Below are 72,089 nucleotides of genomic sequence, written 5' to 3'. Positions count from 1 at the left end.
AAGGATGGAAGGGATTGGGACATGTTACTGCCCTATCTCATGTTCGCCATCCGCGAGGTACCGCAGGCGTCCATGGGTTCTCCCCATTTGAGCTACTGTATGGCAGGCACCTGAGAGGACTGCTGGATGTAGCCAAAGAGACGTGGGAACAAGAGCCCACGCCCCATGAGAGTGTCATCGAGTATGTGGAAAAAATACAGGATCGGATTGTGGTCGTGCGGCCCATAGTAAAGGAGCATCTGTTGGATGCGCAGGCCGCTCAGAGCCGTACGTATAATAAAAGGGCCACGGTCAGGACCTTTAAAGAAGGGGACCGGGTGTTGGTACTAGTACCCACCCCAGAGAGTAAACTCATGGCCAAGTGGCAAGGGCCTTATGAGATACGGGGGAAAGTGTGGGGAAGTGAACTATAAAGTTTACCAACTCGGAAAAAGGAAACCCGAGCAGCTGTACCATGTAAACCTGCTAAATGCCTGAAAGGACCGGGAATGTTTGGTCACGGAGGTGACTCCGGTGGTACCAACAGAGGGCCTTCTGGCACTGGCCAAGGACACAGCCAGGGGACAGGTTAAAATAAATGACTCTCTCACCAAACAGCAGCGGCGGGAGGCTCGGGTCCTCGTGCAGACGAATACAGACGTATTCTCAGAGCTGCAAGGCCGGACCTCGGTGATATAACATGACATTATCACTGAGCCCCAGGTAAGGGTGCGGATGAAACTGTACCGAGTACCAGACGCCCAAAGGCAAGCCATCGCCGCCGAGGTGAAGCAAATGCTCCAGTTGGGAGTCATTGAGGAGTCCCGAAGTGAGTGGGCCAGCCCCATTGTCCTGACACCGAAACCCGATGGATCTTTACGCTTCTGTAATGACTTCAGGAGGTTAAATGAAGTGTCAAAATTTGACCTCTATCCCATGCCTCGGGTGGACGAGCTAATTGAGAGATTAGGGAAGGCCCAGTACTTCACCATGCTGGACTTCACAAAAGGCTACTGACAGGTCCCCTTAACTGAGTCTGCGAAAGAAAAGACTGCTTTTATAACACCAGAGGGCCTCTATCAATATGTCGTCTTGCCTTTTGGATTACATGGGGCTCCGGCCACGTTCCAGAGGCTGATGGACATTGTGTTGGCGCCTCACCGGGGTTACGCGTCTGCCTATTTGGATGACATAGTCATTTTTAGTACCGACTGGGATACTCATCTGTCCCAGGTACAAGCACTGCTGGAGTCTCTTAGAATCGCGGGGTTAACAGCCAATTCAAAAAAGTGCGCGATAGGTCTCACCGAGGCCCGGTACTTAGGATACGTGATTGGCCGAGGGGTTTTCAAACCCCAAGTTAACAAAATCGAGGCCATACAAAACTGGCCCAAGCCCTTAAGTACCAAACAAGTGAGGGCATTCCTTGGCATCATTGGGTACTACCGCCGGTTTATACCCAATTTTGCTGGGAAATCAGCACCCCTAACGGATCTGCTAAAGGGGAAGAAGATGGTGATGGTCCGGTGGAATCCTCAAGCAGAGGAAGCGTTCAACTCTCTGAAGTCGGCGTTGTGTGGACAGCCAGTCCTCGTCAGCCCCAACTTCAAGAAATCCTTTATTGTCCAAACTGATGCCTCAGAGGTAGGCTTAGGAGCGGTGCTGTCGCAAGAGGTGAATGGGGATGAGCATCCAGTCACCTATTTGAGTCGGAAGCTGACCCCGGCAGAGAAAAATTATAGCGTAGTGGAGAAGGATTGCTTGGCGATTAAATGGCCCTTGGACTCCCTATGCTACTATTTGCTTGGGCGTCAGTTTCGGTTGGTAATGGACCATTCACCTCTCGTCTGGATGAGAAATGCAAAAGAGAGGAATGCCCGAGTCACCAGATGGTTCCTGTCCTTACAAAACTTCAGCATCTCAGTGGAACATCGGGCGGGAAAAGCACAGGGAATTGCGGATGCACTGGCACGGGCCCCCTGTATGGTGACAAATGTTCAACCCCACAGGTTTGAACAGAGGGGGGGTATGTGAGGCAGTGACCGGTGTCATAAGTGAGGGTCGCTATGTGTCCCCCAGGATGTGCTCTGAAATGTATTAGATCCACTGGAGTGCCTGGTGATCACAGCAATGGGCCTGTGATTCGCAGGGCAGAATAAACGTAAGTTTGAACCTGGTCAAGCTATTTGGACCAAGGAGTTTGTTTAGGAAAATGCAGTATGGGCTTTTATTTTTTAAACGGACTGCAGGAAAGTAGTGGGGTACGGTCCGTTTCCTCCAGCCCAGGTCTTATGAGTGGCCTATGGCCACAAGTGGGAAAAGGAAAAAAAAAAACCCTGCTGGGAGTGTTGATTTGGTCATTGTTGCTCTGGTGAGGAAACAGAGCAGGTGATCTGCAGAGCACGCCCTGTGTGAGTTAACACAGAGCCAGCGGAGGCAAAGGGACTGACAACCCTCCCTGCATACCCGGCAGTACGTCGCTCACGGCAACTGCCCTGGACTGGCGTTTTGTTTACCCGTCTGGGATCTGGAAGATACAGCGTGCAGTGCACTGAGTGAGTTTTTGTTGGACATTAAAAACCTTTTTGTTTTAAACTTGCTTGGGACACTGCCTCATACCTGCACAGCGTGGACACCGCTGCTTTACACAAAACAGGGGCTGTTTAGGGAAATTTGACAAGATTTGGAACAGGTGGAACTCTTCTCATCTTACTGTACCGGGACATGGTGGTCTGGCACCATCATGAATGTCATGGCTAAAATACATCAAGTCATATTCTATGGCATCATATAGCTGTTAATATTACGTAAATGTACTTGGCAGCGGGATAGGATAGTTGTAGTTTAATTAGGTGTATAGTATCATTTTTGAGATATACCAAATAGATATAAAGTTAAGTAATGTCTTCTGTTCACTTGGTCAGTGGTCTATAATGCATACAGCAATATATGTACTGATAAACCTGAAATTGTACGAACAATTTATTGTACAAATTTATTGTTCTTCTGTAATTACCTTGACAAGTGTATATATACTGGCTTGGTTGTATACATGTGTATATGTTGCTTTGTGGTTAATAAACGAATTAAAAAAAATAAATAAAAAACCTTGAATTAAAAAATAATACACAAAGTATGATGCCAATAAAAATGCCCCCGAACACAGTATGATACCCCCACAATGAACTCCTCCACATGCACAGTATGATAACTCTACTGTACACCCCAGAGCATAGTATAATGACTCCAACGCAGTATGATGCCCCAATTGTGATCTCCATACAGTACTCCACACATTACAATGATCCCCACATAATCCTTCAAATAGTATAATGGCCCCATATAGTGCTCTATACAGTATAATGACCCCACTTAGTCAATTATACAATATAATGGCCTCACATAGTCCTCCATATAGGAAAATAGCCTCACATATTCCTTCTTGCAGAATAATGCTAGCTTTCCCTGTTCCCCAGAGAAATTCTGAGTTGAAGACGGCAGGGCCATATACCTTGCCTTAACTCCTGAATACACCCTCAGTCTGTACCCTTCCCTTACCCAGGGAAGAGGGGAATAGTAGTGTACTGTAATACAACAACCAGACTAAAAATGTAATACAAACATGGATAAAGGAAAATACCAATCATACACATATGTAAGGCAGCAGTAGCACCGTATGCAGGGAAGAGGCAGTGAACCCACAAAATTCAAACACAAAAAGTCTCTTAAATGTGTTTCCTCACAGCATTAAAGGTCCAATCCACACAAGTGCATATAACTTAAGTGCATATAACTTCATTGCATATAATTAGTATCCAATTCACCATTTGCAGAATATACATTATACGGCATCCTTCATTTTACAGACACTAAACACGCCAGTCTTCCTCTGACTAGTTCCCGTGGGTGTCTATGCACCATATCCAAGACTCTATTCACACAGCATTGCATGTAGCAGGCACTACATATACTAGTACTCCTCTGACTAGTATACGTGGGTGTTTTGCACTGCTGCATCATAATCTCTTTAATCATACAGCCGTACACAGTCCAGGATATCCTCCGGATCACAGCCAGGCACCATATCCAACTGTGTTGCAGTTGTTACACACGCCAGTCTTCCTTTGGGCACACGACATCCACCTCCGGTTCACCTCCAGGCACAGGACTGTCCGCATCCGAGACCAGTCACCGTGGATGACTTGCATCTCTGTGTACACTGCAGATTGCCAGGCCTCACTCTGGCCCTGAGACTCACTAAGCCCTCACTCAGACCTACTCAGAACACACTAACCCTTTCCTGCAGGGCCTTTATCACAGAAACCCGTGGCTTTCAGCCACATGGAAAACCTGGGTCCGAAATGGAACAGACTGCACAAACTACTATCCTGCAGTCTGCTTCAAACACAACATCCAGCAGGTTTTCCGTACCTCTGTCTTGGACACTAACATGTCCAAGACTAACACTTACTTTTATTATCAGTCTGCATTGCAGTCATAGCTAGGCCCGTGACTTCCATGCCCACCTATGGCCTTCATACACCTCCGTGCATATCCTGGGGAGATTACACAGCGAACCCTACCTGTGACATCGGTCACTGCTTCCCCATTGCAATCCTAGCTACGCCTATGACCGCAATGCATCCTCATAGCCTCAATACGCCTCCGTGCGTATCCTAGGGAGAACACACAGCACCCCCTAGCCTCAATACGCCTCCGTGCGTATCCTGGGGAGAACACACAGCGCCCCCTAGCTGGTTGGAGATGGTGGTTGGTGGTTGTTGCTTGAGAAAGCATTTGGTGGATTTTTCTGAGACTGTTGCTAGGTTTTGGGTGTATGTTAATTCCCAACCGGCAGTATGGCTGGATATCCAAATGAAACTATCACCAGCAGGAAATACCAGCAGGGGGAAAGTATATAAAGCCACACCCGAAAGGTAATAGGGAAGAAAAATTAGTAAATGAAAACACTGTATGTGTTTTGGCTCGGTGGACAGGGAACCTCACCACAGTAATGGGGAAGAAAAATTAGTAAATGAAAACACTGTATGTGTTGTGGCTCGGTGGACAGAGAACCTCACCACAAAGCACAGGCTCAAGGGATTGAACCAGATGCATGATACTCACATAATCTTCCATACAATATAATTGTCTCACATTGCCTTCCATACACTATAATGGCCTCACATACTCCTCCATACTGTATAATGGTCCCACACAGTCCTCCATACAGAATTATGGGCCCCACATAGTCCTCCATACAGTATAACTGTCACGATCCATTTTTGGATCTCTGTCAGATCTAGGATTCTCATGTATAAACTTTTTCCTTTCAGGCCATCGGGGGTTAACATCTGTTTTTCCCTCCGGTGGCCACTGGTGTCATTACATGGCTGGTCAGTTTTGCTGATGCAGGCGGTGACCACTCCCACCTTCCTTTAAAAGGTCACCTGACGCTTCAGCTAACTGTTGGTGATACACTTCCTCTTTGGAGACCAACCAAGTTGGAGTCAGGAGCTGGCTGAGGGCAGTGGTGCTTCACCTGAATGCTGTGATCTGGTGCCTAACTGCTGTGCGGTACATTGCAGCAGACAAAGCTAAGTGTTGTTTGTCTTACCTCATTTGTATATCTTCCCTTGGTGTTATATTAGTGCAGCTGTAGAACCAGTGTCCGCACTTACCAATTTCCTATTGAGGGATGGATGCAGGGCAAGTGACGGCTAAGGTATCCTGCACTGCGACGGTTTGAAAAAAGCCGTATAGGGACATCAGGATAGACCAGGGCACTGCCTCAGGAGAGTGCAGGAGGTGTCCATTTCCCCGTTCCCTATCGCAGGGTCCACCGTTGTAATTGTGTCCCCGGTGTTCCCTTGTTTGTTTGTCATTTAGTGACCGACCACTTGCTGGGTCGTGTCACAAAGGGCCAGTCACTTTGTGACAATAACAGCCCCATATAGACCTTTATACAGTATAATAGGCCCCACATGATCTTCCATACAGTATAATAGCCCCACATAGTCCTCCATAAAAAATAATGGGCCCACATAGTCCTCCATACAGTATAATTGGCCCCACATTGCCTTTCATAGAGTATAATAGGCCCAACATTGCCTTTCATATAGTGCAATGGCAACAAATATCACTCCATACAGTTTAATTGCCCCACGTAGTCCTCCATACAGTTTGCTTGCCCCACGTATTTCTCCATACAGTTTAATTGCCCCTCGTAGTCCTCTATACAGAATATGTATGACGGAATCACTGATTGGGTGGATCAAGGAAATGCTGCAGATATAGTATATCTTGACTTCAGCAAAGCATTTGACAAAGTATCTCATACAATCCTTATTGAAAAAATGACTAAGTATGGAATGGACAAGGCAACTGTTAGGTGGATTCATAACTGGCTTAGTGATCGGACCCAAAGAGTGGTCGTAAATGGCTGCACATCCAGTTGGAAGAATGTCTCAAGTGGGGTACCACAGGGCTCTGTCCTGGGCCCTGTATTGTTCAACATCTTTATCAATGATTTAGATGAAGGAATTGAGGGTAAACTGATTAAATTTGCTGATGACACAAAGCTAGGAGGGATAGCTAATACTAGAGAAGAGAGAGAGAGGATTCAAAAAGATATAAATAAACTGGAGAAGTGGGCAGCAACTAACAGAATGGTTTTTAACAGGGAAAAATGCAAAGTACTACATCTGGGCAATAAAAATGAAAAAAGCATATACAGAATGGGAGGAATAGGGCTAAACAACAGCACATGTGAAAAAGACTTGGGTATACTAATAGATCACAGACTGAATATGAGTCAACAGTGTGATGCAGCAGCAAAAAAGGCAAATGCAATTCTAGGATGTATTAACAGAAGCATACAGTCTAGATCACGTGAAGTCATTATTTCCCTCTACTCCTCTTTCGTCAGACCTCATCTGGAATATTGTGTCCAGTTTTGGGCACCACATTTTAAAAAAGACATCAACAAACTGGAGCAAGTTCAGAAAAGAGCGACCAGAATGGTGACCGGTCTGCAAACCCTGTCTTATGAGGAAAGGTTGCAGGATTTGGGAATGTTTAGTTTGCAAAAGAGAAGACTGAGAGGAGACTTAATAGCTGTCTACAAATATCTAAAGGGCTGTCACATTGTAGAAGGATCAACTTTATTCTCATTTGCACAAGGAAAGACTAGAAGCAATGGGATGAAACTGAATGGGAGGAGACACAGATTAGATATTAGAAAAAACTTTTTGACAGTTAGAGTGATCAATGAGTGGAACAAGCTGCCACGAGAAGTGGTGAGTTCTCCTTCAATGGAAGTCTTCAAACAGAGGCTGGACAGACATCTGACTGGGATGATTTAGCGAATCCTGCTTTGAGCAGGGGGTTGGACCAGATGGCCCAGGAGGTCCTTTCCAACTCTATGATTCTATGATTCTATGATTCTATGTGCCCCAAATAATCCTCCATACAGTATAATTGCCCCATGTAATCCACCATATGGTTTAATGGACCCCACATAGTCCTCCATACAGCATAATGGCCCCACATAGTTGTCCATATAGCATAATGGCCCTACATACTACTTCATATAATATAATGGTCTTATTGTTCTCAATACAGTATAATGGCCCCACATAGTCCTAAGTGGGCCAGAGGTTGACTTGTGTGACTTACTGAAACACCTATTTCCTGGATAGTGTTTTTCATTTAGGTGGATGTTGTGAAGAGGTTTTTCTTCACCATGGAAAAGATTCTGCGATCATCCACCACTCTTGTCTTACTGTCACGCACAGTGTAGGAAACACTAAGTGCAACACGAAGGGATGAGGGCAAGGGAGACCAACACTAGGGAAGAGGGGAGTGGCGACCCCTAGGCAGAGCTAAAGTCACCCTGTCTGCCCTAAATGTCCCTATATAGGTTTTGAACCTATCGCCGAGCAGGAACCTAATCCTTGCCTTACCCTGGCAATAAGCCCTGCTTAGGGAAGGATGGGGTTATACTAGTCAGTCCCCATTACCACTAAAGACAGCTGGGATAGACAAACAAGGGGAAAGCTTATCTTAAGTAGACTCAGAGATGTAACAGACATCCTCCAGCAACACAAGAGGAAGATAGCCGACTGCTGTAGCTCCTAGCCTCAACATGGGGAAATGGAAATATCACTGGCGATTCCCAGCAGCAGGCTGGGAGTCTATAAACACCCAGTTCTAGGTGTGTCAATTAGAGATGGAGAAAGGTTGCCACTGGGTCAAAGAGTCAGAAGGGTTAAGGTGTCTGCAATGCCAAATGCAGAGACCTTCTGCAGCTAGATGCAGTGCGACTGTCTGCAGCTTCTGACATACCCGTGACACTTACATGGAAGTCCAGGCCTTTTTGCGCTCCCAAGCTCACCAGTGCACTCTTTTTTTGCAGAATGTACCAAACTGTTGATTTGGCCACTGGTAATATTTCTGGTATCTCTCTGATGGATTTCTTGTTTTTTTTCAGCCTAATGATGATCTGTTTCTCTTCCATTGAGAGCTCATTTGGTCGCATGCTGTAAGTTTACATCAACAACTTAAAAATGCAAATGCCACACCTGGAATCAGCTCTAGACCATTTACCTGCTTAATTGATGATGGATTAAAAAATAGCCTATGCAGCCCATTAAAGAGCTTTTAAGATAATTGTCCAAATAATTTTTTCTCTCTTTAACCCCTTCGCTCCATGGCGATTTTCACTTCACTTTTTCGTTTACATTTTTTCCTTCCCTTCTTCCAAGACCCATAACTTTTTTATTTTATAGTCAATGTGGCAGTATTATGGCTTGTTTTTGCAGGACGAGTTGTACTTTTGAATTACACCATTGATTTTACCATATAGTGTACTGGACAACCGAAGAAAAATTTCCAAGTGTGGTGAAATTGCAAAAAACTGCAATTTCACAAATGTTTTTTGGGTTTTTCATTTACCATGTTCACTGTATGGTAAAACTGACCTGGTAATATGATTCTCCAGGTCAGTCTGTGTCAACAAAAAAAAAGGATTTCTGGCGTTTTGACTTTTTTTTTTGCACATCGTTTACTTATTTTATTCATTTATATTTTTTTAAATCAGACATTTCTGAAAGCAGCTATACCATATATGTATATTTTAAATTATTTTTCAGTTTTACTTTTAATGAGGCAAAAAGGAGTTACTTGAACTTGTGTTTATATTTTTTTCACATTTTTATTCTTTTTCTCTTTTAACCCCTTTACCTCCAAGGGTGGTTTGCACGTTGATTCTGACATTGTTTTCTCGTGACTAGAGTTGAGCGCAAACAGGCTGGCCAGATTCATAAGTCGCCGACTTATGGCAAAGTGGGGTTTTCCCGACCGAAACCCGACCACAGCGTGAAGTCGTCCATGCGGTCGGCAAAATGAGTGCCAAAATCGGATTTCCCAGAATGCTTGCACGTGACTTTTTTCAGCCACTGAGCAAGGACGTACACTGTGGGCAACGAGACGACATGTGCAGCGTCTGGGGAGAGAGAGAGAGGGGGAGAGAGAGAGAGTTCATTGATATAACTTGTGTTTCTTTGGGGGGAAAAATGGAAATTTGGTGAAAATTTTGCAAATTTCGCAATTTTCCTACTTTGAATTTTTATCCCCTTAAATCACAGAGATATGGCACACAAAAAACTTGATAAATAACATTTCCCACATGGGAACCTACATTTTTTTTTGTTAGGAAGTTATAAGGGTTAAGGCTATGTGCCCACGTTAGCATTTAAAAACTGATACAAAACCAGACTTCTTCCCAGAAAACACGCGTTTTTTTCCGCATTTTTTTGCACAAAAACCTCTCGTTTTTTATGCGTTTTTTTCCGCGTGTCTTCTGGACTCATAGGAAACAGCTAAAAATGCGGACTGAAGCTGAAAATAATGAGCATGCTGCATTTTTATCCGCTAAGCGTTTCCTATGCGGAAGAAAACGCATCAATTGGCACAAAAAGGCCAAAATGCATTAAAATGAATGGGATGCTTATTTTAAGCATTTCTGAAGCGTGTTATCCGGCACAAACGCTTCAAAAACGCTTACAAAAACGCAACATGGGCACACAGCCTAAAAGTTGACCAGCAATTTCTAGATTATACAACACCATTTTATTTTTAGGGACCACATCACATTTGAAGTCACTTCGAGGGGTCTATATGATAGAAAATACCCAAAAGTGACACCATTCTAAAAACTGCACCCCTCAAGGTTCCCCAAAAACAAAATTAACCCCTTCCTGACATGAGACGTACTATCCCGTCCACGGTACCCGGGCCCGTATGACCGGGGACGGGATAGTACGTCTACCGCGATCAGCGGCGCCCACGTGGTGAGCGCCGCTGATCGCGGCCGGGTGTCAGCTGATTATCACAGCTGACACCCGGCACAATGTGTCAGGGGCGGTCACGGACCGCCCCCGACACGTTAACCCCTTGCACACCGCGATCAAACGCGATCGCGGTGTACCGGGAGTTAAAGGGAAGCATCGGCAGGGAGGGGGCTCCCTCCGTGCTTCCCTGAGCCCCCCACGGCAGCGCAATGTGCAGCGCTGCTGCGGGGGGCTCCTTTCCTCCAGGCCCCCGAATCCAAGATGGCGACGGGGGCCTTCGGGGGCCTGGGGAAGCTGGCTTCCTCAGTGCCTGCAAAGCGCAGGCATGAGGAAGCCTTGTGCACTGCCTGTGACAGATTGCTGATCTGTCACAGTGATCTGTGATGTGACAGATCAGCGATCTGTCACAGGACAGTGATGTCCCACCTGGGACTATGTAATAAAGTAAAAAAAAATTTAAAAAAAAGTGTAAAAATAAATTAAAAAAAATCGCCAAATAAATTAGTAAAAAAAAAAAAAATATTCCCCAATAAATTCATTTTTTTAAAATAATAAAAAAAAAAAACAATAAATGTACACATATTAGGTATCGCCGCGTCCGTAACGACCTGCCCTATAAAACTGTCCCATTAGTTAACCCCTTTAGTGAACCCCTTAAAAAATAAAAATAAAAAACGAAGCAAAAAATAATGATTTATTATCATACCGCCAAACAAAAAGTGCAATAACGCGCGATCAAAAAGACGCATATAAATATCCATGGTACCGCTGAAAACGTCATCTTGTCCCGCAAAAAACAAGCCACCACACAGCATCATCAGCGAAAAAATAAAAAAGTTATAACTCGCAGAATAAAGCGATGCAAAAATAATTATTTTTTATATAAAATAGTTTTCATTGCATAAAACCGACAAAAACATAAAAAAAGACCTAAATGAGGTATCGCTGTAACCGTACTGACCCGAAGAATAAAACTGCTTTATCAATTTTACCGCACGCGGAACGGTGTAAACGCACCCCCCCAAAAGAAATTCATGAAACGCTGGTTTTTGTTCATTCTGCGTCCCAAAAATCGGAATAAAAAGCGATCAAAAAATTTCACGTGCCCGAAAATGGTACCAATAAAAACGTCAACTCGTCCCGCAAAAAATAAGACCTCACATGACTCGGTGGGTCAAAATACGGAAAAATTATAGCTCTCAATATGTGGTGATGCAAAAACTATTTTTACAATAAAAAGCGTCTTTTAGCGTGTGACAGCCGCCAAACATAAAAACCGCCATAAATAGTAAATCAAACCCCCCGTTATCACCCCCTTAGTTAGGGAAAAATAATAAAATAAAAAAAATGTATTTATTTCCATTTTTCCATTAGGGTTAGGGCTAGGGTTAGGGCTAGGGGTGTGTTGGGGTAGGGTTAGGTTAGGGTTAGGGTTAGGGTTAGGGCTAGGGTTAGGGTTAGGGCTAGGGTTAGGGTTAGGGCTAGGGCTAGGGTTAGGGCTAGGGTTAGGGCTAGGGTTAGGGGCGTGTTGGGGTTCGGGTTGGAGTTAGAATTGGGGGTTTCCACTGTTTGGGCACATCAGGGGCTCTCCAAATGCAACATGGCGTCTGATCTCAATTCCAGCCAATTCTGAGTTGAAAAAGTCAAATGGTGCTCCTTCCCTTCCAAGCTCTGCTATGCGCCCAAACAGTGTTTTACCCCCTCATGTAGGGTATCAGCCTACTCAGGACAAATTGCAAAACAATTTTTGGGGTCCAATTTCTCCTGTTACCCTTAGGAAAATAAAAAATTGGGGGCAAAAATATCATTTTTGTGGAAAAAAATGATTTTTTTATATTCACGTCCGAGTGTTATAAACTTCTGTGAAGCACTTGGGGGTTCAAAGTTCTCACCACACATCTAGATAAGTTCCGTGGGGGGGTCTAGTGTCCAAAATGGGGTCACTTGTGGGGAGTATCAATAGTTTAGGTACATCAGGGGCTCTCCAAACGCACATGACACCCGCAGACCATTCCATCAAAGTCTGCATTCCAAAACGTCACTGCTTCCCTTCCGAGCCCCGACGTGTGTCCATACAGTAGTTTTCTCCCACATATGGGGTGTCAGCGTACTCAGGACAAATTGGACAACAACTTTTGGGGTCCAATTTCTCCTGGTACCCTTGGGAAAATAAAAAAAATGGTGACTAAAAGATCATGTTTGTGGAAAAAATACGAATTTTTTATTTTCACGCCCGGGCGTTGTAAACTTCTGTGAAGCACTGGGGGGGTCAAAGTGCTCACCACACATCTAGATAAGTTCCTTGGGGGGTCTAGTTTACAAAATGGTGTCATTTGTGGGGGGTTTCCACTGTTTAGGTACATTAGGGGCTCTCCAAAGGCAACATGACACCCGCAGACCATTCCATCAAAGTCTGCATTCCAAAACGTCACTACTTCCCTTCCGAGCCCTGACGTGTGCCCATACAGTAGTTTTCTCCCACATATGGGGTAGCAGCATACTCAGGACAAATTGGAAAACAACTTTTGGGGTCCAATTTATCCTGGTACCCTTGGGAAAATAAAAAAATGGTGACTAAAAGATCATGTTTGTGGAAAAAATACGAATTTTTTATTTTCACGCCCGGGCGTTGTAAACTTCTGTGAAGCACTGGGGGGGTCAAAGTGCTCACCACACATCTAGATAAGTTCCTTGGGGGGTCTAGTTTACAAAATGGTGTCATTTGTGGGGGGTTTCCACTGTTTAGGTACATTAGGGGCTCTCCAAAGGCAATATGACACCCGCAGACCATTCCATCAAAGTCTGCATTCCAAAACGTCACTACTTCCCTTCCGAGCCCCGACGTGTGCCCATACAGTAGTTTTCTCCCACATATGGGGTATCAGCATACTCAGGACAAATTGGACAACAACTTTTGGGGTCCAATTTCTCCTGGTACCCTTGGGAAAATAAAAAAATGGTGACTAAAAGATCATGTTTATGGAAAAAATACGAATTTTTTATTTTCACACCCGGGCGTTGTAAACTTCTGTGAAGCACTGGGGGGGTCAAAGTGCTCACCACACATCTAGATAAGTTCCTTGGGGGGTCTAGTTTACAAAATGGTGTCATTTGTGGGGGTTTCCACTGTTTAGGTACATTAGGGGCTCTCCAAAGGCAACATGACACCCGCAGACCATTCCATCAAAGTCTGCATTCCAAAACGTCACTACTTCCCTTCCGAGCCCCGACGTGTGCCCATACAGTAGTTTTCTCCCACATATGGGGTATCAGCATACTCAGGACAAATTGGACAACAACTTTTGGGGTCCAATTTCTCCTGGTACCCTTGGGAAAATAAAAAAATGGTGACTAAAAGATCATGTTTGTGGAAAAAATACGAATTTTTTATTTTCACGCCCGGGCGTTGTAAACTTCTGTGAAGCACTGGGGAGGTCAAAGTGCTCACCACACATCTAGATAAGTTCCTTAGGGGGTCTAGTTTCCAAAATGGTGTCATTTGTGAGGGGTTCCACTGTTTTGGTACATCAGGAGTTTTCCAAACGCGACATGGTGTCCGATCTCAATTCCAGCCAAAAACGTCAAATGGCGCTGCTTCCCTTCCGAGCTCTGCCATGCCCCCAAATAGTGGTTTACCCCCACATGTGGGGTATCAGCGTACTCAGGACAAATTGCACAATAACTTTTAGGGTCCTGTTACACTTGGAAAAATAAGAATTGAGGGTGAAAAGATCATTTTTGTGGAAAAAATATGATTTTTTAATTGTATGGCTTTATGTTATAAACTTCTGTGAAGCCCATGGGGGTTCAAAGTTCTCACCACACATCTAGATAAGTTCCTTAGGGTGTCTAGTTTCCAAAATGGTGTCATTTGTGGGGGGTTTCCACTGTTTTGGTACATCAGGGGTTTTCCAAACGCGACATGGTGTCCGATCTCAATTCCAGCCAAAAACGTCAAATGGCGCTGCTTCCCTTCCGAGCTCTGCCATGCGCCCAAATAGTGGTTTACCCCCACATGTGGGGTATCAGCGTACTCAGGACAAATTGCACAATAACTTTTAGGGTCCTGTTACCCTTGGAAAAATAAGAATTGAGGGTGAAAAGATCATTTTTGTTGAAAAAATATGATTTTTTAATTGTATGGCTTTATGTTATAAACTTCTGTGAAGCCCATGGGGGTTCAAAGTTCTCACCACACATCTAGATAAGTTCCTTAGGGGGTCTAGTTTCCAAAATGGTGTCATTTGTGGGGGGTTTCCACTGTTTTGGTACATCAGGGGTTTTCCAAACGCGACATGGTGTCCGATCTCAATTCCAGCCAAAAACGTCAAATGGCGCTGCTTCCCTTCCGAGCTCTGCCATGCGCCCAAATAGTGGTTTACCCCCACATGTGGGGTATCAGCGTACTCAGGACAAATTGCACAATAACTTTTAGGGTCCTGTTACCCTTGGGAAAATAAAAATTGGGGTGAAAAGATCATTTTTTGTGGAAAAAATATGATTTTTTAATTGTACCGCTGTACGTTATAAACTTCTGTAAAGCCCTTGTGGGTTCAAAGTTCTCACCACATATCTAGATAAGTTCCTTGGGGGGTCTAGTTTCCAAAATGGGGTCACTTGTAGGGGGTTTCCACTGTTTAGGTACATCAGGGACTCTCCAAACGTGACATGGCGTCCAATCTGAATTCCAGCCAATTTTGCATTGAAAAAGTCAAACGGCGCTCCTTCCATTCTGAGCTCTGCCATGAGCCGAAACAGTCGTTCCCCCCCACATATCAGGTATCTGCGTACTCAGGACAAATTGCACAATAACTTTTGCAGTTCAATTTCTCCTGTTACCCTTGGTAAAATAAAAAAAATTGAACCTGAAGTATTTTTTTTATGAAAAAAAGTTAGATGTTCATTTTTTTTTAAATATTCAAAAAAATTCCTGTGACGCACCTAAAGGGTTAATAAACTTCTTGAATGTGGTTTTGAGCACCTTAAGGGGTGCAGTTTTTAGAATGGTGTCACTTTTGTGTATTTTCTATCATATACACCCCTCAAAGTGGCTTCAAATGTGATGTGGTCCTAAAAATAAAATGGTGTTGTAAAAATGAGAAATCGCTGGTCAACTTTTAACCCTTATAACTTCCTAACAAAAAAAAATTTTGGTTCCAAAATTGTGCTGATGTAAAGTAAACATGTGGGAAATGTTAGTTATCAAGTTTTTTGTGTGCCGTATCTCTGTGATTTAAGGGCATAAAAATTCAAAGTTGGAAAATTGCGAAATTTTAAAAATTTTCGCCAAATTTCCGTTTTTCTCACAAATAAACGCAAGTTATTTGAATGAAATTTTACCACTAACATGAAGTACAATATGTCACGAGAAAACAATGTCAGAATCACCGGGATCCATGGAAGCGTTCGAGAGTTATGACCTCATAAAGGTACAGTGGTCAGAATTGTAAAAATTGGCCCGGTCATGAACGTGCAAACCACCCTTGGGGGTGAAGGGGTTAAAGAAGTTTATTAACCCTTCAGGTGCTTCACAGGAACTTTTTGAATGTTTAAAAAAAAATGAACATTTAACTTTTTTTCACAAAACAATTGCTTCAGTTACAATTTTTTTTATTTTACCAAGGGTAACAGAAATTGGACTTCAAAAGTTATTGTGCAATTTGTCCTGAGTACGCTGATACCGCATATGTGGGAGAGTACCACTGTTTCGACGCATGGCAGAGCTCAGAAGGGAAGGAGCGCCGTTTGACTTTTTAAACGCAAAATTGGCTGGAATTCAGATCGGACGCCATGTCGCATTTGGAAAGCCCCTGATGTGCCAAAACAGTGGAAACCCCCCACAAATGGCACCATTTTGGAAACTAGACTCCCCAAGGAACTTATCTAGATGTGTGGTGAGAATTTTGAACCCCCAAGGCTTCACAGAAGTTTATAACGCCCGGGCGTGAAAATAAAAAAAAACATATTTTTTCCACAAGCATGATCTTTTAGTCCCCAATTTTTTAATTTTCCCAAGGGTAAGAGGAGAAATTGGACCCCAAAAGTTGTTGTCCCATTTTTCCTGAGTATGCTGATATCCCATATGTGGGAGAAAACTACTGTATGGGCACACGTCGGGGCTCGGAAGGGAAGTAGACGTTTTGGAATGCAGACTTTGATGGAATGGTCTGCGGGTGTCGTGTTGCCTTTGGAGAGCCCCTGATGTGTCTAAACTGTGGAAACCCCCCACAAGTGACCCCATTTTGGAAACTAGTCCCCCCAAGGAACTTATCTAGGTGTGTGGTGAGCACTTTGAACCCCCAAGTGCTTCACAGAAGTTTATAACGTAGAGCCATAAAAATAAAAAAATCAAATTTTTTTTCACAAAAATGATATTTTTTTCCCCAATTTTTTATTTTCCCAAGGGTAACAGGAGAAATTGGACCCCAAAAGTTGTTGTGCAATTTGTCCTGAGTAGGCTAATACCCCATATGTGGGGGTAAACCACTGTTTGGGCACATGGCCGAGCTTGGAAGGGAAGAAGCACCGTTTGACTTTTTCAACGCAGAATTGTCTGGAATTGAGATCAGATGCCATGTTGCGTTTGGAGAGCACCTGATGTGCCTAAACAGTGAAAAACCCCCAATTCTAACTCCAAGCCTAACCCCAACACTCCCCTAACCCTAATCTCAGCCCTAACACCTAGCCCTAACCCTAATGGGAAAAAGGAAATAAATACATTTTTTTTTATTTTATTATTTTTCCCTAATTAAGGGGGTGATAACGGGGGGTTTGATTTACTATTTATAGCGGGTTTTTATGTTTGGCAGCTGTCAGACGCTAAAAGACGTTTTTTATTGTAAAGATAGTTTTTGCATCACCACATTTTGAGAGCTATAATTTTTCCATATTTTGACCCACTGAGTTATGTGGGGTCTTATTTTTTGCGGGACGAGTTGACGTTTTCATTGGTACCATTTTCGGGCACATGACATTTTTTGATCGCTTTTTATTCCGATTTTTGGGACGCAGAATGAACAAAAAACAGCATTTCATGAATTTCTTTTAGGGGGTGCGTTTACACCATTCCGCGTGTGGTAAAATTGATAAAGCAGTTTTATTCTTTGGATCAGTACGGTTACAGCGATACCTCATTTATGTAGTTTTTTTATGTTTTGGCGCTTTTATGCAATGAAAACAATTTTATATAAAAAATAATTATTTTTGCATAGCTTTATTCTGCGAGCTATAACTTTTTAATTTTTTCTCTGACGCTGTATGGCGGCTCATTTTTTGCAGGACAAGATGATGTTTTTTCAGTGGTACCATGTTTATTTATATCTGTCTTTTTGATCACGCGTTATTGCACTTTTTGTTCGGCGGTGTGATGATAAAGCTTTGTTTTTTGCATTTTTTTTATTTTTGAAGGGGTTCACTAAAGGGGTTAACTAGTGGGACAGTTTTATAGGGCGGGTCGTTACGGATGCGGCAATACTAAATATGTGCACTAATGAATTTATTAGGGAATGTTTTTTTTTTATTTATTTAGGGATTTTTTTATAAATTATTAAATTATTTTTACACTTTTTTTTTTTTTTTTTACTTTTATTTTCCCAGGGGGGGACATTACTGTAATATGTCAGATCGCTGATCTGACAGTTTGGACAGCACTCTGTCAGATCAGCGATCTGACAGACGCTGCACGGGCTTCCTCCGTGCCTGCTCTCTGCAGGCACTGAGGAAGCCGCCTCCCTGCAGGCCCCTGAAGGCCTCCGCGGCCATCTTGGATCCGGGGGCCTGCAGGGAAAGAGACCCTCGGACAGCGCAGCACATTGCGCTGCTCCAGGGGTCTCAGAGAAGCATGGAGGGAGCCCCCTCCCTGCCGATGCTTCCCTCATCCCCCGGTACACTGCGATCATGTTTGATAGCAGTGTGCCAGGGGTTAACGTGCAGGGGGCGGTCCGTGACCACCCCTGACACATAGTGCCGGGTGTCAGCTGTGATAATCAGCTGACACCCCGGCACGCCGCTGATCGCTTAGACGTACTATCCCGTCCCCGGTCATAGGGGCCCAGGTACTGTGGACGGGATAGTACGTCTCATGTCAGAAAAGGGTTAATTTTATTCAATAGTGCTCTTAGGAGACTTGAAGCAACGATTGTCCGATCCCTTGCGCTATGCATACCAGTGCTTCATCCATCTCCTATGAACCCCAGCCATGAGACCCCGGCTTTCATGATAATCCATCGACGCCCCGCGATGACGTGACATGTGCGTCTATGGGCGGGATTTGTGATGCACTTATGAGTGTTAAATGCAGTGGTCAGTGGCCCATTTTTCTTCTAGCGCCTCCTTATTGTGCATCTTGAAACAGCCAAACAGCTAGTTTTCAGAGAGTACAGTACTGTATTTCAGTGATGTTATTTGTGGGTTTTTCTTTGCATCCCAAACAATTTTCTTTGCATTTGTCACAGGTGAAGATGTTACCTTTAGTAGCCATTCAAACCCATTTGTGTTAACTTCAGTGCATGTTATCAGGCCAAAATCACTAGGGTGTGTGAACTTTTGATGAGGGTCATTTGGATGTTTTGGGTTGTCATTATGATTTAAAAAGAGAAAACACAGTAGTTTGACAATAAATGGCTTCACCCAACCACTAACCATGAGTGGAGAAAAGTTTTGGTATTATCATTCATATTCTCTGAAAAAAAGGCCAAGAAAGCTAAAATTTGGCAGGGGTATGTAAACTTTTGAACACAACTGTATGAAAGCCTGCATAGAGTTTGCTAAAAAACACATGAAGGACTCCCAGACTATGAGAAATAAGATTCTCTTGTCTGATGAGATGAAAATAGACCTTTTTGGTGATAATTCTAAGCAGTATGTGTGGAGAAAACCAGGCACTACTCATCACCTGCCCGATACAATCCCAACAGTGAAACATGGTGGTGGCAGCATCATGCTATGGGGGTGTTTTTCAGCTGCAGCGACAGGACGACTGTTTGCCATTGAAGGAAACATAAATACGGCTAAGTACTGTAAGCTCGCTGGATAAGGTGAAATCCCGGAGTGGACCCTCTGGACAGTGGCACCGAGGGACCCCGGACGAGCAACCAGGTGGACCCGACCCCTATACAGGGACCATTAGGAGCAGGTCCAGGGGTTTGAATGCCACGGCAGCCGGAACCAAGAGGGGTGGCTCGGAATGGGTACAAGAGCTTAACACAGGAAGGCGGGACTGGAGTCAGGAAGCAGGTACGGGCACAGGAGGACTGGATCGAAGTCAGACTGCTGGTACGGACACAGGCAGGCAGGGCTGGAGTCAGGTAGCAGATACGGACACAGGCAGGCAGGACTGACTGGAGTCGGGTAGCGGGCACGGACACAGGCAGGCGGGACTGGAGTCAGGTAGCAGATACAGACACAGGCAGGCGGGACTGGCTGGCGTCGGGTAGCGGGCACGGACACAGGCAGGCAGGACTGGAGTCGGGTAGTGGGCACGGACACAGGCAGGCAGGACTGGAGACAGAGGAAGAGGCTGCAAGGAAACACAGAACCGTCAGGGGGAAGCAGGCTCAGTGCAGGATAGGAACCTAGAGCTGCGGTATAACAACAACGATCAGGCGCCTCCATTATGGGAGGGCGGCCTGATATACATGTAGCTGTGCCCCCATTGGTCCGGCGGTGCTACCGGGTCAGGGCCCCGCCGGTGATGACGTCAGAGATGGAGGCTCAAGCGCGACCTACTGCACAGGCGCAGAGCCTGTAATGACGTCACCGGCCGGGAGCCGGACAGAGGAGGATGCCGGAGCAGAGGGAGGAGAGGCTGCAGCGTGGTGTCAGCGTGAGCGCGCATGGAGGAGGAAGGCCTGGGAAGGTGAGTGTCTGGAGGCACGGGAGGCACAGGGACCGTGACAAGTACAGAGATATCCTGGATGAAAACCTTAAAACCTTTTCAGAGTGCTCTGGACCTCAAACTTGGCCGAAGGCTCACCTTCCAACAAGACAATGACCCTAAGCACACAGCTAAAATAACAAAGGAGTGGCTTCGGAACAACTCTGTGACCATTCTTGACTGGCCCAGCCAGTGCCCTGTCCTAAACCCAATTGAGCATCTCTGGAGAGACCTGAAAGTGGAAGTCTACCAACGTTCACCATCCAACCTGACGGAACTGGAAAGGATCTGCAAGGAAGAATGGCAGAGGATCCCCAAATCCAGGTAAGAAAAACTTGTTGCATCATTCCCAAGACTCATGGCTATACTAGCTCAAAAGGGTGCTTCTACTCAATACTGAGCAAAGGGTCTGAATACTTTTGACCTTGTGATATTCCAGTTTTTCTCTTTTAATAAATTTGCAAAAATTTCTACATTTCTGTATTTTTTTCCGTCAAGATGGGGTACAGAGTGTACATTAATGAGAAAAAAAATTAACTTTTTTGAATTTACCAAATGGCTGCAATGAAACAAAGAGTGAAAAAGGCATCTGAATACTTTCCGTACCCACTGTATGTAGATGTGTGTTGAGCATCTTGAACCCCCAGGTGTTTAGAACGTTGAGCTGTGAAAATAATAAATCAAATTTTTCCCTCTAAAACGTTACTTTAGCCAAAAAAAATTATTTTCAGAAGGGTAACAGGAAACATTGCACCATATAATTCGTTGTGCAACTTCACCTGTGTATGACAAGATGCAATATGTGGGTGAAAACTACTGTTTGGACGCATAGCAGGGTGCTGTGAGTTCATTCTCTGGTTCACCAGTTGTGAGTTTCCCTTCCAAACTCCCTCTGGTGGTGACAGGAGGTGGTGAGGCTGGTTTGATCGGTGGAGGTCTGCCACCTGAGAATGAGGATGATGATTGGACCTCAGGATTCTCAGATTGTATTTAAGACAGCTGACGCCCTATTCAGTTGCTGGTGATTCCTTCTGGCTTGTCAGCTCTTGGTTTTCAGCTCTGTTCCAGTCATCTAAAGCTAAGTTTTTCTGCTAATGTTCACACTTGATTTTGTTGGTCTGTTCAGTTTTTTGTGTGGTCAGCAAGCCCCGGCTGGGGGCTGTGCTGAATTTCCACTCTTATTTATCACTATTTTGCCAATTGGCTTTTTGTCCCTTACTAGTTCGGTCTCTTTTTGCTCTGTCTCAGAATATTTCAGAGTGCTGATATAGTGGGAGAAGTCTAGTGACTTTAGGGTTAATTTTGCTATCAGAAGTGTTGGACATGATTTTTGTAGGTTTTTTTGCAGGTTGCAGACAGTGTCTTTCCTTTCCTTTCCTGTCTAGTTAGTTTGGGCCCCATCAATTGCTCAGCCTATTTTCCTGTCTGTGTTTGTGCCTTCATCTTGTTTCACTGTCAATACATGTGTGGGGGCTATCTATTCCTTTGGGGTCTGCTCTGGGGCAGTTAGTATTCCCTTTTCTTGCTTTAGGCTTATTTAGTCCTCCGGCCGTGACGAGGCGTCTAGGAACATCGTAGGCACGCTCCACGGCTACTGCTAGTTGTGTGGTAAGATCAGGGATCTGCAATCTGCATAGTTACCAACCTCTCTGGTTTTCTGTGACTTAGCTTGTTTTGCTTTTTTCTCCTCGGTGACCCATTCATAACAGCAGGGCTTAGAAGGGAAGGAGCACCATTTGACTTTTTGAACGCAACATTTGCTGGAAACATCAGTGAACACCATGTCCCATTTGGAGAGCCCCGATGTGCCTTAGCAGGGAATACCCCCCACAACTGATCCAATTTTGGAAACTAAACCCCTCAAGCTGTAGTGTAGCTACCAGGGGGGCAGAGGAGGCCATCGTCCCAGGCCCTGCACTCTGAGGGGGCCCACCCGGAGCTTGGTTACTGTAACTGTATCGGCGATACAGTTACATTCTGTGGCAGAGGAGGTAGAATCGATCTCCCTGCTCTGCCACTCGGCCGCTATGGGACCCCTGAGCAGGCGAGGGGGCCCGGTGCCAGCAGTGGACCCCCCCGCCCTTTGTCGCAGGTTCAACTCTATCGGCGCCATGCTGATACAGTTGACCACATTGATGAGAGTGAGAGCGTTATGCTCCCTCTCCCATCATGTCCCTGTCAGCATCTGATGTTCCTGACGCAGATCACGAAACAATCACTGACCTCAGGGAGTCCAGTCAAAGAAAACACTGCGGCAGCCGGCAAAGGCGCTCAATCAGTGAAATCCAAGGTGCATTGCTCCCTGGGAAATACAAATATGCAAATAAAGTCCGTGGAGCCTCATTTAAGAGTCTCAAACACGGAACTAGCCAGATCTTCCTCCAGAGAAAGGAGCCACTCCTTGGCTGGGTCCTTCTCCGGAGGAAGATCTGGCCAGTCCCGTGTTTGAGACTCTTAAATGAGGCTCCACGGACTTTATTTGCATATTCGTATTTCCCAGGGAGCAATGCACCTAGGATTTCACTGATTGAGCGCCTTTGCCGGCTGCCGCAGTGTTTTCTTTGACTGGTCTCGCTGAGGTCAGTGATTGTTTCGTGATGTTGGTCCACTAAGCATTGCTCCCACCTAGCCAGAATCCTACTCCACACTGATGAGGGGCAACACCCCGAAACAGCTGTCTGTGGGGCTGCATTATAATACAGTCTGCCTATGGGAGGCTGCAATATATTACAGTCTGCATGTGGGGGGCTGCATTATATTAGAGTCTGCCTATGGGAGGTGCATTATATTACAGTCTGTCTATGGGGGGCTGCATTATATTACAGTTTGCCTACTATGGGGGCTGCATTATATTACAGTTTGCCTACTATGGGGGGCTGTATTATATTACAGTCTGCCTATGGTGGGCTGCATTATATTAGAGTCTGCCTATGGGGGGCTGCATTATATTACAGTCTGCCCGTGGGGGGGCTGCATTATATTTGAGTCTGCCCATGGGGGGCTGCATTATATTACAGTCTGCCTATGGCAAGCTGTATTATATTACAGTCTGCCTGTGGGGGGGCTGCATTATTTTACAGTCTGTCTATGGGGGGCTGCATTATATTACAGTCTGCCTACTATGGGGGGGCTGCATTATATTGCAGTCTGCCTATGGCGGGCTGCATTATATTACAGTCTGCCTATGAGGGGCTGCATTATATTTTGAGTCTGCCTAAGGGGGGCTGCATTATATTGCAGTCTGCCTATGGGGGGGCTGAATTATATTACAGTTTACCTATGGGGGTTGCACTATATTAGAGTCTGTCTATGGGGGGGCTGCATTATATTACAGACAGCCCATCGGGGGGCTGCATTATATTTGAGTCTTCCTATGAGGGGCTGCATTATATTACCGTCTTCTTATGGGGAGCTGCATTATATTACAGTCTGCCTATGGAGGCTGCATTATATTACAATCTGCCTATGGGGGGGGCTGCATTATATTACAGTTTGCCTATGGGGGGCTGCATTATATTACAGTCTGCTTATGGGGGGCTGCATTATATTACAGTCTGCCTATGGGGGGGCTGCATTATATTACAGTTTGCCTATGGGGGTTGCATTATATTACAGTCTGCTTATGGGGACTGCATTATATTACAGTCTGCCTATGGGTGGCTGCATTATATTACAGTTTGCCTATGGGGGTTGCATTATATTACATTCTGCCTATTGGGGACTGCATTATATTAGAGTCTGCCTATGGGGGGCTGCATTATATTACAGACTGCCTATAGGGGGTTACATTATATTACAGTCTGCCTATGGAGGGCTGTATTGTATTAGAGTCTATCTATGGGGGGCTGCATTATATTATAGTTTGCCTATGGGTGGATACATTATATTAGAGTCTGCCTATGGCAGTCTGCATTATATTAGAGTCTACTTATGGGGGCTGCATTATACTAACGAGTCTTCCTATGGGGAGCTGAATTACACTATAGAGTCTGCCTCTAGGTGCATTATACTATATAAAGTCTGCCTATGGAGAGTGCATTATACTATATAGAGTTTGCCAATGGGAGTGCATTATACTATAGAGTCTGCCTATGGGGAGTGCATTATACTATAGAGTCTGCCTATGGGGAGTGCATTATACTATAGAGTCTGCCTATGGGGAGATCATTATACTATATGGAGTCTACATATAGATGGTGCATTATACTATATGGAGTCTGCCTATAGAGGGTGCATTATACTACATATAGTCTGCCTATGGAGAGTGCATTGTTAAGGTTCTGCAGCACAGGACTATGGTAGAAGGGGGAAAACTGACCCTGCACTACATCTAGACTGATACCCTACGAAGGAGTGGGCGACCCATTCCTTGCGACTAGACCCACCGATGATCCTAGGTTAATCTCAAGCAAAGACCTATAGATAGGGGGAGGGGGGTTCCTGAAAGATCTAAGGACTGGGTATAAAAATGGGTCACCTCCTAATAGAAAACTCAGAGAAGGCTGCAGAAACCAATAGGATAAAGAAACAAGGACTAGCAGGACCAGAGGTCCCAGCACTGCAAGTTACAAACACAGAAGGCAAAGCAAGGCACCAAGCCAGAACTCAAGCGGATTAACACTGTTGTCCAGCAAGGATAGGGAGACAGGTGCAGGATAATAAAGAGTGATACAATCACCTGACCCAAGACAAACCCAAAACCAGAGGAGAAAGACCAGCAGCCTGAACACCACAAGAAAATGGCGGACAGTCAAACAAAACAGATTCTAACATGCATTATACTATACAGAGTTTGACTATGGGGAGTGCATTATAATACAGGGTCTGCTTAAGGGAAGTGCATTATACTATATTGAGTCTGTCTATAGGGGGTGCATATACTAAAGTCTGCCTATGGGGCTGCATTATACTATATAGAGTCTGCCTATGGGGAGTGCATTATACTATATAGAGTCTGTCTATGGGGGGGTGCATAATACTATATAACGTCTGCCTATGGAGAGTGCATTATACTATATAGTTTGAATATGGGGAGTGCATTACACTATAGAGTCTGCCTATGGGGAGTGCATTATACTATATAGAGTCTACCTATGGGGAGTGCGTTATATAATATGGAGGCCTATGGGGAGTGCATTATACTATATGGAGGTTTATAGGGAGTGCATTATACCTTAATTAGGGCTATCTGGTGCATTATACTATACGGAGGCGTACAGGGAGTGCATTATACAATATGGAGGCCTATGGGGAGTGCATTATACCTTATTGAGAGCTATCTGATGCATTATACTATACTGAGGCCTATGGGGAGTGCATTATACTATATTGAGGACTATCTGGTGCATTATACTATATGGAGGCTATCTAGGGGTCAATCATACAATGTAGAGATTACAATGATGGGGCCATCATACAGTGTTGGATCCAAACAGTTTGGAGGATACTAAGTGGTCAGTATACTGTATAAGTGGTACTACAGAGTGAGGGGGCATTATACTGTGTGTAAGGGAGCATCATACTGTGTATAGGGAAACTGTACAGGGGGGAGACTCGGGACATTATTAAATGTAACGTGGGTACTTATTGTTATAGGGGAACTCAGGTTACTGTAACTGTCAAAGGAGCACACACAGGACATTATTACTTTCTAGGGGGCACAATGTGAGCACTGTTTTCTAGGGCACTTGCACCCAGCATTACTATATTCTAGTTTAAGAACATTACTATATTTGAGTTTAAGAACACAAATAGTGTTTGAAACGCGTTCGGTTCTTTGACACCCACTCTTTTTTACAGGCTGTGCACAACAATGCCTATATAACCCTATTCCTTTATTGGAGAATTAATAAAGACAATTTTTTTGTATTGCATTTGTTGTGAGAGCTGGATTATCCTATCATGTTAACCTCAGCGTTTCCACGTTTGGCAGAGACGGAATCCAGTGCTCCACACATGGACCATATAAAGTCTTTCACGAGGGTGAGCTGAACTTCTTTTTCTACATGTTTCACAACATGGCAGTACTGGTACTACCCCTGAGGTGCCAGTACAGCAGAAACTCCCCCGTATATGACCTCATTTTCAAACTACACTCCCCAATGAATTCTTTTATGGGTGCAGTGATCATATTGACACCACATGTGCCTCACAGAATTTTATACTACTGGGCAGCGAAGAAAGAATAATTACATTTTTACCACTAAAATGTTGTTTTAGACTCAAGTTTTTAATTTTTCTAAGGGCTAATAGGAAAAAATTGACCTATTTGTTTGTCAAGATTTCACTAATACCCTACATGTACAGGAAATACTTTTCAGGCACAGTGAAAAGCTCAGAAGGGAAGAAGCATCATACAATAATGCAAATTTTACTGCTATGGTTTGCGGGTGCCATGACCAATTGGAGAGCCCCCGAGGTGCCAGAACAGCAGAATTCCTCATTAGCAGAGATGAGCAAACATTTTAAGGTTCAGTTCGGTTATGATTGCCAAACTTGCCGATGTTCGACGAATAGTTTGCCAAACACCATTGAATTCAATGGGAGGCAAAACCAAACGCATACACAACACCTTCAGGGGGACCAAAAGCTGCCAAAACAGCTCAAATTAGGGGCAGATACCAGGAAAAGTGGCATCAATTGACCCATCCATTGCACTATAAATTATGCTCTGCTACATTTAGATGACAGGCTGCATTGTTGCATGATGATAAAATCCTCCAAAAAAATGTGCAATAAAGACAAAAATATACTAAAATATAATTCATATCAATTTTTATTGAAATAATACCTAAACATTTTTTTTTAACAATATATAAAGAAATATATAAAATGTAGACAGCTGATCATAAAGGAGCACGTATAATAATATCACATAAAAACCCAAATATTATTAATAACTATATCAGTATACCATATTATAATAGGATTAGAAATAGAAGAAATTATACTCATGAAATCAGTACCAAAAATGTGATTTCATGAGTATAATTTGTTCTATTTCTAATCATATTGTAATATTTTATTTTTAAGTTTGGCTGCTGTCACACACTCAAAAATCTTTTTTTTTTATAATAATAATAATAATCTTTATATAGCGCTAACATATTCTGCCGCGCTTTACAGTTTGCACACATTATCATCACTGTCCCCGATGGGGCTCACAATCTAAATTCCTTATCAGTATGTCTTTGGAGTGTGGGAGGAAACCGGAGTACTTGGAGGAAACCCACACAAACACGGGGAGAACATACAAACTCCTTGCAGATAATGTCCTTGGTGGGATTCAAACCCAGGACCCCAGTGCTGCAAGGCTGCAGCGCTAACCACTGAGCCACCATTTTTTTATTGCAAAAATTAGTTTTTTGCATCGCCATATTTTGAGAGCTATAATTTTTCCATATTTCTGACAGCAGAGTCATGTGAGGGCTTCCTATTTGCGGGACGAGTTGACGCCGATGCTGATTAGGCATTGGCGTCATGTGTCACAACAACGCACGAGAGCCCCGGGGAGAGCAAGCGCCGACACCGCTGGAAAGGCGCCGGCACGGGAGGTGAGTATGAGCTTTATTATGTTATAGCAAGGGGTATGAGAAGTTGTCCAAGTAGTGGACAACTTCTCTAAAGAATATCTCCCCCTTCCCTTGGAGGTTTTAGGCGGACGATATTAATACCATATATCCTATGGTAATTTCAGCTTTCTATACATATGAGATATGGCATACACAACATTATATGGTTGATATTAATTCTGGCCTAGTGGTCAGGCCGCACGGCAATGCAAGTCAATGCACTGTGTCATGATGCCGAAAATATGTCTCCCATATTTATAGAACCTACACCTCACACTACAAAAAAAACAATATTCGTATCTTTCAATGTGGTCACGCAAAGTCTGGGACATTGGCCACGTGGCTTTATCACTGTTTTGAAGTCAGGAATTGCTTAATTTCAAAGGAACAGAAAAGTGTCACCACACAAACCTGCTGTGTCATATTCATACTGACCATACTAAAGGAGGTCGCTGCATCACAGACCCTCTGTTTAGTCAAGGGTCATTGAGCAAATAGGAGGAAGAGATTGTCAGCTCTGATTCACAATTCATAGTGAACCCATGCTCCAATGCTCAATATGAGGGTACGAGGGTTAGACTTGACTCACGGGTTTACGCCTTTTACCAAATCAGTCACTTTATCATGTCACATACACATCAAAAACATTTCCAGAATCCGCCTTTTTCTTACTTTTGGAACTGACAAAACTCTTACTGTTGCTCTTATTCACTCCTTCCTGGACTACTGTAACTCTCTTCTGACCAATCTCCCTCACTAAAATCACTCCTTTCCAACCCATCCTGAATGCGGCATCCAGGATCATATTCCTCTCCAGCCGCTGCCTCCACCCTTTGCCAGCCATTGCACAGGTTGCCCATTCACTGCCGAGCACAATATAATCTTCTCTCTCACCCACAAAGCTCTCCATGGTTCTGCACCACCCTACTAGTGCTCTCTGCTCTCTTAATGATCTCAGACCATCATCCGCTATAATTCCAGCCTCCTACTCCTGTGTCCAGACTTCTCTTGTGCTGCACCAGTTCTCTGGAATGCACTACCTCAGACAATCCAGCCATTTCCCAGTAGCCACAATATTAAATGTGCTTCTCGCTCTAGGCTTGCCCATCGCCTCACTAATCCCTGAATTGTAAAGTGCGGCGGTATATGTTGGTGCTATAGAATCTCACTAGCAGCACAGGCTCCAGTGCGTTGGGAAGCTGCGGGCGGATCAGGATGGCCGTGTAATGGGGGTTTGCGGCCTAATGTGTTTATACAGTCGTGGCCTCATGACCCGCCATGTTTTTATAAGGGACATTGGGGTTACATGGCCTCATCCTATAAATACTTCCTCGCACTGAGGTAATGAAGTCACTGCTGATGTCTGGCTCACTAGTGGTTACTTCCTGATGAATATTTGGAGGCATGAGTTACAGACAAGTGCTCTGACAGGAACACTCCCCAGGAGCAGAGGAGCAGCGCTGCTCCCCCTGCAAATGCCAGCCATAACAACTACTGAGATTCACGCACATGCGCAGTGCTGACGTTCAGTCTCCGTGCAACCAAGTTTGAGCGAAGCATTCCTCCCTTTGTGACGTCACTAGACATACAGCCTTATTAGCTAATCAAATAAACGTTCTGGAGTTCAAAGCGACCGTCACACCAATAGCCTCGAGGAATGCCCCAGTGGGCGGTGTTGGCATGGTAGCAGGTTTTCGCCGAGCTTACACTTAGTGTCAGGTCAGCGGCGTCACAGGTTCAGTTTGTTTGGAGTCAGCACGGAGGCAATATGGGGGTGAGGTAGCCGGCGGGGCGCTCTTGTCTCACGTCGCCGCTCCCTTCACTTACGTGACTCCGGACTTATTCTTAGAGCGCGGCGACTACAGACTGAGAACGAAGGGCGTCAGCTGAGCGCTGTGACGGCTCACCACCCTACCCCGGAGGAGGAGGAGGAGAACAACAGGCCCGGGGGACGGAATAAAATGGAGGACAAGAAAGAGGAGGGCGAGGCGGAAATCCAGGAGCACGGCCCCGAATACTGGTTCACCAAATGGGAGCGCCAGTGCCTGGCCGAGGCCGAGCAGGAGGAGCAGCCGGAGGCCGACACCGAGGACGGCCAGCACAAGCTGTGGCACCTGTTCCAGAACTCTGCCACCGCCGTGGCGCAGCTCTACAAAGGTCAGTGCCGGGGCCGGGCACCCGCAACAAGATGGCGGCCTGCCCTCAGCCACCTAGGGGGCGCCCCCCAGCGCTCCGGGCCCCTGGAGCTGACAGCTGCGCCCCCGGTCACCCGCCTCTACCGGAAGTCTCTCCAAAATGGCGTCTGTTGTGACTGACAGCTCCGTGCGGCTGCATGGCCCCTGATCGGTGGCGGCGGCGGGCACGTCTGCTACCTCCCCGGGCCCCAGCAAGCAGCAGAGCAAAATGGCCGCCCGCCCCGTGCTGTGCTCCGCTCACGTCTCCTGTGTTTTCCCTTCCAGATCGCGTGTGTCAGCAGCAGGGGCAGCCGCTGTGGGCCACCTTCCAGAACGCCGCCACAGCTGTCACCAATCTATATAAAGGTAGGGCCGGAGGGATCTGCCTCAGCACTAGAGGCGCCCCCCCAACACATCTGGGTCCCTGCTACCCCAGATCCTGGGGGGATAACATTCCGGCTGCCACACGTCACCCCCTCCCCATACAGCCCAGTGAAGGATCAGACTCCGGGAATGTGCCAGATCTGTGTTTATCTCCTGATTCTGGGAGACCCCAGATGTACTTACATACCCAGTGTAGGGGTCCGGTCACATCATTGTCAGGCAATGGTTGGGGTCTTGTGGCCTCTTGTTAGAGACCCTGGTATCTGATACATGCGGCCCAGTCTGTGGGCACCTTGTATCCGGCACTAGCTCTGTCAGACAGTTATATTTTCAGACAAGAACGAGCTTTTAAAAGCCACCATGGACTGAGACCACGCAGGCACTAGTCAGACAGGTCCCTAGCAGCTTCTCTCCACCCGCTGACAGACCGGCGTTTCCCTATATAGGCAGACATCTGTCAGCGGGAGGAGAGAAGCTGCCGAGAACCCGTCTGTCCGTCTAGTCTCTAGCGCAGTCTTTTAAAGGGAATCTGTCACTCCATCTTTGGCCTATAAGATGCAGCCACCGCCATTCTGTAATGCTATAGATAAGCCCCCATTGTAACCTGAATGATAAGAAAAACGAGTTGGATTATAGTCACCGGGGGTCCGGTCCGATGGGTGTGCGGTCCGGTCTGGCACCTCCCATCTTCTCGCGATGATGTCCTCCTTCTGCCGCTGCTCCTGCGCAGTCGTACTTTATCTGCCCTGTTGAGGGCAGAGTAAAGTACAGCAGTGCTTAGTCGCCGGACCTCTCTGACATTTCCCTGCGCACTTCAGTACGCCTGCGCAGGAGCCACGACAGAAGCAAGGAGGAGGACGTCATCGCTAGAAGATGGGAGGCACCGGGCCGCGGCACCCACCGCACTGGACCGGACCCCTGGGTGAGTATTATCTAACTCATTTTTCTTATCTTTCAGGTTACACCGGGGGCTTATGTACAGCATTACAGAATGCTGTAGATAAACCCCTGATGGACGGTGGCCGCATCTTATAGGCCGAAAATGGGGTGACAGATTCCCTTTAATCTGTTCTCATCTGAAATACTGCCATGCTTGAGTCAGACATACCTGGCTGAGGTCATAGAGCCAGTTAGTTGCAGGTTGACTCGTACCTCTGTATGGGATCAATTATAGTACCACTCCCAAGTATACATTTTTTTTTTTTTTTTTTACCACCAGATAAGTATCAATAATGTGTGCTCACTGTGAACAGTAAAATACCTACCGGCGGCCGTTTTAGTTTTCCAGCTCCATTTTAGGTTCTTTCTGCCATCTTGTGACTGGCCGGAATTCACCGCTCACAGACGCTACCTTTTACATGAGCGCCTCATTCTGAGAGTCATAGACTTCCATTGAGAAGTGACTTGTGATCTGTGCAAACTCTGGAGAGATCTGGCAGGCCACAATTTAAGTCGTGATAGAAGAGCGGCATCGGGACCTGCAGAAAACGCCAGCTGGTAAGTGTTCTGCACACACGGTACATGCGTTACTGACGCTGCTCTGGTGGTGAAATAAAAAAAAAAGCAAAAAACCCGCACAGTGATTCTTTTATTGTATGTAGTCTATGAGGGAAGGATACTGCAGAAGGGTAATCGCAGTCATATTTTGGTACATATCAAAGTGAGCTCAGTCTAATAGTGCATTGAGCCAGTAGATTGGACCTTGTACTACAGTCCTATGCTTGTAGTGTAGGGGGTTACACACTGTGGGGACCCTTATGAGGATCCATAAATCTGTAGCCTCTAGCAGAGTTTTCTGTACTTTTTGTCCAGCTGTTGTGGCTTTTCTTCTCTGGGATTTGCCGCTAGCTATTTCTGGCTCGGACTGTCGCTCCACGTGTTCTGCTACCAGCAGTTTTGTCCTGTGGGTCCGTGTGTTCTGTTGGGGGCACTAGCTGATTTAGATGATCCTGCTCTGCCTTATTTTGGGTTAGAGTTGTGTATCTGTAGTGTTTTCTCTGTCCTGCGCAGCAATCATAAGTGATATATGGCGGGGATAGGTATCTGCTAGGCATCGCGTTCTGCAAATGCTAGTGTGGTGGTTACTATGCAGCAGTAAAGAAGAATATTTAGAATTGAGAGTCCTCAGTGGCTGATGCCTGTTAATGGCTGACTGAAAAGATGGTAACACATTGCAAGCTTTTGAGACTACGCAGGTCTCTTCATCAGGCTAGACTAATACAATATCTGAAGAATCACATATTTATACACAAAACAGCACAGAAATAACTCAATAGATAAGACAAGTGACGTGAAGCGGAATAGTCATTATGGGAGAGAGATAAGCATAAATATTTGAGCAGTTCATAGATAAGCAGTGTGAGGCTATGTGCCCACGTAGCGATTTTTAAGCGTTTTTGGCGCAAACACGCTTAAAAATCGTGTACAGAACGCACCCCATGCATTCCTATGGCATTCCGCACATGCTGTGTTAATGCTGCGCTTATTTCCGCGGCGGAATCGCATCGCGGAAAAAATCGCAGCATGCTCATTCTTTTGTGCGGAATCGCAAAGAATTGCCGCGATTCCGCACCCATAGGAATGCATGAGAATCGCTTACTTCCCGCATGTGGCTATGCCCACCATGCAGGAAGTTAAGCGTCTCATGTGCGGTTGGTACCCACGGTGTGGAGGAGAGGAGACTGTCCTCCAGGCCCTGGGTACCATACCGCTGTAAAAAAAAGAATAAAAAATCGGGGTATATTTACCTTCCGGTGTCCCGCGCTGCATTCCCGGCCTAGCGTTCCCAGTAATGCCTTGCGGCAAGGCCCTGTAATGACGTAGTCTCGCGTGACTCTAGTGGTCTCGCAAGATCGCTATAGCAACGTGAGACTACGTCATCACAGGTCTCGCAAGGCATTACTGGGAACGCTGAGGCCCGGGAATGCAGCGCGGGACGCCGGAAGGTAAATATACACTGATTTTTTTTTTTATTTTTTTTTTTTAATTTTTTTTCATTTTAACATTCTATCTTTTACTATTGAGGCCGCATAGGCGGCCTCAATAGTAAAAACCTGGTCACACTTGTCAAACACTATGTTTGACGAGTGTGACCAACCTGTCAGTCACTTTCCAAGCGATGCTTCAAATCGCTTGGAAAGTGCTTGAGTATCGCACACGAAAATCGCGATCATAATCGCGGTGAAATCGCGCAGAAAAAAACGCGCGATTTCTGGGAAGGAGTCCGGTTTTTAGCGAGCGTTTTAAAACGCTACGTGGGCACATAGCCTGAAGGTTTTATTGCCCTCTGTCTGGTTCTGTGTTGTGATGACCCCAGAAGGTCTGAAGAGCAAATTCCTTAATTGATGTAAAAAGACATAAATCCATGCGACACATTAATACCTGCACTGAATGTGTCGAAAGTTGTCTTAAATTTGTACTCCGAGATTCTTCTCTCTGAGACTTGAAGTTACCTTTTAATACAAGTAATTTAATGTCCATCATGCTATGACCAGGGATACAAAAATTGTTTTGCCACAGGTAGATCCATTCTTTTTTCTTATTGTGTGATGAGAATTCATCCTTGTTCTCAGTTTTTGCACGGTCTCCCCCACATACAGACCCCCAGTAGGACATTTAGTACAAATAATTAAGTACACCACATTAGTTGTGATGCAACTGAAAGTACCTGGGATCTTGTAGTCCTGATGTGAATTGGGGATCTTTATCTTGTCAGTGGTCATTATAAATGGACAGGTTTTACATTTTTTCTGGTTGCAAGGAAAGGTTCCTGCAGCTGTTGGAGAGGACAGGGAGCTTCTGACAATGATGCTTCTTAGATTTGGGGGGTCTGGAAAAATGGATTGTAATTGGGCATCTTTTTGTAGTAAAGGTTGTAATTTCCGTGCAGCTCCCCTTAGCACCTCCAGATTTGGATTGTAGGTGACCACTAGAGGCACCTGGTTATCCTCTGCTTTAGCTTTGTAATATAGCAGGTGATTCCTTGATATTCTGGTGGCCCTTGTAATTTGGTTTTCAATTGTTCTTGGATGGTAGCCCTGATTCAAAAAGGTCTTTCTGAGGCGACCAAGGTGTGACACAGTACAAAGATATATATCTTTCCTGTATGCAGCAGTAAGGACATGATCTGACTTACTTTTTTTTTTTTTTTGTTCTTTTTGTGCTTGTTGACTATTTTTGGCTGATGGTTTTTCTTCACCCGATTCCTATTTTGAGCATTAACACTATTGTTAAATTGATGGTCAACTTTCAAGGACTCTTGGTCCCCCAGCAGTTTTGGTTTAAGAAAACCAAACTCGCTGTTCCTGCATCCACCAGCAAGTCTCTGCCGCTGCTCCCAAATGTCATTGGCATCGGAAGCAGTGCCGACATCACGTTTGTGAGCTCCCCCCCCCCCCCAGCTCTGCCAGTGTAGACTGATCGCTCAGCTCGCTTATTGGCTGCTGCGCTATGCATGTGAAGTCAATGCCACCAACTGGCTGAGACTTACTAATGGACCTGGGAAGGTATGTTTTTTTTTTTTTTGTTTTTGTTTTTGTTTTTTTTTTTCTTTTAATACTTCCAAATTTCACCTGAGAACCAATATTTCCTGAAAGAGTATGCAACCACTTGTGTGGTGGTAAAGCCTGCGGTATTTTGTAATGTAAAAGGGAACTTACTACAGACATCCTTGTCTTCTAATAACACTGCTGGTGGTTTCTTAATGTGTTGGCCTTACCTTTCAGACATGAAAAGAATTCTCTTCTCTCGTTTTTTTGGCAATTGTGTATGGCAGAATGAGGGGTGTTGAGGCTTTGGTATCGGTCTTTGGTAAGAGTAACTTTACAGTCTTCATGGCGACATGTTTTGTGACCCTGAAATTGCAGTAACATTGCAACGTCATATCTCTTGATTCCCTATGATGTGCTACGAGCTCCCACAACCGCAGCGCGGATACTCAAATGTTTCCAAAAGCGTTGGCTCTTCTGTCACGGGACACAACTTCCAAGTTACTCGCATGCTGCTCCTTTTCCCCCCCCCCCCAAGTCACCTTTTGAAAATGGTTGTTTGACAACAAGTCATGCGGCATTTTTCTGGTGTGACTCTTCTGAGAATTAATTGTTGCTCTACAACACATGTTGCCATGTAGCTAACTGGTGTACACCGCCTCTGAGAATTGTACAAGGTAGTGGACTTCATATTAAGGAAGAGAGAACTGCAATTGGATTGTGATGAACAAGTGATCACTCCCAAAACATCTGCCGAAGTAACTTTGTCTCTGGCTCAATTTTACATGGTTGTGAACATGTCAAATACATTTTGCTATCAGTGTGGTTAACAAATCATCAGGTTGGTTTTGTTGCTCTTTTTCATGTAATTCCTCTTTGTTTTGCTGCGATGTAACCTCAATACCTGTAGCTCCGAGCTGCTGTTTTGGTGGCCTTTCCTGTGGCGTTATACAGACTTATCGGTATGGCGACTCTTCTTGGCAGTCTCTGATCCAGCTGTTGCCAATGTGATGGAAACATACAATCGTATACAAGACTGAATTTGTGTACATGTGCTTTACCAGTGTATGTTACTGGAGTTGTAGCAAGATATTTTGAAGACTGGGTGTTTTGTATACTTTCAAAATGGACAATTGTGCAAAATGTTAGAGCCTCATTGTTCGGTTTACCTTATGGGTAAATTTGGTGTCTTGGGAAAATGGCATTTGTTTTTGAGTAATATCTATGGTATGGCTTCTGTATGTAGTGACTCTTTAGGAGCTAAAACATGGTACCGAGGCCTCAGCATTGCCATGAGCTGCCACAACTAATCTCAACAGCTAAACACATTTAGGAAGCTGAACCCCAAGCGCTGTGCAATAAAATGTCAATATTAAAAAAAAAAAAAACCTCAATCAGCGCTTGCTCCCTGTTGCTACTTTGCTGTCTGTTTTGGCTGTAGCAGTGAGGTGACGTTGACAGCGTGTCACCACTGTAGCCAGTGACTGGGCGCTGCGGCTCATGCAGTGAACATCGGCACAGCGCTGAGCTCAGTGATTGGTTACAGCGGTGGAGAGTGCTGCCAACACACCGTCACTAGGACTAGACTGGAGTGTGGAGTGGAACATATCCAATTATTGCTTTAATCTGTAGGCTGATAGAAGCATGATGCTTTGTCAACAATGTTTTGCAATTCATCAGCTGAAGTAACTTTCCTATGATGTATATATTATACATATTTTTTTTTTACAGTGAAATCCTTTTTGAATTCCCCCAGTGTGCTGAATAAAATAAGAGCGCATACTTGCCTCCCAGACCATTGGCGATCCTCTGCTCTGACATCTGTCTCTCCTAGTGATGAAGTGACATTTTTTCAAGTGAGGCTGCCTCCTTCCCATCTGGTGGCTGCTGATCGGCTGCAGCGGTCACGTGGCTTAATGTCACTAGCTCGCCAGGGGACACAGCTCTTGGAGCAGAGGAGCAGCATTGTCTGGGAGGAAAGTACGTGTTTTTTCTTTGTCTCTCCACTATTCTAGAGTAATATTCTGCCACCAAAAAAAAACAATCTCAAAATCACTGGGACATATGAAAATATTCCTGAGTTAGAGTATTCTTGGCTGAAGTCATTGAATCATGTAATAATTGGTTTTGGTGGCAGATCTGCTTTTATCAGGGAAACTAAAGTTTGTGTTTTTTAAGCTAGAATAAAGAGCCATATTGCCTGTTTTCATAATCTTGAAATACATGTGAGGGCCTTACTTCATGGGGGGGCTAGCATCTGGCAGCTTCATTATGATCTCACATTCTGTAATGTTTTGATACCTTTATCCATTGGTTTGTTTAGATCCAGTTATCATTCTCGCGGCTTTTAGGCCAACCACCAAACTTTTTTTGCAAGCTGTTTGCTTAGGGGGAGAACTGTTGGTAAAAACATTCCCCACCTGGGATCTCACTTGGTGTCCCAGTTACTTTGGCAACAGTTCTGCTTTCAAAGTACACAACAATGTTTTTTTGTTTTAAAATGTGTGAAGTCTGCAGATTTCTGTGAATCCAGAAAGTGAATAGATGAACAAATAGGGATTTCATTTACATGAATTAAAATTCAGCACTTTTTAAATAGATTGAATGCAGACTAGTACCACACTGACTTTACCTGTGCAAACCAGTCCTACGTGTATGACAAAATGAGTCTCTCTGCCTTTTTCATTGATGATTTGTCCTCTGTTTGCCTTCTAGAAAGTGTGGATACTCATCAGCGGACGTTTGATCTGGGAATTCAGGTTGGCTATCAGCGCCGCCACAAGGATGTTTTGGCCTGGGTGAAAAAGCGTCGACGAACTATTCGTAGAGAGGATTTAATAAGCTTTCTATGTGGCAAAATTCCACCTCCACGAAACTCACGTGCACCTCCAAGGCTAACTGTTGTGTCACCCAACCGGGCTTCTCCTTCAGAAACTGACTCATCTGTAGAGACTGATTTGCAGCCATTCCGAGAAGCAATAGCTCTCCATGGTAACTGTCCACTTCTGCTTTTTACTCTTTATTGTCCGTCGCATTCCACAGTTAACGCTTCATGTAGCTGGTATTGACGAAATATTCCTACCTCTCACTTTCTGCGAAGGCGAAAAGATAAGGCAGCCGTAGGAAATTGTAGAATTGCTTGCTCAAAACAATGGCGACAACTCATGATTGTTATCAGTATAGTTACCTGTATGATGTTGGGAAACTAACCTGCAGTTACGCTTCTGTTCCAGTATAACCACAACTTTCTCCTTGAAGTAAGCGCTTCTTCTCTTGTCTAGGGAGTAGTAGTGACAGCTTGCTGTTAGTGTTAAGGCTAACCAGTTGCCTCATGGAAGGATTAGAAAAAGCAAATGTCAAGGGGAATGGTATATTGTCAGTATAATTGTCTGGGTTTACACATTGCAGCAGATTAGGAGCTAGTAAGCCACTGGTCTAATAGCACTCATGGAAAAACAGTGTGAGACTTGCCAGAGTTGGTGGTTATTGTTGGCAAGTACAGTTGAAGCTCATGGTTTTTGTATTTAAGTGTCTTGTGTGTACTTCATGCAGCAATTCTCTTAACTGTCTGCTCTTTTACCGTGTGTTCGTGCTGTAATCTGTTGAGTAGTGGTGAGCAAACGTGCTCTGATATGGCATTATCTGAGCATGCTCGTGTGCTAACTTGTGGTCTTTGGTGTGGTCGAATATTGCCAATCAGGCAATCCCTGCATGTGTTGCGGGTGTCGAACACCTGCGAGACATTCAGCCCCGCGGACTCGAACATACTATTCGAGCTCACCGAAGACAGTCTGTTAGCACATGAACATGCTCAGATAACGCTTTTCCTGAGCATGTTCACTCGTCACTAGCGTCGAGTTAATCTTGGTCAGAGGTTCTATATAGTGGCTGACATCGGATTGCCAAGTAGCTGTTCCAGAAGTCACAGTGGCCTTCTGAGGTACCATAATAAATTTATTACAAATTACTTACTCATTAATAGCCCAGCATTTTTGCCAAAACTGTGGCCATTAACCCCTTAACGATATGACATACTGGAATGTCATATGCCAGCTACCTGACTTTGCAGGTTTGCAAGCAGAGTCTGCATCTTTCCTTAAAGGTTACTGCGGAGTTCAGCTGCAGAGTTCCACCCGAGGCTGTCAACTTGGTTGAATGCTGCTGTGATATGGCTGGGGTGCGTCATTTTATGCTCCCTTTGGCACACTCGTGGCGCTAGTGGGTTGCCCTAATTGGCCAGGATCTTCTCAAGATTAACATGATTAAGGGTTTTACTACCTGAAACTAGTTGTTTTCTCCTTTACAGTGACATTTTAAAGCTACCCTGTCACCAGGAGTAAATTACAGGCATTATAATGTTGCCACTGTTAAACTGATTAAAATAATACCTGGGGTGAAGAAATCCGTTTTGTGGTTCTTGTGTAATCAGTGTTAGAAGTTTTCAGTAAATGATCTGCCTGGGCTCCGGGGTGGGACTGTAGGCAGTCTTAAGGGCCCATTGCACATAGCGATATCGCTGTAACGTCACTGGTTTTGTGACGCAGCAGCGATATTGCTAGCGATATCGCTACATGTGATACTTACCTCCGACCGGCTCCCCCGGTTATCGGTGATCGGGCGAGAACGTCCTGGACCATTTCTCGTCGTCAGCTTCCTGTGGCGCCGACGAGCGACGCGTGGACGCGGGCGGGAGGACGTCAGGATCGCCTCGTCTGACAGGTAAGTAGCGACCCCCCGACCACTGCTATGTCGCTGGTGAGATCTGCCTGTGTGGCAGCTCACTAGCGACCACTTAGCGATGCACCAGCGATCCATATCGTTGTCGGGATCGCTGTTGCATCGCTAAGTGTAACGGTACCCTTATCTTCCTGCTCTAGGCCACAAAAACCAAGGGAAGACCTGTCCTCAGGCCGCCCGAAGCACAAACGTGTCTCCATGATGAGGGGAAAAAATATCCTTCCAGTGACCTGCCCCCTATTTTACATGCTGCATATCTTATTTGAGAAAATTTGAAAAATTACATTCATCATGCACTGTAGGTTGATACAATCTTTAATATTCATATTTTCACTTGATTTTGTCATATAAATTTCTTGAGGGGAAGAAAAAAAAAATCTTAATATGGCGGCAGCGCCTGTGCAGTAGCATCTTTTGGATGGCCGATAGATGCTGCTGCGTAGGCACTGATGCCATTTTGCTAGAGGGGGGAAAAAAAAATTGGCTCAATCAAAATGGCGGTGGCGCCTGCACAGTAGCATCCTACCGGCGATCCGCATGATTCTACTGTGCAGGCGCTGCCGGTGCCATTTTGATTACAATTTTTTTTCCTCAAATGTATATAACAAAATCAGTTGAAAATATGGATATTATAGATAATAATAATCTTTATATAGCGCTAACATTTTCCGCAGCGCTTTACAGTTTGCACACATTATCATTCCTGTCCCCATTGGGGCTCACAATCTAGATTCCCTATCAGTATGTCTTTGGAATGTGGGAGGAATCCGGAGGTAACTCACGCAAACACGGGGAGAACATACAAACTCCTTGTAGATGTTGTCTTTGGCGGGATTTGAACCCAGGACTTCAGTGCTGCAAGGCTGCAGTGCTATCCACTGAGCCACCGTGCTACCCTACAGATAGTATCAAGCTACAGCGCTGCCACCTGCATGATGAATGTAATTTTTTTAAACAAGAAGATATACAGTATGTAAAATAGGGGGCAGGTCACTGAAGGATGAATATGTACGGAAAGCACCACATGAAGACCCCCCCACAGGCCGCCCCGGAGCACAAGAATCTCATTAACTGAAAACTACGAATAAAGATTAAGCAAAAACTACAAGACGGATTTCAACAACCAAGGTATCATTGTAATCAGTATAACGGAGCTAACCTGACACGGTAGGTTACTGTGCACAATCCTGCTGACAGTTTTGCTTTAAATAAAATCAGCCCTATACATGCCTGGTATGTTTTACTGTATATGAAATGGCTAATTCGACTGATAAAAAGTTGTTTCTTGGAAGAGGAGGAAAAGCCCCCCTGAAAATTTGCAGTTTGGGAAGGGATTAAAAATTATAGTGCAATTTCTAGGAAGCTGACTGAGTAATGCTTCCTGAGCCACAGACGGCATGATTTGGAGACTGGCAATTTGTTATTGCAGCCAGTTGACGCTATCTTAGAACACTGCGATGTTGAGGAGACGTGCTTGGAACAGACAGCGGGGACAATGCATTTAGAATTACTATTCTGATGCTGGTCCCTAGACTGACTAGTTTCTTCCTCCATGAAACTACTGTCAAGTTCCCTTTACTTACTAATGATGTAGTGGAAAACCGTTGCAACCTTTTTGAATTACCTGCTTGTTGGCCTTACATTGACTGCTCAGTAGGACCTCACTTGGTCTGTGACATTACATGTAAGGAGGAATATGCACACCGCCTACTTACTAGAGACAAGTTATGCACTCTAAAATGTGACACTTTGTAAGATGCAGGTGTACTGTATGTAAATATAGCAAAAATAATGCATAGGTTGGTTTAGTTTGGAAAAGTGTCTACAAGTGGCGTCGCTGCCAGGGCTGTGGAGTCAGCATAAAATGGACAGGATCCTAAAATATATAATTGGGTACCGTACTTCCTTGCAGGATGTACTGGTTTTTTTTTATTTTTTTTGTCGTAATTGGTAACGTTATGAAATGTCCTATAAATGTCTGATCTGTTCCTGATTTAAGGATCTGGGCTTTTTGTTGAGATGAATCTGTGCTGCACTTTATGTACATGCTCAGTAGTGACTGGTGCCGGGGAGGCGTAGTGGAGATGAATCTGTGCTGCACTTTATGTACATGCTCAGTAGTGACCGGTGCTGGGGAGTCGTAGTGGAGATGAATCTGTGCTGCACTTTATGTACATGCTCAGTAGTGACCGGTGCTGGGGAGTCGTAGTGGAGATGAATCTGTGCTGCACTTTATGTACATGCTCAGTAGTGACCGGTGCTGGGGAGTCGTAGTGGAGATGAATCTGTGCTGCACTTTATGTACATGCTCAGTAGTGACCGGTGCTGGGGAGTCGTAGTGGAGATGAATCTGTGCTGCGCTTTATGTACATGCTCAGTAGTGACCGGTGCTGGGGAGTCATAGTGGAGATGAATCTGTGCTGCACTTTATGTACATGCTCAGTAGTGACCGGTGCTGGGGAGTCGTAGTGGAGATGAATCTGTGCTGCGCTTTATGTACATGCTCAGTAGTGACCGGTGCTGGGGAGTCGTAGTGGAGACGAATCTGTGCTGCACTTTATGTACATGCTGAGGAGTCGTAGTGGAGATGAATCTGTACTGCACTTTATGTACATGCTCAGTAGTGACCGGTGCCGGGGAGTCGTAGTGGAGATGAATCTGTGCTGCACTTTATGTACATGCTCAGTAGTGATCAGTGCTGTAGAGTCGTAGATTAGATGAATCTGTGCTGTACTTCATGCACATGCTCAGTAGTGACCGATGCTGGGGAGTCGTAGTGGAGATGAATCTGTGCTGCACTTTATGTACATGCTCAGTAGTGACCGATGCTGGTGAGTCGTAGTGGAGATGAATTTGTGCTGCACTTTATGTACATGCTCAGTAGTGATCAGTGCTGTAGAGTCGTAGATTAGATGAATCTGTGCTGTACTTCATGCACATGCTCAGTAGTGACCGATGCTGGGGAGTCGTAGTGGAGATGAATCTGTGCTGCACTTTATGTACATGCTCAGTAGTGACCGATGCTGGTGAGTCGTAGTGGAGATGAATTTGTGCTGCACTTTATGTACATGCTCAGTAGTGATCAGTGCTGTAGAGTCGTAGATTAGATGAATCTGTGCTGTACTTCATGCACATGCTCAGTAGTGACCGATGCTGGGGAGTCGTAGTGGAGATGAATCTGTGCTGCACTTTATGTACATGCTCAGTAGTGACCGATGCTGGTGAGTCGTAGTGGAGATGAATTTGTGCTGCACTTTATGTACATGCTCAGTAGTGATCAGTGCTGTGGAGTCGTAGATTAGATGAATCTGTGCTGCACTTTATGTACATGCTCGGTAGTGACCAGTGCTGTGGGGTCGTAGTGGAGATGAATCTGTGCTGCACTTTATGTACATGCTCAGTAGTGACCGGTGCTGGGGAGTCGTAGTGGAGACGAATCTGTGCTGCACTTTATGTACATGCTCAGTAGTGACGCATGTATGAGGTAGCTGGAGGTTTGGCTCACCGACCCCACAGTCCTTGGGGCTATGGAACCTCTGTGCGGCCACAAAACACTTCTCCCTGTGGCTAACCAGGGGACACCCTGGAAATTGCCCCCCACCCCACCCCAGAGCTTCATTTTGGGCACACGTTACCTTTTTCTGGTGGAGGCACTTTGTTGAACTATACCAACTATGCATTGTTGCTATATGAACATTCAGTACACTTGTATCTTCTTAACTAATTGTTCATAGCACAGCAGTGAGTTCTTATTTACCTTGTTAACAGGTTAGCACAAAGCCTGAATCACCATCAGCAGCTTCCATACCCCAGCACTTAGTGCCAGTGTGTATATGTATCTGTTTTTTTTTTCTAGTTACTAGATTGTGTTGCAAGCACTTATAAAGAAAATAGTCAAACATGATAATAAAAAAAAAAAACTGTATGTAAGACAGTTCTATAGGTCTCAGTATTACAAGTGGATATTCTGTTTAGGGAGAATTACCAAAAAGAGTAGTAACAACGTTTTCTTTCACAAAGGTGGCTGAGGCCCAGTCTTCTTGAGGAGCCCATCCACAACTGTGACCCCCTTCCTTGACGACACTTCTGTTCCTGTAGTAGTCTGCCCATTTGGTGCCCAGTATTAACACTGGGCAGCAAATTGTGTGATAGGAAAAAATGGCTTATTGTGGTTGCTGGTAAGTCATGAAGTCCTGTATGCACAAGGAGTTGGCAAAGGGTACAGAAAGTGTTGTCCTAGGGGGAACTTGTGCATGGATAGTTTACTGACATGGCATATGTCAACCGTTGTTAACTTCAGAATAAAATTGGAGCAGGCAGAATACCCTTTTAATCTAAATCTGGTACGTCTGCTTTAATAATGTTTACAGTTTTTTGGTCCAAGTAGTCAAAACCCGGTTTCTCCATCCGCTTCCACAGAAATAAAATGGGTTGTCTAGTGTATGCTAGCTGTAAAACTGGTTGCACATAAAGAATATGCCAATCTCTGCAATTCGTGGATAAGGAATATTCATCTAGTACAGTGTTTCTCAACTCCAGTCCTCAAGACCCACCAACAGGTCAAGTTTTCAGGATATCCTTAGCATTGCACAGGTGATTTCAACACCTGCTCAAGCATTAATTCCATCACCTGTGCAATACTAAGAAAATCCTGAAAACATGACCTGTTGGTGGGTCTTAAGGACTGGAGTTGAGAAACACTGAGCTAGTTGTTCTGACTAGACCGTTTTTGTTTTTTGTTTTTTTTTTTTTTGTTTTTTTTCATATAAAGATGACCATTTTATAAGTCTAGACCACAGATACTGATGGCTTATTGGTAAGATATGACATTATCTTATCACTTTGTAGCTATTACAATGGGGGCCCTTCCTGCTTCTTGCCAGACAGCAGAGATGCGGTGGCACAGCTATTGCCAAGCACCCATGCCACGGTCACTGATCACCTGATATCCAATGGCAGTCATTAATCAGATGGCTCACCACTTCCAGGCTAGACAACGGCTTACTCCACGGTTTTGAAGCAAGCTGATGGAATCTGTCGTATGTAACTAATGAATGATTTCCTATATTCTCTGGTCAAATAATAACGTCACCACTATACTTATATGTATAGAAATGTTTCTGGAAATATGTTCTCGTAAAGGGTACTGTCTGTGAACATTAGCACATTGCATTGTCATAATTGTCCCCATGACTTAAAGGTAATGTCTCAATTTTTCACTTCCACCATTTTTTTTTATTAGTGTTCCCTAAATGCTAAAACTGACCTGTCATTATGATTTCCCAGGTTATTGCGAGTTCACTGATAACAAACACTTAAGGTTTTTTTTATTTATGTCGTGAAAAAATCTAAGTGTGTTTATTTTTTTATTTATTTATTTTTTTTGTTTAACCAAAGGCGCCATTTTCCGAGACCTGAAGCATCTCCATTTTTCGGTATCTGGGGCTGAGTGAGGACTTATCTTTTGTGCGCCGAACTGGTGTTTTCATTTATATCATTTTCGGATAGATGCAATGTTTTGATCGACTGTTGTTGCAATGTTGTAGCGAACAAAAAAGTTCAGAATGTTTTATTTTTCTCGTTACTCCGTTTACTGATCGGATTGATTCTGTTAATATTTTGATCGGGTGTTTCTGAACGCTGCAGTACTAAACTTTTATCTTATATCTTTTTTTTTTTTTGTATGAGGCAAAAAGGGGGTGATTTAACTTTAGATATACAGCTCTGGCAAAAATTAGGAGACCACTGCACAGTTTTATAAAAATCAGCTTCTCTACATGTCCGACAGCCAATTCCATTCCAGTGTCAGTTGAATTCCAACCAGAGTACACCTCATTCTACTTAATGTGCTTCTGTTTAGGTGATCACCTGAACCAAATCTTATTTAACAAAGGAAAGTATTAAAAACCCTGCTGTGGTGTTCACAATCCTCTTGCAATAGGACAAGCTGGATGGCAAACAAGTGCCAGTAATATCCCAAAAGTAATAGGAATGAAAAAATAACTTTTAACCATGCCAAAGGAGTTGAAAAGAAAAGTCTTGAGTGAGGAAAAGAAGGGCTCAATTCTGGCTTTACTAGCAGAGGGCTACAGTGAGCGTCATGTTGCCTCCATCCTTAAAATTTCTAAGATGGCAGTCCATTACAACAAGGTCAAAAGCAGACATTGGGAACAACAAAGCTACAGACGTAGAGAAATGTGACAGACCAGCAGAGGGCGAAAATGACCCTCCACTGACCGGGATGACCGTCATCTTATTTGAATGTCACTCAGCAACCACAGGATGACATCAAGTTACCTACAAAAGGAATGGCAATTGGCAGCTGGGGTGAAGTGCACTGCAAGAACAGTTTGTAACAGGCTCCTAGAGGAAGGGCTCAAGTCATGTAAAGCTAGAAAAAAGCCTTTCATGAATGAGAAGCAAAGGAGAGCCAGGCTTGGCAAAGACCATAAGGATTGGATCATGGAGGACTGGAGTAAGGTAACTTTCTGAGTCTAATTTTCAGCTTTACCCAACACCTGGTCGTCTAATGGTTAGACGGAAACCTGTAGAGGCGTACAAGCCACAGTGTTTTGCACCCACTGTGAAATTTGGTGGAGGATCGGTGTTGATCTGGGGATGCTTCAGCAAGGCTGGAATTGGGCAGGTTAATCTTTGCAAAGGACGTATGAATCAAGCCGCATACAAGGTTATCCTGGAAAAACAGTGGATTCCTTCTGCTCAGGCAATGATCCCCAAATCTGAGGACTGATTTTCCCAGCAGGACAATGCGCCATGCTACACAGCTAGGTCAATCAATGTGTGGATGAAGGACCACCACATCAAATCCCTGTCATGGCCAGCCCAAGCTCCAGACCTGAACCCCATTGAAAACCTCTGGAATGTAATAAAGAGGATGTTGGATAGTCACAAGCCATCAAACAAAGAACTGCATAAATATTTGTACCAGGAGTGGCATAAAGTCACCCAAAAGCAGTGTGTGTGTGAAAGACTGGTGGAAAGCATGCCAAAACGCATGAAAGCTGTGATTAAAAATCATGGTGGTTATTCCACAAAATATTTATTTCTGAACTCTTCCTGAGTTAAAACAGTGTTGTTTCTAAATGATTATGAACTTGTTTTCTTTGCATTATTTGAGGTCTACAAGCACTGCTTTTTTTTTTTTTTTTTTTTATTTTGAACATCTCATTTTCTGAAAATAAATACAAAATGTAGTGCTTGGAAACTTGCAGACCTGTCAGAAGTTTATAGAATAAAAGAGCAATTTACATTTTACTCAAATATACCTATGAAGAGGAAAATCAGACAAACTGAAAATTTTGCAGTGGTCCTCTTTGCCACAGCTGTATTTCTTTAACTGTTAGAAAAAATTTTACAAATTTTTTGCTTACTTCAGTAGTCTCCGTGGGAGATTTGAATCTGTGATTTTCCCTTCACCCATGACAGCACCACATGAGAGAGGGATCCGCCCCGCCAGGACAGGAACCTACTGAGACATAAGGGGCGGCACCTCTCCCCCGCTTCAGTTGGGTTCCTGTCCTGGAAGGAATCCCACTGTGGCGGTGCCTGTCATGGGCGAAGAGAAAGAAGACCCAGGCCCGTCCCGGCGCGGGAAGAACAGGTAGCTTACCTGTAGCGCCGGCCGTCGGGTCCTGGAAGCGCAGTCCCCGGGGTCCCTGGGGCTCCGGGTTCGTGCGGGCGTGGATGGGATCCCGGTGGCTCCGGGAAGCCCCCACCGCGCCGTCCTCCCCTCGCGCACGCCGCATCTCGATCCCCGTGGCAGGGGAGAGACGCTGGCGTCTTCCGGCCGCTGACGTCAGCGGCGCTTGGAATGCTGGGTGCGCCGGCTGACGTCAGCAGAAGGCGACGGTGTAATGGCGCCGGGTGCGACGCCGGCCGGCTTTCTGAAGCGCTGGGCCGGCGGTCGCAGGGGGGAGGGGAGGAAGACGCTCACCAGGCGGAGGCATGCAGATTTAAAGGGGAAGACAGCGGTAGATCGGCGGTGCAAGATGGAGTCCGAGCAGGAACGTTCAGCGTCCCTGCCTCCCTCACAGCCCTCTGGCAGAAAGCATGGAAGCCATTCAAGCAGCAGTCGCCCCAGCCGCAGGTCGGGGCACTCCTCAAGGTCCAAAGAGCGCGGGTCAGGTGCTCCGACGCAGCCTCCAAATCCGGTACCCTTGATTACGGGTGGTGAGTGATCTTCGTGAATGTCAGCAGTATGTTAATAGGGGGTTTTTCTATTGTATGCTTCACCCTGTAGGAAAGGCCCAGAAAAGCAGGAAGCAAGAAGAACAATAGGGATTGTGCTATATGTAAATCTCCCCTAGCAAGAGACTGGCAAAAAGATCTCTGTGCTTCGTGCATTCAGCGAACTATGGCGGAGGAAGCACCTAGTTTCGCAGCCAATCTAATATCTGCCCTCAGGTCAGAAATGGAAGGCTCAATTAAGTCCTTATTGAAAAAAGGGAAAAAAAGCAGGAAGGATTTCCCTAGTTCCCCCTCAGATTCCGCATCAGTATCATCTCAGGCGGAAAAATCATCCTCCTCAGACTCCTCAGATAGTGACACAGGGGGTAAGCCATGTTTCCCTGTAGAAGATACAGATGCCCTCCTAAAGGCCATTAGAACCACAATGGGCCTACAGGAAGAAAGGGCGGCCAAAACCCTAGAGGACGTCATGTTTGGGGGGCTTCAGGAGAGGAAAAAACGAACCTTCCCAGTAAACGCGAAAATCCAGGCGCTTATTGAGAAGGAGTGGAAAAAGCCTGAAAAATCGGGGGCCCTTCCATCCGCTTCTAAGAGGCGATACCCCTTTGAATACAAGGATACGGAAATATGGGACAAAGTCCCAAAAATAGATGCAGCGGTGTCCAGGTCTTCCAAAAGGTCGGCCCTGCCCTTGGAAGACGCAGGGGTTCTTAGAGACCCGCTAGACAAAAAAGCGGACTCATATTTGAGGCACGCATGGGAAGCAACAGCAGGAGGTCTTAAGCCGGCGATAGCGGGCACCTGCACGGCACGCTCCCTCATGATCTGGCTGCAGCAGTTAGAAGAGAAGCTGGCGTCAAGGGTCCCAAGAGAGAAGATCTTATCAGACATGTATCTCTTGCACGGGGCAGCGGCTTTTCTGGCAGATACCTCGGCGGACTCTATGCGATTAACAGCCAGAGCAGCGTCACTATCAAATGCTGCTAGACGCGCGTTATGGCTTAAAGGCTGTCCGGGTGACCTTCAGTCCAAGACCAAATTGTGCTCTCTCCCCTGCGATGGCCGATTCCTGTTCGGCAAAAACTTGGATGATATTCTGGAGAAAGCAGGCGATAAGAAAAAAGGCTTCCCCAGATTCCCTATGGATCAGAGGAGACAGCCCTTTCGGAGGGGAAGATTCAATAGAGGACGTCCTCCCGCTGACAGGAGAAGATGGGAGGATAAAAAGAAGAAAGAATCAGGGTTTATGTTTGGTGGAGGCACCTCCACCTCCAAAAAGTCACCACAGTGACGCCAGTATTCCAGTAGGAGCGAGATTGGCACTCTTTTTCCAGGCCTGGGAAAAGATCTCCTCCAACACCTGGATTCTGAGCATCCTAAAAGAAGGCCTGAAAATCCCCTTTATTCGTCAGCCAAAATCCGTGGTCGTCATCACACCTATCAGGAAGATGACCGAAGAACAACTGGCCTTAGAAACAGAAATCCTGAGCCTGATAGACAAGCGGGTACTGTCCGAGGTGCCACGCTTACAGGAAGGAAAGGGGTTTTATTCACCCCTTTTCCTAATAAAAAAACCGGATCAGTCGTTCAGGACAATCATAAATCTCAGACGCCTCAATCTATGGATAAAGAACCCGACCTTCAAGATGGAATCAGTAACTACGGCAGTGAAGCTGCTACATCAAGATTGCTTCATGGCCGTAGTCGATTTAAAGGATGCGTATTACCACATCCCTATCCATCCAGATTACCAGAAATACCTGAGGGTAGCGCTTTATATTCAGGGCACACTAAGGCACTTTCAGTTCAGGGCTCTTCCGTTTGGCATATCCATAGCCCCGAGGGTCTTCACCAAGGTCATAGCGGAAGTGACAGCCTTTCTCCGGATTCACGATACGGTCATAATACCATACCTGGACGATTTTCTTATAGTGGGCAGTTCAGAGGACCACTGTACAGCACAGCTGACTCAGGTGATCAACACCTTGCAAGAGTTAGGGTGGATAGTCAATTTCAAAAAATCAAAATTACAACCCCTAAAGAAACAGACCTTCCTAGGATTTATACTGGACTCAGAAAGGCAAGAGTGTCTGCTCCCAGAGTCCAAGATAGAGAAGGTGCAAAATCTGGCCTTGGCAGGCCGAAACCAACCATGTATGACATTAAGAAAAGCAATGTCCCTGCTAGGTACCCTAACATCCTGTATTCCGGCGGTCAGGTGGGCTCAGTTTCACACCCGGCAACTCCAGTGGGAGATACTAAGAGCACAAAGATCGCTAAGAGGGCGTTTGGAAGGAAAGCTGGAGCTTTCCTTAAAAACCAGAGACTCTCTCAACTGGTGGTTGAACGAGACAAATCTGACCTTAGGAATACCATGGGACAGACAGGCGACAGATGTAATTTTAACAGATGCAAGCTCCTCGGGGTGGGGGGCACACCTAAGGGGCCTCATAGGTCAGGGTTCCTGGACACCTCAAGAAAGGAAGGCATCCTCCAACCTGAGAGAACTGTGTGCAGTGGGCAAGGCCCTAAACCACTTCATTCCGCTACTCCAGGGTCAAGATGTACGCATCATGTCAGACAACAAGGTAGCAGTGGCATACATCAACCACCAAGGAGGGACAAGATCACACTCCTTAATGGAAGCAGCAACAAACATTCTGAGCAGGGCAGAGGATCACCTACACTCCGTGACAGCCCTACACATAAAAGGGGCAGAAAACATAGAGGCAGATTTCCTGAGTCGCAATACCCTGAGGCAAGGAGAATGGGCACTAAACCGATCCATTTTTCAAAAGTTAATTCAGCTTTGGGGGGAACCGGTGATAGACCTCTTTGCAAACAAGCACAACAGGCAAACAGAAAGGTTCTGCTCTCTAAACCCAAGGGAAAACCCATGGGCAGTGGACTCATTGCACATCCAGTGGAACTTCAGACTGGCTTACGCGTTCCCCCCAGTAGCTCTGATCCCGACTGTGGTAAGAAAAATCAGAAACGATCAAGCCAGGGTGATTCTAATAGCTCCATTTTGGCCAAAAAGGCCCTGGTTCGCTCTGCTACGGAAGATGTCCCTCTCCGATCCTTGGGTTCTGCCAGAAATCCCGGACCTACTAGCTCAGGGTCCAATATTACACGCTCAGGTCAAAGGATTCCATCTGACGGCGTGGAATTTGAAAGGTCGCTTTTAATAGATAGGGGGTTCTCCCCTGGGCTGGTGGCCACTCTGCAAAAAAGCAGGAAACCGGTGACTACTAACATCTACGGCAGAACATGGGATAAGTTCCTACAGTTCTTGGGTAAGCCGTTAGGGAAAGAACCTCCGATTAGTGACATCCTAGAGTTCTTACAATCTGGGTTGCAGATGGGGTTAGCAGTAAACACACTTAAGGTTCAGGTGTCGGCACTAGGGGCGCTCTACAATTGCAAACTGGCATCAGATAGGTGGATAGCCAGATTTATTAAATCCTGCCATAGAGCTAGACCTATTCCAATACCTAGAATAGCCCCCTGGGATTTAAACCTAGTGTTAGAAGCCCTTACAAAAGAACCGTATGAGCCATTACATCAGCTACCCCTAAAGTTTTTGACCCTAAAAACGATCCTGTTAGTAGCCCTCACATCAGCCCGCAGGATAAGCGACTTACAGGCTCTCTCAGTAAATCCTCCTTATACGCAAGTCTTTCAGGATAGGGTGGTGTTAAGAACAGACCCCAGTTATCTGCCCAAGGTAGTGTCAGATTTCCATCGGGGTCAGGAAATTGTTCTTCCATCCTTTTGCGAAAATCCAAAAAATCTGGGGGAGGAAAAATTCCATAGTCTGGATGTTAAAAGAGCTCTTGTAGAATATATATCTGCCACTAGCCAGTGGAGGAGGTCACAGTCCCTATTCGTAGCTTTTCAGGGTGCCAGGAAAGGCTATGGGGTTTCAAAAGGGACTATTGCTAGATGGATCAGGGAAGCCATTAGTGTAGCCTATTCAGCTAGTGGTATCCCGATTCCTGACGGCATCAAAGCTCATTCCACCAGAGCCGTGGCGACCTCCTGGGCTGAAAAGGCAGAGGTATCAATCGAACAAATTTGTAAGGCCGCTACCTGGGCCTCACCTTCAACCTTCTTTAAGCACTATAGATTAAATCTATCCTCCTCTGCTGACTTAACCTTTGGTAGAAGGGTGCTGCAAGCGGTGGTCCCTCCCTAAGGTGTTTCGAAGTCTCCAAAAATCTCTCATGTGGTGCTGTCATGGGTGAAGGGAAAACCACCATGGTTACTTACCGGTAGCCGGTTTTTCCGGAACCCATGACAGCACCCGTACATTCCCCCCCTTTTTCACTGTATGGTGTGCACAATTAGTAGGGTGTTTTGAGTGTTGTGGTGTTGGATAAACATGTAACTAACCGGGAAGTCCTCTCAATGCTCTGTAACCCAACTGAAGCGGGGGAGAGGTGCCGCCCCTTATGTCTCAGTAGGTTCCTGTCCTGGCGGGGCGGATCCCTCTCTCATGTGGTGCTGTCATGGGTTCCGGAAAAACCGGCTACCGGTAAGTAACCATGGTGGTATTCTAATTGCTTGTGCTACACATAGCAGATGATTTTTGCTGAAGCCCTGCTATGAACGCCAGCCACGGGCTGGTGTTCCTAGCGGAACCGCATTGACAGGCACGGGGGTCTCCTGCAGACTTCGGGTTGTCATGCCAGCCCATTGGTGCTCTGCAATCATGTCACAGGAGTGCTGTTGGACGGGATTTGTGACACAGTTCAAGCGCAATCAAGTTAAATGTTGCTTTTCAGAGATTGACAGCGGCATTTAACATGTTAACAGCCACGGGTAGATTGTGATTTAATCCCACTGCGTTTAGAGGCACATGACAGCTGATCAAATTAGCTGTCATGTGCCGGATAACATGCAGGCTCAACGCCAAAGCCTGCATCAAAGGGGGATCACAACCTATGACATGCCTAATAGTAACTGGACATAGCAATATAGCATTTACTTTATATGAAAAACATGATAAAATAGAATACATGTGGGACAAGGTCTTTTTAGAAATTTAAAGTGGACTGGCAAACGCCACAATTGGGATACATGTAAAGACTAGATCCTTGTCTTGTATGTATTATATTTTTACGTATATTTAATGTAATACATTTTAGTTTGAGATCGGTGGGTTGGCCTTCTTTTTGGTGCTGGTTTATATCGCTTATGCTGTGCCTGTGTCAGCTGTGAATTATATAGGGGGGGGGGGGGACAGCTCACCCTCCAAACGATTCAATCGGTATGGAATCACGCGATCCACTGCATGGCATTCAGTCACACCGGATAAAGGAGAGGTGGTCCAGCTTCCAAGCCACAATCCAAGGACGTGTTAAAATGTGTAAGTACTTGTTAAAGTATAACAAGAAAAACATAATTGTGGAAAAACAACCTGACAGTCTGGAGGTGTGTAGGGATGCCTCTTGTCATATTTTATCAATAAAGTTCTTACAACTTTCATCGTATTTTAGCTTTATCAGAGTACAATCTTAACACGTTCTTGGATTGTGGATTGGCAGCTGGAACATCTCTTTTCAGCTGTGAGCTATGCCAGCCCCCTTGGCTGTCTAGTTCACTGCTGTAGATGGAGAAGGTGTCATCTTACTGCAGCCCAGCGCTGGGCACGGAGCCTACAATTTCCCTAAGTCACTGCTAGGTCTGGGCATCGGTAGTGAACAGAAGATATGGGCATTTAGAAAGCGGGGTGAGAAGATGTTGGCAGCCTGGTATTGTACTACTAATGCCAAATTACCAACATGTTCTCACCGCAGGAAGATCTCTCTGCAGCAATGCCGTAAGCAGCGACCTCTTCCAGTGGTGAGAATAGATCTCTAGCCTGACACTGGTAGAACAATATTAGGCTGTCGAGGATTTCTCACCACTGCATTGCTGATGTGCACTGATCACTGCACACTGAGCTCACCACACAAATAAGCCCTAACATCTCTCCATCAGTAAAACAAAACTAATACAGATCCTAGAAAATGGCGCCACAAACCAGTAACTCAACATTAATAAAAAAATATATATTCTACCATATATGAGAGTGCATAGCCCTGCCCTCTCCGCATAGCCTCACTCACTCTAATGTCCCACATCATCCCGTCAGCCAGAGCCACTGGACTACTAATCCTAAGGCTATGTGCCCACGTTGCGGAAATGCTGCGGGTGAAACGCATGTGGAATTCACATGTTTTCCCGCAAAATACAAGCGTTTTGAAAGCGTTTTTAGCTTGCAGAATGCTTGTGCTTTCCAAGTGATTTGAAGCATCACTTGGATTGTCAAGCATAGTAAAAGAATGTAAAAAAATAAAATATGATTATTCTCACCTTCCGATGGCCCCCGATCTCCTCAGCGACATTGGCGGCAAGCTCCGGTCCCAGGGATGCATTGCGAGAATCACCCCAGATGTCCCGCTCGTGAGACCGCGACGTCATCTCGGGTGATTATCGCAATGCATTCCTGGGACCGGAAGATGCTGTCAGTGTGGCCGAGGGCAAGGAGGACTCCGGGGGCCATCAGAAGGTGAGTATATCACTATTTTTTATTTTTATTCTAATTTTTTTTATGGTACCCAGTGCCTGGAGAAGAGACTCCTCTCCTTCCTCCAGACCCTGGGTACCATCTGCACATGAAGCGCCCACTTTACGCATGATGGGCATAGCCACATGCGTAAAGTGAGCGTTTCAATGCAATCCTATGGTTGCGGAATTGCCACGGTTCCGCAGGAATAATGAACATGCTGCGGATTTTACCGCTATGCGATTCTGCAGCGGTAAAATTCGCAGAATCCCATGGGATGCATTTCAATAGCGTGTTTTTTTTTTTTTTTTTTTAGCATTTCCGCTGCGGAAAAAGCGACAAAAACGTGAAGTGTGCACACAGCCACATATCCCACATCAGAGCCAACATTGTTAGGTTGGCGCTGTTACATTGATTAAAATGATACCTGGGTTGGAGAAATCCATCTTGTTTCTTTGTTTTTAATCTGCGTTTCAATTTTTAAGTTAATGAGGTTGCTTCATGCCAGACAAAGAGAAGTTGTTGATTCTGGTCTCCCCCTGCAGTCTGTGTCAGAGGGTGGTCTGTGTCGGCAAGATAATAAATTATTTCCAGCTTTACAGAAGGACGATAATGCCATAGAAATTATAAGAATAATAGGCCTCAGTTACTACAACTGTCTACAAGGAAAACTGCTGCTTATAGCACCCAATCACAGCTCAGCTTTCACTTTTAGGCTGTGTGCACACAATGCATTTTTTTTTTTTTTTCAGCATTTTTCCACTGCGGAATCGCAGCGAACACACAAAGAAAACGCAAATCTATGGGATTCCGCAATGCTGTGCTAATGCTGCGGATTTTTCCACTGCGGATTCGCATAGCGGAAAAATACGCAGCATGCTTTTTTTGCGGAATCACGGCGATTCCGAACTCCTAGGATTGCATTGAAACGCTCACTTTATGCATGTGGCTATGCCCACAATGCAAAAAGTGAGCGCTCAATGTGCGGATGGTACCCAGGGTCTGGAGGAGAGGAAACTCCTCCAGGCCCTGGGTACCATATTCCTGTAAAAAAATAGAATAAAAATAAAAAATAGAGATATCACCCTCCGGAAGCCCTCGAAGTCCTTAACGCCTCTCACCATGCTCCCGGCGACTTCCAGTCTCAGTAATGCTTTGCGCGAATGACCTCTGATGACAACTCACTCTCGCGAGTGTGATGTCATATCAGGTCCTTCGTGCAAAGTATTACTGGGACCGGATGATGCCGGGAACGCCACAGAGCAGATCGGGGGCCGTCGGAAGGTGATAATATATTTTTAATAATTTTTTAACATCCTATCTTTTACTATTGATGCTGCATAGGCACCATCAATAGTAAAAAGCTGGCTCACACTTGTCAAGCACTATGCTTGACAAGTGTGACTAACCTGTCAATCACATTTCCAAGCGATGTTTGAAATCGCTTGGCATGCGCAAGCATTCTGCAAGCTAAAAACGCTTGTTTTTCGCAGGAAAAACGCATGTGTTTTACCTGCAGCGGGAGTTCCGGAAATGCTGCTGTGCACTTGTGCACATAGCGTTAAACAGCTCTGGTGAAATGAAAGATGCTTAGTGATTCGTTGCTATGGGCAACACAGGCAGTGTAACCTGTTGTGGTCAAGATGTGCCTATGAAATATATTAGATATTTCATGTATTTGTGTGTGTGGATAGATAGGGTATAGATAGGGTAATTAGAGGATTAGATACAGCGCCTTGCGAAAGTATTCGGCCCCCTGGAACTTTTCAACCTTTTCCCACATATCATGCTTCAAACATAAAGATACCAAATGTAAATTTTTTATGAAAAATCATCAACAAGTGTGACACAATTGTGAAGTTGATCGAAATTTATTGGTTATTTTAAATTTTTGTGGAAATTCAAAAACTGAAAAGTGGGGTGTGCAATATTATTCGGCCCCTTTAACTTAATACTTTGTTGCACCACCTTTTGCTGCGATTACAGCTACAAGTTGCTTGGGGTATGTCTCTATCAGTTTTGTACATTGAGACTGAAATTCTTGCCCATTCTTCCTTGGCAAACAGCTCGAGCTCAGTGAGGTTTGATGGAGATTGTTTGTGAACAGCAGTTTTCAGCTCTTTCCACAGATTCTCGACTGGATTCAGGTCTGGACTTTGACTTGGCCATTCTAACACCTGGATACGTTTATTTGTGAACCATTCCATTGTAGATTTTGCTTTGTTTGGCATGATTGTCTTGTTGGAAGACAAATCTCCGTCCCAGTCTCAAGTCTTTTGCAGACCAACAGGTTTTCTTCAAGAATGGTCCTGTATTTGACTCCATCCATCTTCCCATCAATTTTAACCTCCTTCCCTGTCCCTGCTGAATAAAAGCAGGCTCAAACCATGATACTGCCACCACCATGTTTGACAATGGGGATGGTGTGTTCAGGGTGATGAGCTGTGTTGCCCTTATGCCAAACATATCGTTTGGCATTGTTGCCAAAAAGTTCGATTTTGGTTTCATCTGACCAGAGCACCTTCTTCCACATGTTTAGGCCTCTTTCATACATCCGTAGGTGGCGGTCAGCCGAAATCCGCCAAAGGTGAAAAGAAACTGATCCGTTGCCGTTCAGAGAACTATGGTCGACAGCAGACCACAGATCCGTGGAAGGGGTAAAGCGGTGATATTTAAAGAGCCCACGGCCGCCATCATCGCGATCTCGCGGGAATCCATGCGCTTGGCGATCTCGCGGCGATACATGCGCTCGGCCATTATCGCGATCACGTCCCGAAATCGCGGGGATACATGCGCTCGGCCATTATCGCGATCACGCCGCGATATCGTGGGGATCCATGCATTCCACGAGAAAATGCCTGCTGGAGATTGCCGGGCATGTAAGATGGAGAGGGGTGCGGTGCTGGCATACATGATCGGAGAGATCGACGAGAGATAGAGCATGTCGCGGGGAGAGGAAGGGACGGAGGGAGAGAGAGAATCTTAGTGACTCCCGGGACGGCATTAACGGGTTAAATGCTCCCCGGAGTTAAGATCCCGGGCATGCGCAGTTCAAGCTGGCGGTCCGTCAGAGCAAAAAAACGTTGCAGGGCCCGTCTCATCCGCCCGGGAGCCGCTAAAATCTTGGCAGATCCTTAAAAAAACGTGTGGGACGGACGACCGTCATTCAAGATCCGCCAATAATGTAAGTTTATGGGGGGGAAAAACCGGATCCGCCCCTTTTTTTGGCAGTTCCGTTTTTTAAAAAAAAATTGGCGGATTTTGACTGAAGGGAAAAAACGGATGTGTGAAACAGGCCTTAGTGTGTCTCCCAGGTGGCTTGTTGCAAACTTTAAACACTTTTTATGGATATCTTTGAGAAATGGCTTGCTTCTTGTCACTCTTCCATAAAGGCCAGATTTGTGCAGTGTACGGCTGATTGTTGTGGTATGGACAGACTGTCCCACCTAAGCTGTAGATCTCTGCAGTTCATCCAGAGTGATCATGGGCCTCTTGGCTGCATCTCTGATCAGTTTTCTCCTTGTTTGAGATGAAAGTTTAGAGGGACGGCTGGGTCTTGGTAGACTTGCAGTGGTATGATACTCCTTCCTTTTCAATATGATCGCTTGCACAGTACTCCTTGGGATATTTAAAGTTTTGGAAATCCTTTTGTATCCAAATCCGGCTTTAAACTTCTCCACAACAATATCACTGACCTGCCTGTTGTGTTCCTTGGTCTTCATAATGCTCTCTGCATCAAACAGAACCCTGAGACTCTCACAGAGCAGGTGCATTTATACGGAGACGTAATTACACACAGGTGGATTATAGTTATCATCATTAGTCATTTAGGACAACATTGGATCATTCAGAGATCCACAATGAACTTCTGGAGTGAGTTTGCTGCACTGAAAGTAAAGGGGCCGAATAATATTGCACGCCCCACTTTTCAGTTTTTGAATTTCCAGAAAAACTTAAAATGACCAATAAATTTCGTTCAACTTCACAATTGTGTCCCACTTGTTGATGATTTTTCACCAAAAGTTCTAGGGAGCCAAATATTTTCGCAACGCACTGTATATATAGAGGATTAGATATATTTTGATATAGATGTATTATTACATATTATACAGGGCTTTGCGTGTAGCGAGTGTGGCTATGTGGAGTGGACGTGGCTTGATATACACTCACACACTATAGATAGATAGATGTTTGGTGCAAATAAAACTCCCCTAAACATGAAGGAATTGTATTTACGCCCTACATGATTATATTGCACTGTGGGGAGGGTGCCATTTCAGTTTTCACTTAATAGAGGGAAAGCCAGAACCAATCCTGCCTGCTGTCCTTGGTGACACGTCCACGTCTCGGTATCCATTCTAGCCCAGGACAAATTCTCTGCCCTGTTGATCCTATACTACTTTGTCCTTTTACAAACACCCAGAGGGGAAGGAATAACCTCACACACAAGCAGATTCTGCCCACATGTACTGCAGTGATGGCTAACACAAAAGGGACTTGCTACTTATGAACGCATTTTTTTTGGTGATTTTATACTATGCCGCACCCAGGAGTGCACTTATCCTGCATAAAACACCGTTAAAGTGGTTGTCCCGGCCATGCTCGTAAGGCCTCTTTCACACATCCGTTTTTTAGAATCAGTCGCAATCTGTCAAATAACCTTAAGAACGGAATCCGTCGCCGGATTCTGTCTGGACAGCGACGGATCCTGCGCACATAGGCTTCCGTTATAGCCAGCAACAGGCGGTGCTGGATCCGTTGCTGTCTGACTTTTCGACGTACACAAAAAATGTTCCTTTGTCCATCGTCTCCGGCCGACGGACAAAGATTTTACGACGGATCCATCGGACGACGGATGAAACATGTGGCCATCCGTCACAATCTGTCGCGAATACAAGTCTATGAGAAAAAAACGGATCCAGTGGCCTCAGTCTCTGGATCCGTGGTTTTTTTTTTTTTTTTTTTTTTTTTTTTTAAAAACGACGGATTGTGACTGGCAAAAAACTGATGTGTGAAAGAGGCCTTAAACGGCTGTTGGTGGAATGACTCTTCAGGCAATCGTTTGGGCGACAGACATCTCAGCCTACTTTCCCATACACAGGAGCGCTCATTAGGCCAAATGCTCCTGTGATCTATGAGAAAGATGCTAACTTATCTCTTGGATTACAAAGCCCCAAACCATCAGTGCCCTTATACACGTTGGATTGATGGCCAAACTCGTTAATATTGGTGTGTTGCATCTACAGTAGATGAATATTTATGGGGGTCTTTACATATTGATGACCTACCCGTCAAATTTGTGCTCAATATGAGATCGGTGGTGGTTTAATACCTCTATGGTTAACTGAAATCTGCTCCAGCGGCGACCAAATGAAGGCAATGTATGATGTAGCACATCGCTGCTCCAGTCATTTAGTGACTGCTGACTACTGCGATTTATCTCACTCTTTCTGTAATGGGAGATAAACCACAGTACTCGTCAGTAGCCAATAAGCGATGTACAGGGCTGCTGTGTTCCATTCAGTAAATTGCTGTCATCTGGCTGCTGGGGGTGTTGGACCACTACCAAACTCGTATTGATGACCTGAGTTCCAGACATCCCATTTAATATGCAAACCGAGATGACCTAGCCTGGATTCATCTGCTGGAAATATGCATGTTGAGTTTAACCCTGTAAAATTCTCTATAGACCAGTAGTCATTGGGTAAATCTAGGGGGTGTCCAAATTTTCGGGCTAACAAGCTAGGTTGCTGAATGAAGAGATCCAAAAGGTGACTAAAATTACAATGCTTTAATAATGGTTAAAAAACTAAATTGCACGTATAAAACAATGTGGTAAGGTACAAGAGCGCCTGAACTAGAGGGACGCTGGATTGTTGAAAAATCTGATATATTAGAAGCCCATACTATATAGCTTAGCAGATATACTTCAAGCCAACTGACATAGTAAGAGGAATTATAGGCATACACCGTGCATCGGCTGCCAGGCTAAATGAAGGCTATACTATCATGCAGTCATAAGGAAGGTAAACAGTATATATTACCAGAGTAATGGTGCAGTGATGAATATTGCAGCTGCACAGAAGTCACAGCGTCCCTCCTCACCCCAACACACATTTCGCATCCAGCTTCTTCCAGGGGCATCATTGGATGCAGAAAATGTGTGCACGTTGAGTATTTGGTTGTAGAAATTTCTGCAAGGTTTCTTTATATCTTGGCTTTTCCTGTATTGGACAACCCTTTTAATGATGTCATAGGACTTTAGCCTGTGATCATCAGTCAGTTTCACAAGGAGTTGAGGGGAGAGCACATTGCATTTCCACACAAGTGACGTTATCAGCATGTGGCTGGTCTGCATTGTGTGACACATTGCTCTGCTTTACAGGGAGCCAGCCAGTGTCTGCAATTGTAGCATTACTGACTACAAGGAAGTGTAGGGACGGTGCATAGTAAGTGATGGGGGAGAAAGTCTGAGTGGCTAATTATGTATGTTGAGACTGTATAGGAGTCTATAGTTAGCACTTTTCTGGTGTTGGAGCAGGCACTAAGGATGGGAGTGTGTGAGCTCTGGGACAGATACAGCGCTGCCTCTTGGGAAATGTACCGTATTTTTCGGACTATAAGACGCACCTAGGTTTTAGAGGAGGAAATTGGGGGTAAAAAAAAAAAAATGAAGCAAAAAAAATGTGTTCAATTCTGTACTTAATATCCCCTGTCCTGGTAAATTTGGGCCCCTCATCCCTATCCTGGTATGCATCACTCCCTCATTCCTATCCTGGTATGCATGGCCCTCATCCTGGCAGGAATGATCACGCTCATCCCTATACTGGTATGCAGGTCCCCATCTTGTCCAAGTATGCATGACCTCATCCCTCCCCTGGTATGCATGGCCCCATCAGAAAAGATTAAAAAAAACAAACCATTACACTTGCCTTCCTCCGCTCCTTCAGTGTCCTGCTTCGGTGCCAGCAACTGCTTAATGCTTGTAAGCAGTGCATGGCAGGGACGTCATGCGTTGCTCACAAGCAGGAGCACAGCTGCTGGAATACTCACCGGGACTGTTCATTGCAGACAGCATTCATTGCTCTTCAGTGGCACGCAGTGTCAGCCATCGGCTTCCTGCTGCTACTGGCAGTCACGTGTGCTGATACTTAAGAGAAATGAATATTCTGATTCATTTCTCTAAAGTATCGGCACACAGGACCACCGGTAGCAGCAGGAAGCCGGTGGCTGACACTGCGTGCCACTGAAGAGCAATGAATGTTGTCTGCGATGAACAATCCCGGTGAGTATTCCAGCAGCTGTGCTCTGCTTGTGAGCAACGCATGACGTCCCTGCCATGCACTGCTTACAAGCATTAAGCAGTTGCTGGCACCGAAGCAGGACACGGTAAAGGAGCGGAGGAAGGCAAATGTAATGTTTTGGGTTTTTTTAATCTTTTCTGATGGGGCCAATCATACCAGGAAGCCAAAAAGAAATATTCATTGCCCTCCATGCCCTTGGGCATGGAATGCAGTGAATATTCATTTATCTTTAGCAGCGGACACAGGAGATAGCTGCCAGCTTCAGCCTCTGTGACCCGCTTCTCCACCGAAACCGCTCCCCCACCTCCCCACCACAGCCAGAGCTGGAACATCCGGACTAAGAAGCACCCTCCATTTTCCTCCACTTTTTGGGAGGAATAAAGTGCGTCTTATAGTTCGAAAAATACGGTAGTCTAGAGGCAGAGACTACAGGAGGCAGGAGATTTTGGTGTTTATGGCCCTTTTAACCCCTTCACGACCAATGACGCCACATAGGCGTCATGAAACCTGGTTCAAATCTGACCAGTGACGCCTATGTGGCGTCATGACTTCAAAGCCCCCCTGCGGGTCGGGTGACCGGGGTCACTGAAAGGTCACCCGACCCGCAGATACAGGGGGCTTTGTAATTCACCACAGGGGGCGTGGCTTCGCCCCCACGTGGATACGATCGCTCTGATTGGCTGTTTCACTTTTAACAGCCAATCAGAGCGATAGTAATATTTCATCAATGAAAATTGATGAAATATTACAATCCAGCCATGTCCGACGCTGCTGTAGCATCGGACATGGCTGGAGACACCGATTCCACCCCCCCCACCGACGATCGCCCCCCCGCAACTGAATGACAGCGGCGATCTGCCGCCGCTGTCATCATCTGCCCCCTCCCATTCCCTCTGCTCCCCGCCAGCCTCCGATCCCCCCCTCACCCCCCCGGTACCTCCTGAGTCCCCCCGTCCCTCCCGGTGTCCCTCGGGTCCGGATGATGGGCGCCGCCATCTTTGAAAATGGCGGGCGCATGCGCAGTGCGCCCGCCCGAATCTGCCGGCTGCAGATTCCATTCTTTCATTTTGATCACTCTCACAGTGATCAAAATGAAAGAAAAAGTAAATAAACCCCCCGATTATCACCCCCATAGGTAGGCAGTACTAATAAAATAAAGAAAATATTTTTATTTTTCCATGAGGGTTAGGGTTAGGGTTGAAAAGAGGGTTAGGGTTGAAAAGAGGGTTAGGGTTGAAAAGAGGGTTAGGGTTGAAAAGAGGGTTAGGGTTGAAAAGAGGGTTAGGGTTGAAAAGAGGGTTAGGGTTGAAAAGAGGGTTAGGGTTGAAAAGAGGGTTAGGGTTGAAAAGAGGGTTAGGGTTGAAAAGAGGGTTAGGGTTGAAAAGAGGGTTAGGGTTGAAAAGAGGGTTAGGGTTGAAAAGAGGGTTAGGGTTGAAAAGAGGGTTAGGGTTGAAAAGAGGGTTAGGGTTGAAAAGAGGGTTAGGGTTGAAAAGAGGGTGAGGGTTAGGGTTGGAAAGAGGGTGAGGGTTAGGGTTGGAAAGAGGGTGAGGGTTAGGGTTGGAAAGAGGGTGAGGGTTAGGGTTGGAAAGAGGGTTAGGGTTGGAAAGAGGGTTAGGGTTGGAAAGAGGGTGAGGGTTGGAAAGAGGGTGAGGGTTGGAAAGAGGGTGAGGGTTGGAAAGAGGGTTAGGGTTGAAAAGAGGGTTAGGGTTGAAAAGAGGGTTAGGGTTGAAAAGAGGGTTAGGGTTGAAAAGAGGGTTAGGGTTGAAAAGAGGGTTAGGGTTGAAAAGAGGGTTAGGGTTGAAAAGAGGGTTAGGGTTGAAAAGAGGGTTAGGGTTGAAAAGAGGGTTAGGGTTGAAAAGAGGGTTAGGGTTGAAAAGAGGGTTAGGGTTGAAAAGAGGGTTAGGGTTGAAAAGAGGGTTAGGGTTGAAAAGAGGGTTAGGGTTGAAAAGAGGGTTAGGGTTGAAAAGAGGGTTAGGGTTGAAAAGAGGGTTAGGGTTGAAAAGAGGGTTAGGGTTGAAAAGAGGGTTAGGGTTGAAAAGAGGGTTAGGGTTGAAAAGAGGGTTAGGGTTGAAAAGAGGGTTAGGGTTGAAAAGAGGGTTAGGGTTGAAAAGAGGGTTAGGGTTGAAAAGAGGGTTAGGGTTGAAAAGAGGGTTAGGGTTGAAAAGAGGGTTAGGGTTGAAAAGAGGGTGAGGGTTAGGGTTGGAAAGAGGGTGAGGGTTAGGGTTGGAAAGAGGGTGAGGGTTGGAAAGAGGGTTAGGGTTGGAAAGAGGGTTAGGGTTGGAAAGAGGGTTAGGGTTGGAAAGAGGGTGAGGGTTGGAAAGAGGGTGAGGGTTGGAAAGAGGGTGAGGGTTGGAAAGAGGGTGAGGGTTGGAAAGAGGGTGAGGGTTGGAAAGAGGGTGAGGGTTGGAAAGAGGGTGAGGGTTGGAAAGAGGGTTAGGGTTGGAAAGAGGGTTAGGGTTGAAAAGAGGGTTAGGGTTGAAAAGAGGGTTAGGGTTGAAAAGAGGGTTAGGGTTGAAAAGAGGGTTAGGGTTGAAAAGAGGGTTAGGGTTGAAAAGAGGGTTAGGGTTGAAAAGAGGGTTAGGGTTGAAAAGAGGGTTAGGGTTGAAAAGAGGGTTAGGGTTGAAAAGAGGGTTAGGGTTGAAAAGAGGGTTAGGGTTGAAAAGAGGGTTAGGGTTGAAAAGAGGGTTAGGGTTGAAAAGAGGGTTAGGGTTGAAAAGAGGGTTAGGGTTGAAAAGAGGGTTAGGGTTGAAAAGAGGGTGAGGGTTAGGGTTGGAAAGAGGGTGAGGGTTAGGGTTGGAAAGAGGGTGAGGGTTAGGGTTGGAAAGAGGGTTAGGGTTGGAAAGAGGGTTAGGGTTGGAAAGAGGGTTAGGGTTGGAAAGAGGGTTAGGGTTGGAAAGAGGGTGAGGGTTGGAAAGAGGGTGAGGGTTGGAAAGAGGGTGAGGGTTGGAAAGAGGGTGAGGGTTGGAAAGAGGGTGAGGGTTGGAAAGAGGGTGAGGGTTGGAAAGAGGGTGAGGGTTGGAAAGAGGGTTAGGGTTGGAAAGAGGGTTAGGGTTGGAAAGAGGGTTAGGGTTGGAAAGAGGGTGAGGGTTGGAAAGAGGGTGAGGGTTGGAAAGAGGGTTAGGGTTGGAAAGAGGGTTAGGGTTGGAAAGAGGGTTGGGGTTGGAAAGAGGGTTGGGGTTGGAAAGAGGGTTGGGGTTGGAAAGAGGGTTAGGGTTGGAAAGAGGGTTGGGGTTGGAAAGAGGGTTGGGGTTGGAAAGAGGGTTGGGGTTGGAAAGAGGGTTGGGGTTGGAAAGAGGGTTGGGGTTGGAAAGAGGGTTGGGGTTGGAAAGAGGGTTGGGGTTGGAAAGAGGGTTGGGGTTGGAAAGAGGGTTAGGGTTGGAAAGAGGGTTAGGGTTGGAAAGAGGGTTAGGGTTGGAAAGAGGGTTAGGGATGTGTTGGGGTTAGGGCTGTGGTTAGGGGTGTGTTGGGGTTAGGACTGGAGTTAGAATTGAGGGGTTTCCACTGTTTAGGCACATCAGGGGGTCACCAAACGCGACATGGTGCAACCACTGATTCCAGCCAATTTTGCGTTCAAAAAGTTAAACGGTGCTTCCTCCCTTCCAAGCCCCGACGTGTGCCCAAACAGTGGTTTACCCCAACATATGGGTTATCAGCGTACTCAGGAAAAATTGCACAACAACTTTGGGGGTCTAATTTCTCCTGGTACCCTTGGGAAAATAAGAAATTGGGGGCTAAAAAAATATTTTTGTGGAAAATTTTTTTTACATTTTCACGTCTCTGCGTTATAAACTTCTGTGAAGCACTTGGGGGTCCAAAGTGCTCACCAGGCATCTAGATAAGTTACTTGGGAGGTCTAGTTTCCAAAATGGGGTCACTTGTGGGGGGTTTCTATTGTTTAGGCACATCAGGGGCTCTGCAAACGTAATGACGACCGCAGACCATGCCATCAAAGTCTGCATTTCAAAACGCCACTACTTCCATTCCGAGCCCTTACGTGTGCCCAAACAATAGTTCCCCCCCATATATGGGGCACCAGCGTACTCAGGACAAACTGTACAACAACTTTTGGGGTCCAATTTATCCTGCTACCCTTGTGAAAAAAAAAATTGCTGGCTAAAAATCATTTTTTTTTTTTGTGGAAAAAAAAATAATTTTTATTTTCACGGCTCTGCGTTATAAACTTCTGTGAAGCGCTTGGGGGTTCAAGGTGCTCACCACACATCTAGATAAGTTCCTTGGGGGGTCTAGTCTCCAAAATGGGGTCACTTGTGGGGGGGGTTCCACAGTTTGGGTACATCAGGGGCTCTGCAAATGTAACATGACACCCGCAGACCATTCCATCAAAGTCAGCATTTCAAAATGTCACTACTTCCCTTCCGAGCCCCGACGTGTGCCGAAACAGTGGTTCCCCCCCACATGTGGGGTACCAGCGTACTCAGGACAAACTGGACAACAAATTTTGGGGTCTAATTTATCCTGGTACCCTTGTGAAAATAAAAAATTGCGCACTAAAAAATAATTTTTTGAGGGAAATTTTTTTTTTTTTTTATTTTCACGGTTCTGCGTCATAAACTTTTGTGAAGCACTTGAGGGTTCAAGGTGCTCACTACACATCTAGATAAGTTCCTTAGGGGGTCTAGTTTCCAAAATGGGGTCATTTGTGGGGGAGCTCCAATGTTTAGGCACACAGGGGCTCTCCAAACACAACATGGTGTCCGCTAACGATTGGAAGTAATTTGCATTTCAAAAAGTCAAATGGCGCTCCTTCCCTTCTGAGCCCTGCCGTGTGCCCAAACAGTGGTTCCCCCCCACATATGGGGTACCAGCGTACTCAGGACAAACTGGACAACAAGATTTGTGGTCCAATTTCTCCTGTTAGCCTTGTGAAAATTAAAAATAGTGTGCTAAAAATCATTTTTGAGGAAAAAAAATTATTTTTTATTTTCACTGCTCTGTGTTATAAACTTTTGTGAAGCACTTGGGGGTTCAAAGTGCTCCCTACACATCTAGATAAGTTCCTTAGGGGGTCTAGTTTCCAAAATGGGGTCACTTGTGGGGGAGCTCCAATGTTTAGGTGCACAGGGGCTCTCCAAATGCGACATGGTGTCCGATAACGATTGGAGCTAATTTTCCATTCAAAAAGTCAAATGGTGCTCCTTGCCTTCCGGGCCATGCCGTGCACCCAAACAGTGGTTTATGACCACATATGAGGTATCTGTGCACTCAGGAGAAATTGCTCAACAAATTTTAGGATCCATTTTATCCTGTTGCCCATGTGAAAATGAAAAAACTGAGGCTAAAAGAAAATTTTTGTGAAAAAAAATTATTTTTTTTTATTTACAGATCAATTTGTGAAGTACCTGGGGGTTCAAAGTGATCACTATGCATCTAGATAAGTTCCTTGGGGGGTCTAGTTTCCAAAATGGGGTCACTTGTGTAGGAGCTCCAATGTTTATGCACACAGGTACTCTCCAAACACGACATGGCAACCGCTAAATATTCCAGCATATTTTCCATTCAAAAAGTCAAATGGCGCTCCTTCCCTTCTGAGCCGTGCCGTGCGCCCAAACAGTGGTTTATGACCACATATGAGGTATCGTTGTACTCAGGAGAAATTGCCCAACAAATTTTACGATCCATTTTATCCTGTTTCCCATGTGAAAATGAAAAAATTGATGCTAAAAGAAAATTTCTGTTGGAAAAATTAAAATGTCCATTTTTTCTTTCCACATTGCTTTAGTTCCTGTGAAACACCTGAAGGGTTAATAATCTTCTTGAATGCAGTTTTGAGTAGCTTGAGGGGTGCAGTTTTTAGAATGGTGTAACTTTTGGGTATTTTCTGCCATATAGACCCCTCAAAGTGACTTCAAATGTGAGGTGGTCCCTAAAAAAAAATGGTTTTGTAAATTTTATTGTAAAAATGAGAAATCGCTGGTCAAGTTTTAACCCTTATAACTTCCTAACAAAAAAATATTTTGTTTCCAAAACTGTGCTGATGTAAAGTAGACATATGGGAAATGTTATTTATTAACTATTTTGTGTCACATAACTCTCTGGTTTAACAGAATAAAAATTCAAAATTTGAAAATTGCAAAATTTTCTAAATTTTCACCAAATTTCTGATTTTTTGACAAATAAACGCAAAAATTATCAACCTAAATTTACCACTAACATGAAGCCCAATATGTCACGAAAAAACAATCTCAGAATCGCTAGGATCCGTTGAAGCGTTCCTGAGTTATTACCTCATAAAGGGACACTGGTCAGAATTGCAAAAAATGGCCTGGTCATTAAGGTCAAAATAGGCTTGGTCATGAAGGGGTTAAAGACAACTCCAGCATTGTTTACTTGGTTAATTAGTTACTGAGAGATCAGTGTATGCATTTTTGAGCAAATCAGGCTGAAGAGCTATGGTAGGTTTAAAGTGAACCTGTTAGCTGGCTTGTGCTCAGTAAACTACAGACATAGGTAGGTGTCGTTATACTCATTAAAATACCTTCATTGATGAAATCCGTCTTGTGGTTGTTTTAATCTTTATTTGGAGGTTTCAGTTAGATATGCTCGTGCTCTGGGGGGGGGGGCCTTTATGTGATGCTCTGCTTACCTGCCACCTATTTTACATACTGTATGGCATTGTGTTGCAAAAAAAGAAATTACATTCATCATGCAGGCGGCGCTTGCGCTGTAGCATAATCCCATCTATAATTTCCATATTTTTTTTTTTTTTAGCGAATAATTTTTTTTCAGAATAAATTTACTTTACAAAATGGCGCCGGCCACGCCTGTGCAGTAGCATAATTCGGAACACGATAGGTGCTAATGTGCAGGCGATGCCGGCATCATCTTGGTGGAGACTTTATTTTTTTATTTTTTTTTTTCTCTTCTAACAAAATGGTGCAGTTGCTGGCGCCTGCTCAGTAGCATCTATCGCTTTCCAAATTATGCTATTGCACAGGCGTGGTCGACACCATTTTGAAAAATAGAAATTTCTTCAGAAAAAAAATATATCACTAAATACAAAGAAAACATGGAAATTATAGATCACCTCATGCGACAGCGCCTGCATTGATCAATGTAATTTTATTTTTTTTCAAAACCATAAGATATACAGTATGTAAAATAGGGGGCAGGTCACTGAGGGATCGGTGACCTGTCATAAGCCATATTAAGTATCTAATCCGAGAACCACCTCGAAGCACACGCATAACTGAAAAATACAAAAAGATTTAAACTACAACCACAAGACGGAATAAATCACCAAGGTATAATTGTAATCAGTGCAACTGCACCGACCTGACAGTGTCTGCAGGTTACTGTGCACAATCCTGCTGACAGGTTCCTTGTAAAGCCTCACTCCAGCTCTATTCCCCACCCAGTGCTGCCTCCTGTTGGACTAATGACTCCTCTTGCCTCATAGGCTGTTGATCAAGAAAGGGGAGGCGGTTGCACTGGGAGGGGAATAGAGCTGGAGTGACAGACTTCAGATTAACAAATTCTTCAGCCTCATTTGCATATCAATTCAAACTATATTCTCAGTAAAGGAGGATCGAACTGGCCATGGACACTGCTGGACTACTATGTGTGCATATAAATTGTATATATCAAAATATAAAATTTACTTGATCGGTAAATGGTAAATGGCATAACGGGAAAAAATGGAAATGCTGGAACAGCCCCCCCCCTCATCCTTCACAATCTCCACCCAAAAGAATTACATGGGAAGTGATCAAAGTTTTCTTTGTACCCTACCGGCGTAACAGTGCCGCCCAGGAATATAATTGTCTGGTCATTTTTAGGCTCTGTGCCCACATAGTGTTTTTTAAGCGTTTCTGCAGCGCTTTTGGACAAGCGATTCTGCTGAAGAAATGCTTAAGGAAAGCATCCAATTGTTTTTTAATGAAAAACGCACATGTTATGCCAATGGTGCGTTTTTAACCGCTGCGGAAACGCTTAGCGGTTAAAAATGCAGCATGTGCATTAATTTTGTGGAATTGCACGCGATTCTGCATACCATCAATTATATTTGCAAGAGCACTTGACAAACACTTACAAAAGCGCTTCAAAAAACGCATGCGTTTTCCCAGAAGCAGGGTGTGCGATTCTGCTCAGGTTTATGCTGCTTCAGTATCACTACGTGGGCACACAGCCTTACTGTAGAATAAATAGTATAGAAACAAACTAAAAACACCGCCCCCCCCAATAAAAATATGCAGAAGTGCATGTGTCGTAGTTTTTAGCTTTTGTGATTTCCTTTCCATCTTTCAGGAGCTATACGTTGGTTTTTCTTTTCTGTCCCCAATGCAGGATGAGGCTTGTTGAAAAGTAATTTTGACTATGGGGTGCTTGTGAAACATTGGACTCTGATCTGAGTGCAGTCCGATTACTGTGGATGCTGGCAATGGAGGAGATGGAGAAATCACTTTCTCTTCCTCCTTTGCACCCGTGCTGTGATTCTATCATGTGAGGACCGGAGCACAGCAACATTCGGCTCAAACTCGGACAGCGTTTGATTCGAGTGTCATTTGTATAATCGCCACGATTCTCTCACGAGAGTTGACAACCATGTGAGTGAGCATTTCTAAAGGTGCTATTGACCTGAAATTATCACCAGATGTCGGTCACAACCCATCCATTCCGCACAAGCAAATAATTTATGGACCTCTATGGCTTGATTTAACTTGTGTGGCTTTGTAGGATGCAGCCAGGGACAGAGATTGATAGAAAACAGATGGAAAGATGCACTGAAGTGTTCAGCCGCACTGGGTTGTTTTACAGTAGTCATCTAACCTTCACTAAATGTGTAAAAGATAAGTTTGTAATTGTTATGAGAACAGTGATGGGCAACTGTAGCCTGCTCCGTACTATCAAAACCTAATGCTACCCCCATATAAAAATTCTATTGCCCAGGTGCAGTGTATATAATCATCGTTGTAGGCAAAGTGAAATTGTTTTGTTACAATTTTGTTGTCTTAATTGCAGGTCTGAGTGGTGCAATGGCTAGTATAAGTGTTCGCTCAAGTACTCCGGGCTCTCCCACCCACGTCGGCGGAAGTTCGAACAGCAGCCGTAGGAGAAATGGACTCCTTGATGTCGATTTGAATACTTTCATATCGGAGGAAATGGCACTCCACTTGGACAATGGTGGCACTAGAAAGCGTACCTCGGCCCAGTGCAGCAATGTCATTACAGACTCTCCAACCAATAAACGCAACAGAATGATCTAAACCTACAAAATTCTAAAAATCCACCATGCTGCTTGAAAGCCACTTTATCCTCAACATACTGTCTGAAAGGAACCATCTTCCCTTTTCCATTGTTCAAAACAATGAAATCAGAGATTGCCATAAAGATATTCTGAATATTACAGTAGATGCATATTGGCTTTCTATGAATGTTACTACACTTAACAGGTCATCTGAAATGGTGTAGTATATGGTAAGATCATCCGAGGTGAACAACAGTCCATTAAATGCAAAGTGACCTTACTTGTATTTGCAAAGGGAAAGAAATCATTACTTTTTTTTTTTTTTTTTTTTTTTTTTTTTTTTTCCCTCCCCCCCTCTCTCCTATGTATTGCTTCAACAGTATTGCCATGTGAGTTTGCCCGATACATCAGAGGGCATCCATCGGTTCTGTAAGCTTCTCATACACTGTGCAGATCTTTCTTTTTCAGATAAATTTTGGTTATTGTGTGATTTATGTACAGAGGTGCTACCACAGTCACACACAATGAATCCACATGATTCACATTGTATCGCCCTGACATGCCAATATTAAAACGCCTCCAAATTACTCTCCATAGGCTTTAAAGATGGTCCGATTAAGCTTATGTATGCACTTCTTATTACATGCTTGTTGTAACCTTGTTAGGTAATCGTAACTGTATAAGCCACACTAAATCCTAAAAAATGAAAACCCAAATTATTTCTAGAATTCTCTACGTGTACATTTTTTGGTCAATAGTGTGTTTATTCTGTTAACTGAAGGTGGTATATTCCCCTGCCCACCCACCAGTTTTTTTTTTTGGGGGGGGGACTTCTCTTGACCGACAGACGTTTTGCCCCCAAACTACATGTAATGAACAATTTAGTCATTGGGGTTTGTGTTGAAGTATTTTCCTTTTGTAAGCGATAAGGTGACTAACCGTTCAGTGGTATTTCTTCGTGTCTCCGTGGTATGCCATCCGACACATTTGAGTACTTGCTGCAGCTTCGTTCTTTGCCCCAGACTGCACACGATTGGTTTGAATGGTCTAAGTAAATCTTGCGATAACTACCCAGTTTTAGGTTTTTACAGTGCTTAGGCCGGTTTCACACTAGCGCTTTTTCAGCGCGCGCACGGCCGGGGGTAGCTCCGCCCCCGAGCCGGCTCTCTGCCCGGCGTGCCCGCCCCTTCCTTGTAGCGCCGCCTCCTAGCGGACAGCGGCGCCTGCGATCGGCGCACCCTATCTTTAGCATAGGGTGCGC

The 72,089-nt window shown here is 45.0% G+C and overlaps 1 protein-coding gene across 1 annotated transcript; it reads left to right on the top strand.

Annotated features, from left to right (window-relative positions):
- The first annotated feature begins 29,447 nt into the window (after positions 1-29,447).
- On the top strand, positions 29,448-71,556 carry HAPSTR1 (HUWE1 associated protein modifying stress responses). Its single transcript, XM_073542832.1, has 4 exons — positions 29,448-29,933; positions 30,236-30,316; positions 37,537-37,812; positions 70,603-71,556. The coding sequence occupies exons 1-4, from the start codon at positions 29,738-29,740 to the stop codon at positions 70,845-70,847; spliced, it is 798 nt and encodes a 265-aa protein (XP_073398933.1). The 5' UTR covers positions 29,448-29,737; the 3' UTR covers positions 70,848-71,556.
- Positions 71,557-72,089: the final 533 nt, after the last annotated feature.

The sequence above is a fragment of the Dendrobates tinctorius genome, unplaced genomic scaffold (assembly GCF_039654945.1).
Source record: "Dendrobates tinctorius isolate UK_male_01 unplaced genomic scaffold, ASM3965494v1 ptg000129l, whole genome shotgun sequence".
Lineage (NCBI taxonomy): Eukaryota > Metazoa > Chordata > Amphibia > Anura > Dendrobatidae > Dendrobates > Dendrobates tinctorius.
Note: the sequence above shows the minus strand (reverse complement) of the source record. Positions and strands in the feature narration are given on the sequence as shown.

Coding starts and splice junctions, on each gene's coding strand:
- HAPSTR1 (XM_073542832.1), top strand. CDS start 29,738: ATGGAGGACAAGAAAGAGGAGGGCGAGGCGGAAATCCAGGAGCACGGC. Junction 30,317..37,536: donor TGTCACCAATCTATATAAAG/GTAGGGCCGGAG, acceptor TTTGCCTTCTAG/AAAGTGTGGATACTCATCAG. Junction 37,813..70,602: donor AGAAGCAATAGCTCTCCATG/GTAACTGTCCAC, acceptor TCTTAATTGCAG/GTCTGAGTGGTGCAATGGCT.